At 61.6% G+C, this 67950-nt stretch overlaps 2 protein-coding genes and 1 long non-coding RNA gene across 10 annotated transcripts; 1 reads left to right on the top strand and 2 right to left on the bottom strand.

Moving 5' to 3' along the window:
* Positions 1–24773: 24773 nt before the first annotated feature.
* Positions 24774–33622, bottom strand: IRX4 (iroquois homeobox 4). 8 transcript variants are annotated; one of them, XM_045039224.1, is made up of 9 exons: positions 33488–33539; positions 32919–33159; positions 32136–32370; positions 31074–31316; positions 29343–29463; positions 28609–28860; positions 27823–27965; positions 26614–26942; positions 24774–26158 (listed from the first exon to the last, which is right to left on the bottom strand). In XM_045039224.1, exons 5-9 carry the CDS (start codon positions 29385–29387, stop codon positions 25335–25337), a joined length of 1593 nt encoding a protein of 530 aa, XP_044895159.1. In that variant the 5' UTR covers positions 29388–29463; positions 31074–31316; positions 32136–32370; positions 32919–33159; positions 33488–33539; the 3' UTR covers positions 24774–25334. The 8 variants fall into 8 exon arrangements, with proteins under 8 accessions (XP_044895159.1, XP_044895183.1, XP_044895163.1 ...); XM_045039248.1 differs by having other exon boundaries at positions 27823–27917; XM_045039228.1 differs by having other exon boundaries at positions 31074–31244.
* Positions 29862–31359, top strand: LOC111556672. The gene is made up of 2 exons (XR_002736336.2): positions 29862–30298; positions 31066–31359. It is a non-coding gene; the product is annotated as an uncharacterized LOC111556672 (long non-coding RNA).
* Positions 33623–38398: 4776 nt separating the features above from the next.
* Positions 38399–59331, bottom strand: LOC123379852 (basic salivary proline-rich protein 2-like). Its single transcript, XM_045036599.1, has 12 exons — positions 59257–59331; positions 58993–59028; positions 58849–58938; positions 57646–57845; positions 55866–55988; positions 52415–52733; positions 51257–51427; positions 48539–48636; positions 47584–47747; positions 46513–46692; positions 46326–46382; positions 38399–38487 (listed from the first exon to the last, which is right to left on the bottom strand). The coding sequence occupies exons 1-12, from the start codon at positions 59329–59331 to the stop codon at positions 38399–38401; spliced, it is 1602 nt and encodes a 533-aa protein (XP_044892534.1).
* Between the last annotated feature and the right edge of the window lie 8619 nt (positions 59332–67950).

The raw sequence follows: 67950 nt of genomic DNA, 5'->3' as shown, positions 1-67950 counted from the left end.
CACGTGATTGCGTCGCATGGTTACGGCGCGCCTCTGTGGTCACGTTCCACAAGATTGGGACATTTCTGGCGAGCACACCCTCTCCCTCGCTGGCCGTGAGAAGCAGGCGGCTGTTCTGGGAAGTCCCAAGCAGCACAGGGCCAGAGGCCTGGGGCTCGGTCCCCACAGTACGAGCGTGTGTGCGTGCACACACTCACGTCCACACCCCCCCACCCCCCCACACACACCCGCACCCATGCCAGCACTGCCTCGTCTCTAAGGACGACACTGGGAATCACTGTTGGCGGGAGTCTGGCTGTCCCTCCTTGTGTTCCCCGGTGTGGCATCCGAGGGCAGGCTTCTAGGCAGTTCCGGAAGATGGTGTTCAACAGCGAGAGGGGCCGCTTGTGAAAGGCGGACTGAGCTCTCATTTGCTTAGGAAAAATGTGTGCAAATACAGTTATTTCCCACCAGTGGTTTTCTCAGGGGGCGGGCGGGTGGGCACCGGTGCGGCTGTCCTGACAGGTGTTGCCAGTCCCCGACTGTCCCTCCCAGGACGGTCCTGCTTGAGTCATCGGCCCTTTTATGGTGCAGCTGAAGTATGGGGTGTGTGTGCACCGTGTGTGTTCGAGCCTGCGAGCAGGCGGGTGTCTGCACGTTCCACGGTGCACACGCATGTGAGTGCGTTCCTGTAAGCGTGTACCCTGTGTGAGTTTGTGTACACGTGTGCACTGAGAGTGTGTGAGCGTGAGCACACGGCTGTGTGCACATACCTGTGTGTCCCCGGCCGACCGCACGCTTGATTCTTGAGTCCGTTCAGAGGTTGGCGTTTGTGGCCTCGGATAGCGGCCAGAGAGGACTTGAAGCATGGACACAGTGGATGTGCTGGAATATTCTGCCTCTGGCCCCCTCACCGGCAAGCCTGCCCCCATCCGTGCCTGGGGGATCTGGGCGTGGACCCAGCAGCCTGGGGCCGCCTGAGGTCCCCCCTTACGGATGTCGTGGAGCTGCGCGGTGGGGCTGCGGGGTGGGCACAGCAGGCTCCCTGGCTTTCTTCGCTCTTTTGTTTTGTTTCTGAGTCAGCGCCGTGCCCTGCGGCCCCGCGAGGCGGGAGACTCGGCGTGAGCGCGGGGCCCACGGTGGCCACGAGCTCCGTGAGGCCGGCTGCCAGCACCATCCACCTGCGCTGTCTGACACCGTGGCTGCCGAGCCTCGCTTCCCAAGTCGAGTTTCCCGGGACGGCCCGGCCTCGCGGGGGCCCTGGCAACGAGGGACTCAGGGACGGAAGACGCTGTCGTCAGCGCCGGGAGCACAGCGGGGCTCGGCCACGCCCGGGCCAGAGTCGTCACAGTGGAGGGGGGCCCGGGATTCAGCTGCCAAGGCCCTTCCGTCCTTCCTCTCTTCCCTCCCCCCCCCCCACGTGGTAGTGCCGTGAAATAGACGAAGCAGCCACAGGGGCCACGTGAGCAGAACGCAGCTCCTCCTGTTCGCACGGGCGGAGCTGTGTCTTCTCCGTGTGGGCCACTGCAGGTCCTCTCTGTGCGCAGGGCTGGGGACAGACGCGTGTCCCAAGGGACAGAGACAGGCCATCAGACCTGGACGTGGCCCCGGATGTGGCCCCTCAGCCTCCTCCCCGGGAGGAAAGTCTGCCCTGCAGGGGGGCTGCTGACACACGCGAAGCACACCCATCACTTGCGTGTGTCTGGCCTTTCTCTAGAAAGGGGCCTCGTCGGCCGCACTGTAACCCGGGCGTCACGCCTCGTGTTTGTGAGGCGAATGTCGCGAGTGGGGTCATCCACATCTCAAGATAATCACGTACCTACAGACTCACCACGTGGTTCTTTAGGGCACTACCTCCTACCGTGCGGCCACGCACACGTGAGCACACACGTGCACGCACAGCACGCATACTTTCAGTAGGCCTGGGGTCTCAACACCTCCGCTCTCCCGGAACTTTCCGGAGCTGCAGGGAAAGTATGACGTGCCGTCCTCTGGAAGCTCCGTCCGTCTGGACCTGCGTTTCGCTTCTCGCGCCCCCTCGGCCCGCGGTGTGCCGGCAGTGACAGCTGGAAGGCCGGGGAAGTGTCGGCGAGGCGACCTCTCCTCACCTCCGCCTGTCACGTCTGACCCTCTGTCGCTGTGGTATTTGCAGGCGCTCCCCGCTGCCGTGGGCCCTGCAGCAGGATGCGAGCCAGCGGCTGCCAGATGACACACGTCAGCCGGCCGGAGCGGGCGCCTGACCCCGCAGGCGCGCACTGGGAGGACCCACAAGTGGGGGGCGGCACTCAGCAGCCAGCTGGCACATTCCAGAGGCTCCGGTGACCCGGGGGATGACAGGCGCCACCTCGCCCCTCCCGGAGGCCGTCCCTCCCTCCGAGAGCCGGAGAGCCGGGCCGAGCTGGCCTGGAATATTCATTCATCAGCCGGACCGGCTGGATCTTGGAAAAGCCTAACGTTTTCCCCGCATGCCTGTCAACGAGGGGCAGGAATGTGAGGCGGGCGGCCGGCCTGTCTGGGCCTGCTGGCCTCCGCCTCCTTCGCACCTGGCTCACGTGCCTCTGGGGACCTCTTGGGGCCCCACCGGCCTCAGAACTCAACCCCCCACAGCCTGCCCTCGGCCCTGACGTGCGCCCTGGAGCGCGGGGCGAGCAGGCGACGCCTGGGACCGGCCGGGAAGGCGCGGCAGGAAGCTGCCTCAAAGCGCCAGGAGGCCTCGCCTCGGCCGGGCGTCCAGGACTCTCACTGCCCGAGTCCCGTGTTTCTTAGCTTTTCATGCAACACACATACTTACTTCTTAGTAACGTTAGCGAAACAACAAAAACTCTGAAATACAATGAAAAATAATTTTAAGGTAGCTTCATTGCAGGAAGAATGAAATGATGGGTTTCATCAGGGGACTCCCTTACCACACTCTTGATTTCTTATTGTTTTTATTAATTCACAGACTCTTTTTTTCACAGCAGTTTTAGGTTCACAGGAACCCGAAGGGAAGTACGTCGCTCCACGTCCTGCCCCTCCCCGTCTCCCCTCCCGCTGACGTGCCACGCTGGCTGGGCGCACCTGTGCCCCAGGTGAGCCATGTGAGACACCGTGATCCGGTCCCTCCCGTCTACACGGGTGGCTCTTGGCGCTGCACCTTTGCGAGTCTGGACAGACGTACCCTGGCGGGCGCCCCCCATTCCGGTGTCACCCGGGAGCGTCTCACTGCCCCAAACCTCCTCCGTGCTCTCCCTGTTCGTCCCGCCCTCCCCACTGCCACCCCTGGAGACCATTCAACTTCCTGCCGCCTCCACCGTGTCCTTGACGCGTGCTGTGCGCAGCCTTCAGACCGGGTTCGTCACTTAGCAGGTGCGCGCTGGTGAGTCCTCCACGTCGGCTGTTTCCGTCCCCCGCCGCGCGGCCTTCTCACAGGAGACACGGTTCCATCCGAGGCCTGCCCACGGGACTCCAAGTTTCCTCTGCGGCGTGTGCCCACGGCGGGCCCCACATCTCCTTCGCCTGGCGGTTCAGGGTGGCCTCTTCCGCGGCGTCTAGCCGAGGCCTCGTGGGGTCCCTGCACCTGGGTCACCGTGGGGCCGGGGGAACGAGCTGTGCAGTTAGGAACCAGCGCAGGTGAGCCTGGGGCTGGCCTATCACCTGTCTCCCACCTCCTCCCTTCCTCCCCTGGCCGGCGGGAGGCTCCTTCCAGAATCATCCACCCCTGTCACCTCACAGGTAAGTTGGGATTCACGAGGACCCTAGCCTTGGCGCACTGCGAAAATGGGTGCACCGACCGTGGGGGTGACTTTTCTGTTGTGTTCTTGGTGGGAGCCAGGTGGCCAGTCCTCATGGGGGGCTTTGGCGCCCACGTGGCCATGGGTCTCGTGGGGCCGTTTGTCCTCGAACCCACGGCCGCTTTAAGCTGAATTTATGCCCGGCCAGAAAGTGAGATGTAGCTCCAGACGGCGTCGTCTCACTGCTCCCAACATCCCCAAAGCCCTCTGTGCAAAACCCGCCAGACCTGGGCTCAAACAAAATCTGGCCCCTGTCCTCAAGGAGCCAGAGCCCCGCAGCAGAGGGGACCCGGCCCAGAGCCACCCGGGGGCCGGTGCGGGCAGGCACGCGAGGGTCACAGAGGAAGCCACCTCGCGGCTGGAGGGCTGGTGGGCGTGTAGGGCCCAGGCTGAGAATCAGGGTGGTCCCGGGCCGAGAATCGGGGTGGTGTCGGGACGGGGGGTGCATCTAGTCGTCCACCCTGGGCCTGTGCTCCAGCTTCGATGTGGCCAGCGGGGGCGGGATGTTCACTCTCTTAGAGCTGACCTTCAACCTGCATCCCCCAGCACCCACTGGGCAGAGACAGGAGAAGGAGAGTGATGGGCAGTTTGTGGGGACCATGGGGCCTCTGGAGGAGGTGGGGGGGTCCGGGATGGGGCTTAGCCAAAGTGCCTGGGAGCCCAGCAAAGAGCAGCTGGGGAGCCTCTTTCCACCCCTACACCGTGGACAGGATGACACCGGGCGGGGGTCGTGGGAACGCACACGCCGTGAAGAGCTGCCCAAGGCCGTGTCGACCAGGGTGACAACGGCCTGGGCCTGGGGCCTGACTCTGCGGGGCGGTCAGCTCTGCCGTGTAACAAACACCCCTGAATCTCAGGGAGCTTCCGCCTCGGCCGTGGGCTGGCGCCTCTCTGCGCCTCTCTTCACCCTGGCCACGAGGCCACGAGGAGTGAGCAGCCCCACTGGGACGTGGCTTCCTCATGGCGGCCGTGGAAACCGGAGGCCGGGTGGGAGCTCTTCGCGGCCCTCCGACCTCCAGTCTCACGTGGCTCACGGGGCACCTGCCCGAATCCCGTCGGCTGAGGCGGGTCACACGGCAGGGCCCCGAGTCTGGAAGGCAGAGATTCATGTCCCCCCACAGATGACTGAGGGGAACGTCACGGTTGGCTGTGCTCTCCTACAGTATGGTCACGGTGTTCCTGCAGATTCACGTGAGGGCTCGGTGGGGCCACGTGCCTGTTACGCCCAGTAGTGTGGCCGCAGTGGACAGGTGGCCATGTGAAGGCAGCTCCACGTGGCACCTTCAGAGGCCGAAGAGCCCCACTTATATATTCTCTTCAATAAAGAATGTGATTTAGGGGCACCTGGGTGGCTCAGGCCGACTTCGGCTCAGGTCATGATCTCCTGGTTCGTGAGTTCGAGCCCCGTGTCGGGCTCTGTGCCGACAGCTCAGAGCCTGGAACCTGCTTCGGATTCTATGTCTCCCTCTCTCTCTGCCCCTCCCCTGTTCACACTGTCTCTCTCTCTCTCTCAAAAGTAAGCAAACTTAAAAAAAATTTAAGACAAAATGTGATTTAAATGTGGAGTAGACACCATGCTTGTTCACTAGACTAATAGCAAAGCTTTTTTAACAGGCACTTGGCTGGCAGTAACTTGCAGTGAGTTTAAATGGGTGGATTTAAAAAGGCAGGCCGCGTGCGTTCAGCGTTAACCAAATACTTTACGTTGCGTGATTAGCTCTAAGTGGATTTCAGAGCTCAGCTGGTGGGGGTGACGGGGTGGGGGTGGCCCCACAGCCTGAGTGGGCGAGGCCAGGCTCGGACCGCACCCGGCCTCCTGCCAGCCAGGACGCAGAGCCAGAACCTTCCACTCGGGCCTTGCCCGCCACAGCTCCGTCCCTAGCGGCCTTGGAGACACCTGCTTGCGCTGAGGGATCCGGAAAGCGCTCCTTCAGAAACACACTACCGGGGTGTTTCCTCTGTGAAGTGAGCCTTTACGGGAGGGGTGGTGGCATCACAGTCACCCTCCAGAACGAGGTTGAGGTTTTCCGCACAGAGACGCAGCCTGAGCTCCTGGTTCTGCTCGGTGGGGCCCGGAGGCACTCACCGGTGGGCCGGTTACACTTTCCTCCTGGAGAGTCTTAGCTGTCTTTCTTGTTCCGCGTGGAGGGAGAGGCCCCAGGCGGTGGCACAGACAGGGGGCATGCTCAACGCCCTACCCGTGGAGACTCCCCCACGTCTGCGGGCTGACCTGACCCTCGGGCTGTGGCCCTGCCGTGGTGTCCGGCCCTCAGCGTCCACGGAGGCAGAGGCTGAGCACACGCGTGCGTCTCGTCTGCAGCAGTGGCACTGGCTGTGTCCCGCGGATGCGGTGGCTGTCCCCCTGGGGAGAGACTGGCTTTCCGGTCATCTCACTAATCCTGTGCTGCCCAGCTCCGTGGTTCTGTGACTTCTCTTCCGGACGTAAGTTGTCCGGTCCCTCATTTATTCGAGTAGACCTGAGACCCGCGTCCATTCGCGGGTGCGGGAGACTCTCCAGTCCACCCGCCAGAGCACCGTCCCTCAGCTGCTCCCACCTCTGCTGTTTCCACCATTTTCTTGCCCGGTTTCCTCCGCCTCTGTTCATTCTCACCTCACAGCGGTGACCCTCAGGGAGAGAGAGGACCGTGTCAGGAACCTTCAGGAGCGATCACGATGTGCACATTCCCTGCACAGGAGACAACCGCATCAGGAACCTTCTGGAGCCATGGGGATGTGCACATTCCCTGCATAGGAGAGGACTGCGTCAGGAACCTTCTGGAGCCATTGGGATGTGCACATTCCCTGCACAGGAGACAACCGCATCAGGAACCTTCTGGAGCCATGGGGATGTGCACATTCCCTGCATAGGAGAGGACTGCGTCAGGAACCTTCTGGAGCCATTGGGATGTGCACATTCCCTGCACAGGAGACAACCGCATCAGGAACCTTCTGGAGCCATGGGGATGTGCACATTCCCTGCACAGGAGAGGACTGCGTCAGGAGCCTTCTGGAGCCATTGGGACATGCACATTCCCTGCACAGGAGAGCACCGTGTCAGGAACCTTCTGGAGCCAGTGGGACGTGCACATTCCCTGCACAGGAGAGCACCGTGTCAGGAACCTTCTGGAGCCATCGGGACGTGCACATTCCCTGCACAGGAGAGGACTGCGTCAGGAGCCTTCTGGAGCCATTGGGACGTGCACATTCCCTGCACAGGAGAGCACCGTGTCAGGAACCTTCTGGAGCCAGTGGGACGTGCACATTCCCTGCACAGGAGAGCACCGTGTCAGGAACCTTCTGGAGCCATCGGGACGTGCACATTCCCTGCACAGGAGAGGACTGCGTCAGGAGCCTTCTGGAGTCATTGGGACATGCACATTCCCTGCACAGGAGAGCACTGTGTCAGGAACCTTCTGGAACCATTGGGACATGCACATTCCCTGCACAGGAGAGGACTGCGTCAGGAACCTTCTGGAGCCATCGGTACGTGCACCAGGAGGCCTGCACCAGGAGGCCTCCTCAGAAGGGGCCACGGACAGCTGGAGGAACAGGGCACCCTGCCGACCATCCCCTGGTTACACCCCGCGGGAGGGGTAGGGTGATTACCAGCTGAAGCTTGTTGGGGACCCGTGGCTTTAGGACGTTTCTGGAGGGAAGACGTGCACCGTCCTGCTGGGACCCTCCTCAGGGCAGCAGCACCAGGCCCCGATCTGTGTGGCCACGTGCAGGGCATGCCCAGGCCCGCGTGAGGCCACGTGCCGCCGGCACCCTAGTCACGGAGCCTGTAAATCGCCGCTCCGAGAGCCCTGCCTCCCCGGACGTGCAGCCACCATGTAGCTAAACGGCGCTGACTATTATTGCAGAGCAAATAAATGGCTATTTCACTTTGCAGATCACCTGTAATTGTGCGTGCACTGTGTCAACCTCAGGTTTAATTGGTGTGTAGGCTGCGAGGCATGAATTACGGCATGTGTAATTTATTTATGCAATAAAATTTACCGTTAACTGAGAGGAAAAATAAAGAGAAAAATCATATGTTTCACACTATAATTACACAATAAAGTTTGAATTAGAAATGTGGTGTGGGCCGCACACTTGCTCTGGACCCGGAAAGGCTGGAGCACAGCCATTGCTTCCTTCCTGCCGAGACGTACAGGAGGCCGCGGTTCTGAGGCCGAGAGCCCGTTTTAAGACGGAACCATCTGGAAGGCTGAGGCCGCAGGGAGCCGGACCGCTCTGAGATGGGGAGGGGCGCCCAGCCCAGGCTGGCAGCAGGGAGATGGAGAATGGGAAGGCTACTTTCCCACGTAACAAGGGATCTTTGTGAAAACGGCTTCTTAGGGGCATCAGGGCTTCCGCTCAGAAACGGGAAGGAAAGACCGACCAGTGGAGCAGTGTCTTCTGCGTTCGTTCTGAAGGTCTGCCGTTACGCCAGAATTGACAATAATCCTCACGCTAAGTGCCGAACGACACGAGTCTGGCTTCCACCAGACATTTCCAGCAAAGAGAAGCTGTCCGTGGTCACTCCTAATCTGTAGGAGTCCTTAAAGGACTAACACCCAGAGCGCTGCTCCTGGGGCCCAGATGTGGGGGCGACAGCAGCTCCAGGGACCCCCCGGGCCCTCCTGGCTCTGCCAGGACCCTGTCCTGTGGAAGCCTGTCCTGTGGCTCTTCCCGATCCCTTAATAATGGAGAAGGAGGCTGTTCATGGAAGGACACACTGGCACTGGAAGTCGAAAGGGACATTTTGAGGCGTACTGTCTAGGGGTTGATGGCCAGGGAGGCGGCCACGGGCTACGGGAGACAAGGTGGGCGAGGCTCTGGGGACAAGGCCCCTGCTGGGGGGTGCCCAGAGCGGCCCAGGACTCCAGGGATGCCAGCTTGGTGGGCTCGCTGGCTCACAGCCCAGGTCAAGGTCCTCCCACTGGCTGGACACCATCGTCCTCAGTGTCGTGGGTGCCACTGTGAGGGTATTTGGGACAGCAGTGCCCAGGGCCCTGAGAAGGGCAGGACGGCGGGGCCTGCGCCCCCACACGGGGAGAAGGATCTAGATCCCCGAGGAGGACAGCCTGTGGGGAAGTCCAACGCCTACTGTAGTCCTGTGGCCCCAGGAGGTCTCTGAGAATTTGCCTCGGAGCCGCCCGGCCCTGACCGGGGTGGGAGGATGGCTTGGTTTTATTCTTCCTGGTTTTAAGCTGCCTGGACCTGTTAAGATCCGCTCCTTTCTCCCCTGCGTGGCCTTGATCTTCCCGGGCTGAACCGAGCTTCCCTGAGCAGACCTAACCACCACCTTGACCTTTACAGGGACGCATCTGTCCCGGGGAAACAATAGCATGCGTGAACTACATCAGAGTAGGAAGCTTTTGCACAGCAAAGGAAACAGTCAACAAAACGACAAGGCAACCTAGTGAAGGTATTTGCAAATCGTGTACCTGATAGAGGGTTAATGTCCACAATACGTAAAGAACTTACACACCATAAAACAAATAATCCAATGAAAATATTGGCAGAGGACCTGAAAAGACGTTTCCCAAAGACGTGCAGATGGTAACAGACACATGAAAAGATGCTCACCATCATCATCATCAGGGAGATGCAAATCTAAGCCACGATGAGATACCAGCTCGTACCGTCCAAGCGGCTAAAATCAAAACACAAGAAAAACGGGTGATGGGGCGCCTGGGTGGCGCAGTCGGTTAAGCGTCCGACTTCAGCCAGGTCACGATCTCGCGGTCCGTTGAGTTCGAGCCCCGCGTCAGGCTCTGGGCTGATGGCTCGGAGCCTGGAGCCTGTTTCCGATTCTGTGTCTGCCTCTCTCTCTGCCCCTCCCCCGTTCATGCTCTGTCTCTCTCTGTCCCAAAAATAAATAAAAACGTTGAAAAAAAAAATTAAAAAAAAAAAAAAGAAAAAAAAGAAAAACGGGTGTTGGCGAGGATGTGGAGAAGAGGGGACCCTCGTGCACTGTTGGTGAGAGTGAAAACTGGTGCAGCCACTCTGGAGAACAGTGTGGAGGGTTCTCAAAAAGTTAAGAATAGAACCACCCTACGGCCCAGCCCTGGCACTACTGGGTATTTACCTGAAGAAGATGAAAACCCGGACGTGAAAAGACACCTGCCCCCTGATGTCTGCGGCAGCGTTACCTGCGACAGCCACGGCAGGGAGGCAGCCTGTGTCCCTCGACGATGGATGGATGAGGAAGGGGCGGTGTGCACACACGGCGGAATATTACTCAGCCGTGAAAAAGAATGAGATCTTGCCATTTGCAAGGACAAGAAAGGAGCCAGAGTACTATGCTGAGCAAAACAGTCAGAGGACAAATACCGCACGACGTCCCTCCTGCGTGGAATCTATGAAACACGTGAAGAAACACCCAAAAAGCAGAAATGGACCTGCCAATGCAGAGCACAAACTGATGGCTGCCAGAGGGGACGGGGGTTCGGCAAGATGGGCACAGGGGAGGGAGAGGTACGGGCCTCTGGTTCCGGAAGGAGTAAGTCACGGCGACGAAGGGCCCGGTGGCCGGAGCGGTCGTGCGGATGGGGGCAGGCGCTAACACACCCGTGAGCCCCGTGCAGCGCAGAGAGCTGGAGCACTGCGTCGTGCGCCTGAAACCGAGGTGGCGTTGCCAGTGTGGCATCAGCTATGTTTCCATTTAAAAAATAAAATATTGCAGTGACAAAAATTTGGAGAGACTTAAATACAGATTTATCTATGTTGACGTTAACATGCCTATGTTAGAGTAATGCAAAAACACACGAACACAAAGCAAGGATCGTCCGTCCCGCACGTCCCTAGGGCTCCTCGTCCTCTCCGGCGGGAAAGGTGGCCCAGACATCCTTCCAGGTCGGCTCACGCCCCAGACACAGGCCCTGCAGGGTCCAGGGCTGTGGAACGACCCCTTACTTCCTGCAGTCTGCCTTGTTCCAGAACACCTGAGGCCCAGGGGTGCACTCTGTGCAGGGTGCTGACTGCCTGTGGGCGCCTGCCCTCAAGGAGCCCAGACCCCTCAAAGATGGCAGGCGGGCAGCGGGCGAGGGGCACTGATGGTGTCAGGATTCACCCTGGGCTCCGTGGTAGATGCTTGGAAGCCCACTGGTGGCCCTGCCTCCGTGGCTTGGCAACCACTCGAAGGTGTTGTCGGGAAGCTCCGTCGGTGGCTGGCTCGGGCAGCCTGGCCGCTGAGACGCCCGTGTGCCCGGCAGCCCCCGCCGGTCTCTCGCGGCCCCGGCACCGAAAGGTGCCTCGCGTGGTCTGGACCTGAGGGGTAAGGCCCCGTGGTGCCCCGCTGGGGCCCCGGGAGCGGCGGGGTGAGGCCAGCGGTGACCGCCGCCCCCGTGCAATGCTTCACCCTCTCTACCCAGACTCTGGAAAGATCTACTTCAAAAGGCATCATGAGTTCCGTGCTCCTGGTAAAGGTCCGTGGCCAGCTGTTTCCCTGGGGCCAATTTTCCTGAAAAGACTTGTCAGTGTCATTGGCGCAGTAATTGCAGAGATGTGCGTACAGACAGCAACTGGAAAAAATTCATCAAGATTACATACGCTCCGAGTGAGGGCGTCACACGTGACTTATTTTTCCTCAAACTCCTTTGTGTTTTCCAAATTTTCTGTTCGAGCGTCTATAGTAACAATCAGAAGAACGGTCTGAGCAAAGGACAGGAATTGCAGCCCCCCCAAGGACACGGGACTCAGCGTGCATTGACTCTTGGACATTTGTCACAACCGGGCCTGTGGATGCTTCCCCTACAGCGAGAAACCCGGAGAAACACAGGGAAACGGCGGGGCGGGAGGCGAGGGCGATTTCCGCGCTATTTCTCTGCAACACGGAAGAGTAATGCGGAGGTCATGTGGGCAAGGTCAAAGGACAATTTGACTTTTGCAGGATGACCTGGGGCCATCTGTCCTTCGTGCAGCTGATGAGTTGTCAGTGCGGGGTGAAGGGAGGAAGGGGGGCCGCCTTACTGACGAGAGCGCCCCGCCCCCCGGACGGGACAGCGCTGCCGCTCCCGCTCCCGCGCCCGCCAGGAGGTGTGGGGGAGCAGGGCCCTGGAAGGGGTCCACCCCGGGGACCGGCCTCAGAGGGAGGAAAGCCCCTCTGCCTGCCTGTGGAACCAGGGCAAAGCCCCAGTGCCCACTCCTCCTGTCGCTGGAGGCCGTTCGCGGACGGCTGTCGTTCCAAAGACACTTCCTCCACCAGAACCCTGTTTCCCTCCCTCGCAGGTTTCTGGGACCTCGGAGGCCCCACCCTGGGTTCTCTGACCCCCAACCTCTGCTTTGCTCTGGTGGGACAGTCATGTGCCCTGGACCAGAGTTGCGGGCGCCGCTGGCCCTGGCCGAGGGACTTCCTAGCCCCGTGGTCTCCTGTCCACGGGTCACAGTCACCTCCTGCCATAGTAACCCTCCTGCCCGTGACCCATCCTCATTGTCCCGTGTCACCACCTGACATCTTCCCAGTGTCTCTTCTGGAACCAGAGATTTGCTGGCCCCTCTGGGCTTGGTTCTGATAACTGAGAAGCCAGGGGTTCTGTGTGCCCAGCCGCCCGGCAGGGAGGTCCCTCGCCCTGTGTGTCTGTGGTTCTGCTGTCCCTGGCGAGGCAGAGCCTCCTGACAGGACAGCCCCAGCAAGACGGGCTGAGGGACTCAGGAGCACCCGCTTTCTTTCTGGTAGACGGCTTTGGCCGTGCACGGACTTGTGACCCGTCCACTGTCCTGCAGACATGGGCTGGGCTACTTGGGGCCTCGGCTGCTGTAGAGAGAAGATGCCGTGCCCGTGCAGCCCCCGCCCTTTCTGTGTCCTGCAAGGACACCGCCCCGGGTGTGGGGAGTGCCAGGAAAGGGGACCGAGCCCGAGGCCCCTGGGGACGCACAAGCATCGCCGGTGCGGCTCGTGCCGCGGAGGCGGTTCAGCACAGGCCCGCTCTGCCCGACTGCCCGCACTGCTCTCTCCCGGTTGTTTCATTTACGAGGGTGTCACTGGGCAGTAACATGCGCGTCGGGGATGCCGCCCCCCACCCCGAGGCCCCGCGAGTGCAGATGGGTTCGAGTGGAGCAGGCAAGTAAGACCTCCGGAAGCGGGGCTTTAAACCGGGCGGGTCTAGGTGACACCAGCAGCCACAGCGTGCGGCGACGTGAGCGGCGCTGTCTGTCTCTGTGCCAGGACGGCCCCGGAGATCCCGTCGCGATGCCCCAGGGCGCGGGCCTCGCGAAGCTCGCAGGACGCGGTCTCGCTGCGGGGTCCACCATCGACCCTGCAGTGAAAAGCCCGTCGTCGTCTCACGAAGGCCGAGGTCTCTGCCCGCGTACCGAGGGCGCGTCGCTCTTCGCAGAAGCCCAGCAGACACGCGCGCAAACGGGATACCCCCAGTTGGGAGCATTCGCAAAGCTCGGGGGCGTGTTAGCGGAAGCCCGCAGCAAATCCAAAGGTCTGCACAAGATGCCTGACCACTTGCTAACAGGAAAGGCTGCGGGCCCGGCGTTTCACAGGGTTTGAGCCAGGCTGTCAGCCTCGCTCGACTCTGCCTGCGTCTGGGCGTCCAGCTTCTCCCACCGCCCCCCGTCAGTGCCCCGGGGCTGCTGGGGCGACGGCCGTACCCAGACCCGGTGACTTCGAGCAAGGGAAGCCTGCCGGTGGGAAGCCCGAGGGCCGGGCGGACAGGCTGCTCTCTCCTCGGCCCGTGGACGGGCACCTCCCCCTGTGTCTGTGTCCTGATCTCCCTTCCTCAGGACACCGGTCGGATTGGATTAGGGCCCACGCTAGTGACCTCACTTTAGTTGATCACCTCTTTGAAGACTCCGTCTCCAATCAAATAGATGTCCCCTCCCCCGTGTCAGATTACAGCAACTTTTCTTTACCCACAGGATGGGAGTATCCGAAAAGCCCAGAGAACCTTCTGGATTGCAGGCGTTCTCCTCCCTGCCCCCGTGTGGAGTGGTGACCACTGTCGCTTTTGTGATCAAGGCCACTCGCTCGGTGCGCCCGGTCACGCCCAGGGGCCAGGGAGCACAGTGGGGCTTCAGGGAGCACAGTGGGGCTTTAGCACAGCCTTCTTTGCGGGTGAAACCGTATGTGCGGTGGTGTTTATTAACCGCCATAGAGAAAAATGCACTCGCACATCGTTAGCCACACGTTGGTGAGAAGGGACGCGTTGATCTTTTCCCACTAAAGAAGCCACGTGTGGAGAGTCAGCCCCAGCGGGGGTCACCACCCTCCTGAGTTTACGGTGATTCGATGACGTCCTACGAGGTCCAGCCGTTCCCTGTACGGGTCACGGGGAGGTCGGTGGGTATCTGACTGTGGTCACCACCCCCGAATCTCTCAAGGTTTTGAGCCCCAGCTCCATGCACCTGCCTGCATGGGTTCCTGTCCTGACTGTGGCCGCGGCGGCCCTCCTGATTTCCAGAAATTAGTGTCCATCCTGAGCCACTGTGCAGAAATCCCCGGGATGCGTCCCTCACACGGCACACGGTCACGCCGGCCCTCTCGGGAAGGTCGGGAAGGAGACTTGCACGCGCACCTCTGGTGGCGCAGAGGTGTCAGCCCAGGGGACACGGCCTCCCTCCCGCACGGGGCCTCGGAACCGGCGCAAGCTGGGCGTTGGTCGGCAGGCCATGGTTCAGGTCGAACCTCGTCCGTCAGGCTTGGAGGTTTGACCCGGTTTTGGCTCGTTTCCAGGCTGTTTGTCTTTGTCCCCCTTATTGTGCAAGTCAAGTAGGATTTGAGCGGCTGACTACTGGGGTTCGTGAATGGGGCCCCGCGCGCACCTTGTCTCTGGCGGTCGAGACCTAGCCGTTGGCCCTGGCGCTCTGGGACGCCATCCCCGCGAAATCGGGGTCTCTCGTGTTCAGCCCACAGGGAAGAGCCTCGCAGGGCCTTCGAGAATGCAGGCTCTCTCTTCGGCCGCTCCCTTTCCGGGGCCGGGGGAGGGGATGCGCTGGGGCCTGTGGCGGGAATGGGCGGGGCTGGGCGGGGCTGAGCGGGGCAGGCATGGTGAGCCCACCTGATGCCACAGTCCTGTCTCCCGAGACTTGGTGTCCTCCCCTTCAGATTTAATTCCACGTGGCGGCCAGAGAGCCCACATCTCCATCAGCCACTGAAACACTGGGGGCCCCTCTCGGCCGCCCCAGCCAATGCCACGGAGCCAGAGCGCAGGGTGGGGGATGCCACGCCCTCCAGCCTGGCCTGTTGCCCTCGGGGCCACTGCCCTCCAGACTCCCTGTGGTTCTGTCCATAAAAATTGTACAATCGTCTTGCGCGCACGGCCCGTCCTCTGGTCAGTTTGTAGCTGAGCCCTGGACCTCCGGGATTTCAGGTGGGTCTCGGGTTTTGAAGCACCGAGGGGTGATGGGGATCCAGGTGCTCCCGGACAAGGAGAGGGTGGCTGGGGGCAGGGCAGCGAGAAGTGCCCAGAGGAGGCAGGGGCTCACACCCTCCCCTTACTGGACTCCGTCCCTGTCCTCTCATGGTGCCGCCCCGGTCACTGGCTCAGGCCCTCCAGGGCTGGGACCCCAGGTGCCCTGCCAGGCGGCCCGAGAATCCCGCTTCCAGCCTGTGACCGTCAGGCTACTGGAGAGAAGGGCTTCCTTTAGGACAGCCCCGTAGCTCTCTGGTCCTGACGGGGTCCAGGATGGGGATTCAGAGCCCTGGGGTTCTTCATGCCCGGGCCCTTGCTCTGCAAGTTTCTACCCTGGTGCACGTGGTGGCCGCCTGGTCACCAGAGCCTCCTGTGAACAGGTGGCCGTCTGGAGCCGGCCACAGGCGATGGCTTGCGTCATGGAGAACCATGGCTGTAGGTGCTGCAGACCACGGGCAGCACGGATGTCTCTGTATCCCATCCGACCAGCAAACTCCATCTAGATTTCTCTCCTGAGGTTCTGTTTCCCGAAACCGCACCTGCACTCAAGGCTTGGTCAGTGGAGAGACGGCCCCGTGTGGATTAAGGGGATGCAGGGAGTGGGGCGGTTAGGGTAAGGGTCTTCTGGAAGGAAACGCCGGGGTGTCAGCCTGTGGTCTTGGGTGGGCAGGACAGCCCCCAGTGCAGATGCTCGAATGCCAGCCCAGTCGTGGCTCATCCGGACGTCCTGCGGCCTGCCCGCTCTGTCCCTCTCTCTCCTGGACAGCGAGGCTCCCTTGTTTCCGATCCCCCAGCCTCTCACGAGCCGCTCGTGATGGCACAGCCACTAACCCTGCGGAGGCCGGAGGGCGGGTGGTGGCGCGGGAGCCCCGGGCCCGGGCGGACGACATGGCTGCCACAGCCTGGTTCCCGTCCCCCGGTGACGTGTGCGCGGCGGACCGTTCCATCCGACTGCCGCCCTGCGCATGGTCTGGACGGAGCCGTGTCCTGCGAGCACGCACCGTCCTGAACAACCCGGCCAGGGCGGCACCCTCGGAGCCCGGCCCCCTGTGCTGGGGGAGGTGGGTGTTACTCAGCTGGGCGCTCAGCGGCCCCGGGTGGCCATCACCGTGCCCCTTCCTCTGTTGAGCATAACGATCCCTGAGCGGGGATCACCTGGTCCTGTAAACCGCTGCTGCCCCTTTGCAGCAAGTGCCTGAATTACGTCCGTTTTCTGGGTGAACTCGAGGAGAGGGGTCAGCGCAGGCCGGAGAGGGGCACAGAGACACTGCAGGATCAGCCACCAGCGCTGCTGGGCCGAGCAGGGACCCGCGAGGGCCCCACGTGCTTCAGGGCCACAGTCTCGCTCTCCAAACCGCGTGAGAAGTCAGGTGATTGTGTGAAACCAAAGCAAAGCCGTGATGAAAACCCTAAACTTGATCTTCAAGGAACCACCTAGAAAAGGCGGGAGACACCGCCTCTCCCGCGTCTAACGTGTCCCTTGTGTGCACGTGTCATGTTGCTTTTATTTCTAAGTCTGTGCACGTATCTGTGTCTCCCCCTTCCCTGCGATGCGACCCCACAGCCCTGTAACTTCTCCACACAAGGGCGCCCTTGGTTTCGAGAGCCCGAAGCAGGTCGGGGTCTTGGGGCATTCCCCCAGCGAACCCACGCCTGTCAAGGGTGGGTGGCGGCCCGCGAGACGAGGCCTGGGACTTCGGTGACCCAGGCTCGGACGACACAGTCTCTGTTCACCGCAGGGACAGCGCTGTTACGGGCAGGTGAGGAGCAGGGAGGCCGCCTGGTCGCCGGTCTCCCCGGGGTGTGGAACCGGGCACATCTGGACAAGACGTCCGAGGAGGGGTGCTGCGGCAGTGCGGGCCCAGCAGCTCAGTGTGCCACGTGATCTAGTCTGTACTCGAACCGGAGGAATAAAAAGTGACCTCTGGTTTCCAGAAACTTGGGAACAAAACCAAAATAACAATGTGGTTTGTGTCTGTAGGGGGGTGGCCGGGGGCTCTGGAACCCACCGTCTGGGGTCCAGAGGGCCCTTCCACTGCTTCCTGGGGGGCCTTCCCTGCAGCCCCAGCCCGCTGAGCTGGAAATGGGTGAAAGGTTGCAAATGCGCTGAAAATTCACCCTAATGAGCCGCGTGTGCCGCACCATGGGGGAAGCTGGGGTTCTGGAATGAAATCTAGAGGAGGGCCACCAACCAGGCTGTGGGGGCGGGCGGGGAGGCACGAGGGTGCCTGAGCGCTGGCTGCTTCGTCCCCAGGGCTCTGGGGCCCCTTCCTGCGGGACACCCTCGGCCAACTGTGTGGTCCCTGCACCTGTGCCCTCCCCAAGGGGCTCCTTGCCCTCCTGCGGTGGAACGTTCTAGGCTGCTGTGTTACTGAAGACACAGGTGAGGTGGAGAAGGAGTGTGAGCCTCTAAAGCGCTGACTCCTCCATTCCCACCGTGTGCGCCTCACCCCTGCAGCGCCCAAGTTAGAAGTGAGCTCTGTACGGGGTGGCCGGATCCCGCAGGCCCCGGGTCTCCCCTGGGGTCAGCGGTGCTCCTTGGTGAGGCCACACTCACCGGATTTTCCTCCCCCCTCGCTTCCAGCGCCCCACCCCCGGCGAGGCAGCGAGCTGAGCTGGGGAGGGAAGGGGAGGAGGAAAGCGGGGCGGGGGCACCCCTTCCCGCCAGGCCTGCCGCTGCCTTTCTGAACCCTGGGCGCCTCCCCTGCACGGCAGGCGTGTGTGCCCCTGCGGCTCCCCTCCCCCCGGAACTGCTGTGGGACGCCCTCCCCCCATGCCGGCCCAGCCTAGAGCATCCTCGGGGTGCTGCCCCCGTCCCCGCAGCCCCCAGGGTCCCACACAGGTAGCCACAGCCACGCACGTGACCGGTTTTCACTACCGAAGTACCAGCGGGAAAGGCCAGCTGTGGCCCCTAAATCCCTGGGTTCTCCGGCCTCAGTGCCCCACCCCCCGTCAGAGCCACCCCGTCCACAGAGATGGGGCCGCCTCGGAAAACCTTCATCCTGTTCTCACGGACACACAGGGGCATCCGTCACATACCCACAGACCAGCGGAAGCAGGGCCGCGTGCAATGGACTCTGATGACCCCGAGAGGTGCCCATGACAGCCTGTGTGTGCGCCGTGCCACAGAAGGGTCTGTCCCCAGCTCCTGGATGGTCCTGTGCCTGGAGGTGAGCCCCCCGCCCGGAAGCCGCGCGCCCACCCACTTGCCGGACGTAAATTATGTTCCTGCCCCCGGCGAGTGTTGTTGCGAAGCTGGAGTTTGTGTTCAGGCTGATTATCTTGAACTTGGGCTAATGTTCCATGAAAAGAGTCTCTATCATCAAATTCATTAATTAAGGTCCCATTTGCAGGCTGATTGTGAATGGGCGTCACTTGTGTGATGGGGCAGACCCTGCTCCTGGCTGGTGAGGCTGCTGTGGGCACGTGAGTCAGTCTCTGAGGGGCGGGGACACGCTCCCCGATTCCAGGTCAGCCTGGGGTGGGGGTGGGGCGGGGCTGCACTTCGAGCTCAGGCTGCGGCCCGGGGTGGGGGTCCTGTGACCAGTGGCGCCGGTCGGCCGTCGCTTCCCCGCAGAACCGCGTGCCCGGTGCATTGCCCTCTGGTGCGCAGGAGGGGTCGTGGGGCGGGTCCTCCCCGGCCTGTGCGGGAGCGGGGCTCCTGGGGGCCTGGGGCTGCTTGCCCTCTGGCCCGTGACACTGGGTCCTGCCCCCCTGCTCCTATTCCCTCACCCCTGCGCAGAGGGTGAGCTCCCCCTCCTCCTCCAGCAGACTCAGCGAGGTCTCTCCTTCGGCGTCCCCCCCGCCCCAACCCTCTGTAGGTGCAGGCGGGCTTGCTCGCCTCATTCGAGGCAGGCTCTCTCAGTGACAGCTCCTCAGCCAAAGGTGCTGGCACCCTTCCCCCTCCCCGCCCTGCCCCTGCACTGGGGAGGCCACAGCTGGACCAAGCTATACGTCTGCCAGGCGTTTCCGATGGAGCGGCCTCACCTGACCCTGCGGGTCCCCCAGGGCAGTTGCCCTTGGTAAGGCCAGGATGCCCGCGAGGCGCCAGTCAAAGCCCGGCAGGCACGTGGCCATGCCGCTGCGCGGCTGTTCTCCTGGCCCGTGGCACCCGCATACTTACACGCACCCATCAGTTTCCTGCTGTCCCCAGAGATGCCCCTAATCTTACTAGGCCACTAGCAAATGTCAGAGCGTCACATGGAAACCACATTTCCTTTGTCCTGGGGTTTGTCTCTGCCGCCTGCACTCTGGCGGAAGATTGGATGGTTTTCTTCTGTCCTTGGCCGCCCCATGTCAGGTGAGCCGGACACACTTTGGTGAACAGCCCCCACCTGCTACACCCGCCTGTCTACACCCACCTGCCTACACCCACCTGACTACGCCCGCCTGTCTACACCTACCTCTCTCCACTCACCTGCCTACACCAGCCTGCCTACACCCACCTGTCTACACCCGCCTGTCTACACCTACCTCTCTCCACTCACCTGCCTACACCGGCCTGCCTACACCCACCTGTCTACACCCGCCTGTCTACACCTACCTCTCTCCACTCACCTGCCTACACCGGCCTGCCTACACCCACCTGTCTACACCTGCCTGTCTACACCTACCTCTCTCCACTCACCTGCCTACACCGGCCTGCCTACACCCACCTGTCTACACCCGCCTGTCTACACCCACTTCTCTCCACCGCCTGCCTACACTGGCCTGCCTACACCCACCTGTCTACACCCGCCTGTCTACACCCCCCTTCTCCACTCACCTGCCTACACTGGCCTGCCTACACCCGCCTGTCTACACCTAGCCACTGCATCCCAGCCCTGCCCTGGGAACTGGGTGACTTCCTGCCCCTAGGGGGCTGTGGCAGGTGACCTGAAGCTACCCCCCTGCTCACTGTCCCAGCTACACTTTCCTCAGTCCGGCTTGACTGGTGTTGCTGTCCCTGTCTCCCCTGCACTCACCCGTGTGAGTCCTGTCACTTCCGGTGCCCTGGCCTCTGGACTGGCCCCTCCCTCCACCGTGAATGCTCTCCCTCCTCCTGCTCCGTCTGTCACAAAGGCCCTCGCCAGGCCAGCTGTGGGCCCTCCCAGCTCACCACGGCCGGCCCGGGGCATCATCCCAGCAGGACAGGCGCAAGCAGCGACGACATACACGAGTGCCCGACCTGCTGAATAGCTTCTGGGGCCTGGCCCCTCCTGCTCTCCCAGCCTCTCCTGGCCAGGCCTGCTTGCACCTGCTGAGGCCGGGCAGGCCGACACTCAGTGCCTCTCCCTCAGCACGGCATCTGCAAACCCCGGGCCGGTGGAAACGGGGTTCACACAAGTGTTGTGCACGTGACCCCATCAGCTCCTTCCACCGGCTCGATCGGACGAACGTAAGGGTTATTACGCCTTTAAGATAGCGCAGTGCCTTGAGAAGCAAAGGCAGGGAGGACCAGGCTGGTGCACCCCCCACATTGATGCCCCCATTAGTTCTACTCCCATCATGACTGTTTCCCGGCCAGATGACAGAGTCCCTAAGCACACAGGCGGCCCCGCTCGGTCTCGTCTGCATCGACACCAGAAGTGGAGGTCGGATGCTGCTACAGACATTCAGCTCCTTTTGTGGGAGCTCCTCCCTGGAGTGACCACACCACTGTAACGGACACAGAATTCCGGTTGGATTGCTGAAAGGGAGGCATCAGCCACCCCGCGTGGGCCAGGGTTCACGCCAAGCCTGCACAAGCCCCTTCTCGCTCTAATTCCTGCTTTGGGCGCTCACTCGGTGGGCTTAGTTCAAGACATTAAGGCTCTTAGCGGGTGGGGCTTCTGGCTCCTGAACTCCACCCTTCGTGTTTAGATCTCCTTGGAAGTGGCAATAAGCCCCGGGGGGGGGGGGGGGGGCCGGGGCCAGGGAAGACACCCCCCCCTCCCAGGCCGGTGAGACGGGTGCCTCGCCTCGTACAGTCCTGCCCCAGTGCCTTCCCCACTGCACCCCAGCAGCAAAGTGGGGGCACTGCCCGCTCAGGGATCCCCCAATGTGCAGGGGCCTGATTGGTCCCGGGGCTTCAGTAAACCCCTCTTCACCCCAGGGCCAGAGTCCTCCGGGGAAAAGGCAGTTTCTTCCCAATTTCATGAAGCTGATGCCAGACATGCGGGAAGGCAGTCCTCCCTCCTCCTCCCTGCCCCCCTCCTCCCTGAAGGCCCCCCTCCTCCCCCCCCTTCTCTTCCTCCAGGGCCCCACTGTTCCAGACAGGGTCAGATGGAAAGGTCACGGTGTTTCCTTCCCAGGACTTCACCGTCTTCCCACGCCGTGATCCTGGCCGAGGGGCTTTCCAGGTTCTCCGGCTTTAGTGGCACCAATGGGGCGAATACCCTGGCCGGTGTCACCGTCACTGTGAGGGAGGGAACGGCGTCTTCCTGGTGCCCTGGCGCAGAGGACAGCAGCTCTGGGCGGGGGACTCCCTCTGCCTCAATTGGACCAGCTGGAAGGAGGCGCTTCAGAGAGCTCCCCTGGTACCAAGTGCCACCCGCCCCAACCTGGGCTGTCCCTTCACCGGACGGCCTGCCCGCCGTGAGCGAGTCTGACCTCCCGGCCTGCAGCCTGGGCGCCCACACCCCACTGGAGAGGCCTCGTCTGGGCCCCCGGGCACCGGGGACACCACGTGGCCAGCTGGATGTCCGCAGGGGGAGCCAGGCTCAGTGTCCCTCCACCCGCTACTATGTGCCTTAGGAGACAGGCGGTCCCAAGAATCCTCCCACTGGGGAGGACTGGAGCACGGAAGGATCTTTTCTGTCTCTTGTTTTATGCAAGAGAAAGACACAGACAAAATGGAGAGGGGGACACACGGCGGGTAGGCCGGGGAGAGGGAGAGAGACGGAGGGGCGGGCCGGCCGCGTGCAGCCACAGGCAGGCAGGCAGGCCCGGGGAGAGGTGGGGGGCATGAATCGGGCAGTCTCAGGAGACCATCACTTTAAATCTTAATTGGTTGCCTTTTAAATATCATTTAAGGGCTGGTGTCCCTGCCTCTCTCTCTAGTTAAGAAGGTGTCGTGTCAAACTCTATTACCTCGCTGGACGAGTCTCCCTTATGTTAAAAAAAAAAAGGGGGGGGGGTAGAAAGAGAAAAAAAAAAAGAAAGAAATGGAGGCATCAGCGGCGGTTTGAGGGTCGATAAAGCTCTTAGATTTGGAGACGTTTTCCGGGAGCCCATTTCCCGCGGCTAAGAGTTGTTAATGGAGCTTAAGGAATTATCTTAGACCGGGCGGCCGCCGCCGTATATTTCCCTGTCGGGTCTGGATATGCTGCTGTCAGACTCGCTTAATGAAAAGTAACGCGCCGCTGATTACAGTTTTATTTGGGCGCTATGTAAAGAGCGCCGTTAATTTAGCAGCCCTTCCTTGGTGTGTCTGAATTGGCCACGCCTGAGTGGCTGGGAGCGCGGTCCCCAGCGCCGCTGCCCTGACAGCCTCCCGGGAGGGAAGCGGGGCCCCGCCCCCCCACCACGACCTTTCTCCCCAGCACACCACGGACCCTTAAAATCCGGGTCTCCACCCTCCCCACCCCGGCGGCGGCGTCCCGTCCCCTCCCCCTCACTGAGGGGATCCGCCTCCTGACCCCCACCCCGGGGCACACAGGCCACTTGGGGGTAAGGGTGCCTACGGCCAGCCTTCCAGAGCATTGCCCCCAAAGGTAAGGGGGAGGTCCAAGGGACAGCCCCTGGTGGTGGTGGTGGGGGGTGCGTGGCTGACTCCCCGCCCCCACCTGATGTCTTTATCCCCACAATTTTGCAGATTAATCAAACAAGTCTCTTCCAGTTGGCGCCACCAAGGTCTGGGGGCTCCTGCGGTGCGGGATTCTGACCTCCAGTCTGCGGGGACCGGCCGGGCTTCCTGCGCCACAGACCCTGCCCAGAGTGTGAGGTCTCCAGGGCCAAGGCGTGGTCGGCAGCGGGAGCCCTCTGGGCCCCCCCCACCCACCCCGGACTGGCTGCGGGGGATCGGGAGGGGGGGGCGGGGGTCCAGACCCGGCCGCGGCCCCCACAGCCCCTGCCACCCGCTCCGGGGCCCGGGCCCCGCGGCCCCCACAGCCCCTACCCCGCCCGCCGCGCCGCCTGCGTCAGCGAAGCCTCATTTTTGCTGAAAATGTCTGGCTTTGTCTGGGGCTGGGGTGGGGGCGCGGGGGCAGCCGCCCTCGGCCGCATTAAAATTCCTGGCGCCCCAGCCGCGGCCGCAACGCGTCTCCCCCGAGACTCCACTCTCGCTATTACTGTCAAGTACCCTTGACTCTTTATTTTTGCCCTTTTATCTATTACAACTAATTCGAGTTCTTTTGCCCTTTTCAGTCTAAGACGTGGGCTTTCCGCAAAGCCTCCCCCTGCCAGCGAGCTCTCGGAGCGCGGAGCCTTTAGAAATTGAGGGGTTTACTGTCAAAATGAAAATTTCACTTCAAATTATCTTGGCTGATGCTCGCTCACCGGGCCGGGGGCCCCCGCCCAGCCTTTGACAGGCGCATCAGCGGTGAGCCTCCGAGTCCCGATGATATCATCCACGGGAGCGAAAGTCAATACGGTGACAGCGCGCGGATACAATCCAATTACCGCGCGGCCCGGACAGGCCTGGGGCGCGGCGCCCGCCCGGCCACCGGGGTCCGGGACCGCCCCCTTCTCTCAGGGGCCGGGGGTCGAGGTCCGGTCGCTCTGGGGCGCGGACCCCGACACCGGCCTCTGGCCGCCAGCGCTCGAGGCCCGCCCCGGAGCGGCTCCCCGGCGGCCCGGGACCCCGCGGGGGCGGGCCCCTGTCCAGTCCCAACCCTCGCAGGGAGGGACTCCGCCTCGCGGGCGCCTCCAAGGCCCCCCGCCCCCCGGCAGGTTCGCCGACTTGCCGATCCGTCCTTCCTCGGGACGCCTGCGACTGCGACGAGGCCCCTGCAGCCGAGCGCTGGCCGGCGAGGGGACCCCGAGTGCAGAGCGCAGCGCTCCCCGCCGCCCTCCAGGGGCCCGCGCCACCGGAGGGAGCGCCCCGAGAGCTTCCTGGGCTCGGAGGTGCGGGCCGGGCCGGGCTCCGCGGGGGTGGGGGTGGGGGCCGGAGGGAAGCGGGAACCCAGGGCTGGAAGCGCGCGGGAACCGGGGCCAGGCGGGGCTCGCCCCCCGCCCCCGCCCCCGCCCCGGGGCCTCCACTCCCAGCCCCGCCTTCTACCCGCAGCCGACTAAGCGCTCGCCTCCCCCCCCCCCCGGGCGCAGCCCCGGGCTTTCGGAGCGCGGGCGGGGCGGCGGGTCCCAGGAGGGAGGGGAGGCGGGGCCGGGGGCGGGAAGGCCGCGTCACCTCGGCTCAGGACAGTCGGAACGCAGTCCACGCCCCCCGCCCCGCCCCCCCCCCCCCCCCCAGTTCCAGGGAATTTAGCAAGTTTAAAAGTTACTCTAATCTTGCAAGGGAAGCCCCCACTTTCTCAGCATTGTGGAGTGTGGTAACGGGGGAGAGTTTGAAGTTTAGGGCCTGTGCACTTCTCTCACAGACTCCAAAATTCCTGGAAGTTCCTGTAACCGTTGCTATAAACGGGGCTTTGAAGCAGGACGTCTGGGCTCCGCGGGGACACTTCGCGGGGCACTGGGCAGGCCGCAGCCCCCTCCTGCCCTGGGCGATTAGCACCTTTCCTGGGCAAGACCTCAACCCCCTGGGTGTGAAGCGTGTTCATTTTGCAATGCAAACACCATCACTCGCTTTATTGGTTTGTTATATCAGCCTCTGAAGCAGGCAATTATTGGTGTGAACATACACGTAAAAAACCGTAATTTTATCGAGTTACGAGTGTGCAACAGTGTAAACAGGTGGGAGTGCGGTTGCTGGAAGATGTGCTGAGGACAACGCGGGTCAGCAGGCTGAGGGGTCTTCGGAAGGAGCAAGGATGCCTCAAACCCGGGAGGAGGCAGCAAAACTAAGCCTCAGAGCTGAAATGTCTGGTCCGTGTAAACTTTGGGACGTAAACTTTAGGCTCCGGGGCGGCTCCCTTCTGCTCTGGGAGCGTCCCTACCCGGCTGGGGCCCGGGGCGGAGGTCGGAAATGGCCCGGACCAATGCTTGTCCAGGCGGGGTCTGTGGCCGGGAGGGCCGAGTTCGGCCGGTCCCCCCACGGCGGGTGGGCTGCCTGCACTTGGACGCGCTCCCGTCCTGCTTTGGAAACTCCGTGGAAACAGAGTCTGCGACGCGCAGCAGGCCGGCTCCCCGTTTGCTCCTCCTCCGCGCGGGGCGGGGCCCGTTAGGCGCAAAAGGGCTTGCCCCCCGCCTTGGGCGCCGCCAGCAGCTCCTTGGCTGAGCCTGCGGTCGGGGCGTCGTGGGGCGCGGCGGGCGGGAAAGCGCGCGCCAGGGGCGTCGTCAGCACGTTGGCACCTGCCCCCAGGGAGCGTCCCAGCGGTCCTGGGTCCAGGAGGGCGCCCTTGGCGGTGGCCCAGGCCTGGTTCAAAGTGCTGTGCCTGAGGATAGGGTCGTGAAAGACCCCATCCACCCAGTTTCTGAGACTGGTTACCGGGGAGTCCTGGTGCCTGTCCAGGGCACCAGTGGGGGCCGGGGCCGCAGGCGAGGACGACGCAGGAGCCAAGGAAGCAGCCGCAGGGGCAGCGGAGCCTTGGCGCTTCAGCATGCACGAGGGGAACTCAGTCTGGCTCAGGGCTGTGGCGGCCGCGGTGGCCGTGTGAGCCAGCGACCAGATGCGCGGCTTGGCCTCGAGGCCCGCCGTCGCCCCAGCCGGCGCGAAGCCCAGCTTGGCCTCGCAGGCCTGCGAGCCGCCCCCAGCGCCAGGCTGCTGCTCGGGCGCAGCCGCCGCGCTCCGGAGGCAGCTTCTGGCCCTCTCCAGGTCCTGGTCCAGGGCGGCCGCGCCACCAGCGGCCAGGGGCATCCGGAGGGTGCCGGAAGCCTCCTTTCCCGGGGCGCTTGGACCGTCAGGCGCGGCGGGGATGCGCTCCAGACCGCCGTCCAGGGGCTGGAAGGGCGGTTTCAGCTCGCACTCAGGGGGCTCCGCCTCCAGCGGGTCGAAATCCTCCAAGTCTGTGAGTTCTAGATCCTTCTCCCCTTTGCCCACCGTCTCTGCGCGGGGTAGAAAGAGGGGGCAGTGCAGGAAGAGAGGAAGGCGCTAATCTGGACCGACCTCTTCCTTCCTAGCTCTGCCGCATAGTTATGGGCCCGCCCCCCGCCCCCAAGCTAGGAGAAGCACCTGTACCTCCCACCTGCTCCAGAACCCCAAGCGGTAACAAAGAAGCCTAGCGATTTCCTGCTCAAATCAATGGGGGGTGGGGGGAGGAGGAGTGTGTCTATTGTTTTAAGCGCTGTTTTGGATTTCTTTAAGCCTGTTCCCAGTTACTCCCGCAGGCCCCCAGGTCAGGGCCCCCATGGGTCAGCTCATTTCATTTGTTGCCCGTGCCCTGACAGTTTGCTCTTACTACCCCAGGTTCAATGTCTTCAGAGGTCCCAGAACCCAAGAAGAAGGCACAGGGAGTCCCCGGCCTCGGTGCCCCAGCCTTAGCATTGCAGGTCCCACCCACCTTCATTCTTGGTGCTTTTGAGGGGCTCCTCCCTGGCTTCCTCTTCGCCCCCTTCTTCCTCCTCGCCCTCCGCGTAGGGTCGCTTCTCATCCGCGCATTTGTTCCTCGGGGGCCACGTCATCTTGTTCTCCTTCTTGAGGCGCCGGCGCGCGTTGGCGAACCAGGTGGACACCTGCGTGAGGGTCATCTTGGTGATGATGGCCAGCATGATCTTCTCGCCCTTGGTGGGGTACGGGTTCTTGCGGTGCTCCTGCAGCCAGGCCTTGAGCGTGCTGGTGGTCTCGCGCGTGGCGTTCTTCCGCCGCGTGCCGCTGTCCATGGTCCCGTACCTGGAGACAGGCTGGGCAATGGGGCGCTGGGCCGAGACCCTTGCATCGCGGGCGGCGGGCCAAGGCCCAGGCAGGCTTTCAGTCCCCGTCGTGGGAGTGTGTTTATGGTGGTAAGACCTGGGTCAAACCCAGGCCCCTGGTTCCTCGCCACGGCCCACAGGCACAGCCTTTTGTGGCCCAAGATGTTTATATTTGATTCAACTTACAGGGAGCCTGGGCTCCTTCCTAGCCGGAGTGCAACGCGGGCTCAAGGCCTGGCCAGGTCTCTGTCACCCTACATAGACATCTATTTCTTCAGGTTCCTTTATGGGGCCCCTCGCCTACCCTTTTGATTCCCCGAACCACAGAAATGTGAACCCAACTATGTAACAGCCGTGGGCAGGGGTGGTCATTAGTGTCCGTGGGGAGAAAGCGTCCAGACGGCCTATGTGGACTTCCTGCAGTTAAATTTATAATTGTCACCCTCCTCCCCCCAAGATGGGCCACGCGTCTCTGGATGAACAGACTGGACTCCCCCTTCTGGTTCCCACCAAAGGGAAAGGTGGGCTGGGCTCTTGGGCAGAGGGAGGCGTCTGGAGCCTGGGCTGGGAGACTTGACAGCCGCCCAGAACCACAGTGCAGCCAGGGCTGTGAGGGTCCAGACAGAGAAGGGAGCGAGAGGGAGAGGCTGGGGACGCATTTGCCCAGTGGGGCAAGGCTTGCCAAGGGGGCGGGGCTCGGACTAACGCAAGGTCAGCTGAAACCTGACCCGAAATCCCTCCCCAGCCGCCCAAAGATTCACAGGGGGCGTGGGGCTGGTGGTGCGGAGTTTGACGACTGAATGGAGCGCAGGGGCCCGGGCGGGGGCAGTGAGGAGGGATTCTGTCCGCCGGTCCCTCACCTGTCGTAGGGGTACTGGCCCAACGCCGGCTCGTAGGGGTAGTAGGCGGCGGCCGCAGCAGGCGCGAGGCCCGCATGCGCAGATCCCGGCGCGTCCTTGGAGTCGAAGCCATTCTGTAGGATCCCACGCGCCTGGGGTCGCAGCTTCCGGGAGGCGACCCAGCTCAACCCCAGCCCCCCAGGCCCCTTGGCTCCTGCACGCTTTGCACAGACCCCTGGGCAGCCTCATAAGCCACCCCCACCCCCGGACTCTCTTGGGCCCAGGGAGCAAAGAAGCCTCAAGATGGGGAGAGAGGACGCGCAGAATTGGGGGGGGGGGCGGTCGGGGAGTAGGAGAGAGAAGAATGAGGTTGGAGGGAGAGGGGGGCAGAGGAGACAGGTGGGGGTTGGGAGAAAGCAGGAGGGAGGACCCGGACCCAAGGAGAGGACCGACCGACCGCAGGGAGGAAGGAGGAGCGAGGGGGGAGACGAGCTGGGGGGAGGAGGGGGAAGGGATCAGGGGAGGGCCAAGCGGTGGGGCACTGGGAGGGAGGAGGAGGGAGACCGGGAGGAGTGAAGGTAGGGAGCTCAGAGGAGGAAAGCGCGGGACAAGGGGCGGGCGCCGAGCTGGAGCTCTGGGGGCGGGCGGTGCTGGGAGGAACCCGGCCAGGAGGCTCCCCCTGCAGCGCGGGGTCCTGGGCACTTGCGCCCGCGCCTCGGACTCCCTGGGAGGTGGGCTGGGCAAATCGGGGGCAGGGGCGTGGCGTGGCGTGGCGGAGGACGGCTTCAGACAATCCCCTCCCCTTACCAGCGAGTAGAAGGCGGACGCCTCGGAGCCGTAGGTCACGTAGTTGCCGTAGCCCTGCGAGCCGCCGTACGGGCCCCCGTACACCCCAAGCGCCGCGGCCGAGTTGAGCTCGTGGCGCGCGGTGGCCAGCAGCCGGCTCTCGTAGACCGGGCAGTAGACGGGCGCCTGGGCCGAGGCGGCGGGCCCCGAGTCGGCCAGCGTGCGGCCGCCGGACTCGCAGCACGTGCTCAGGGAGTTGGTGGTCATCAGGAACTGGGGGAGAGAGGGGCCGCGAGGAAGGGCCGGCGCCCGGGGGTGAGGGGGGCGCGCCGCCCAGGGGACCCTGCCCCACTGCCCGGGGCGTACTGCCGTCCACGCCGCCGCGCGTTCCCTCCTGCCGCGAGTGCGCTCGGCCGGGCCTCCTCCAGCCACTGGGGGACCAGCCCTACCAGGCCCCGGAGTTTTCGCACGCACCCCGGGTGTGTGGGTGTGTGTGTGGGGGGGGGGGGTCCCAAGGCCGCGCACGCCCTCCTGTGCCACGACGTCTCTCCTGGGTGATGGTGAGGGTCAAAGAAAGCGGGAGACAAGGGGGGCCCGCACGTCAGAGTCTCTCGGCGCCCCTGCCCTCCCCGGGGCTGAGTGCAAGGAGCGCCTGGCACAGGCCCCGCTCTCTGGGAAGCGACCCCGGGTCGCTGGACGGCCTGCCAGCCGGCGTGTCCGGCCGCGTTGCCCGCACCCTCGCGGGGCCCCCTTACCTGGGGTGCGGAGGAATAGGGGTATCCAAACTGCGGGTAGGACATGGCGGGGCCGGCGGGGTCCTGCGCGTGGTCGCCCGCGTGGCGCGGCCACTGCTCCGGGGCCGCCGGCTCCTAGGCGCTGGGAGGGCGAAGCGGAAGAGCGGGTTAATTCATCCACGCGCCCCGCAAACTTTTCTAACCCGGTGGGAAAGTGAGCCGCGGCGGCCGCACCGAGCCTTTTAGCCTCACGTTCCCGAGCCTCGAGGGGGCTCTGGGACCAGCCCGCCTCGCAGCGGCGACACAAATACATATTTTGCAAAAAAGGGGGGAAAAAAAAACACCGAGTTGCGCGAACCCGTCAAGTCAAATGTGCTTGGCTTTCAGCGGCGGGGGCGCTGACGTCAGCCCACGCCGCGCAGCTCGGCCGGGCCGCAGACGTGCGGGTCACTGGCGGCGGCCGGGCTGCGGGGCTGCGGGGCTGCGGGGCTGCGGGGCTGCGGGGCTGCGGGGCGGGGGCGCCGCGCGGGGCGAAGAGGCCACAACAGGCTCTGACAAATGAATTCCGTCCGTGGAGTCAATATCGCCCCCACGAATGCCGTTTCTCCTTAGTCACCGAGGATGGGAAGCACTTTTAATTAGAAATTAATTAATGAGCACCTGCGCCTGCTCGCCCCACTGTAATCATTAGTCTCAATTACAAATGAGACATGTGAAGGGACACACGAGCGAGTCTCCACTGAAGATGTAATCAACAGTTAAAATTAGCCGGGCGCTGGCGCAGGCGGCCGGGCCTCCGCGCCCCGCTCGGCGGCAGGTGCAGGAGGGCCGCTCCGCAGGCCCGCGCGCGACCCCGACTATTGTTTAACTGGCTCTCCGCTCGGCCTCCCGCCGGTTCGAACCCTGCTCCGGGGCGGGGAGTTCCAGAACCAGATGCGGCTGCCAGTGTGCGCGTCCGAAGGGCAACCTGCTCTCAGGTGTGTGGGTCCTGCGTCCTCCCCAGAGCCATCCACCGAGGCCTCCCCCAGAGCCATCCACTCCGGGCCTCGGTGGTCCAATTGCCGCGGGGCTCTGCGTCTGCCCGCCAGCCTGTCCCCCGGGAACGCCCCCCCCCCGCCCCCGCGCGTCCCACCCCCGCGCGTCCCACCCCCGGTCCTGTGAGTTCCTGCACAGCGAGCGGCCCTCCCTTTCCTCCTCCACCCCCTTCCGCGGCCGCCCTCCCAGCCTCCCCCTGCCCCTCGCGGCTGAACCCGGGACTGCCAGACAGCCCTGCGCGCTCCGGGGAGTAGGTTTCCGCCGCCCTGCTCCGGGGCCCCTCCGGGTTAGGTGCAGGGGAGGGAGTGCCGGGAAGCCTTCCCCTGCCCGTTTTGCATAGCTCTGGGCCCGGGGCGTTCGGGGCAGTCTGGGGGCTGGGGGACAGCCGTGCGCCCTCTCCAGGACTTTCCATCGGGTCCCGGTCCTGGGACCCAGCTCGAATGCAAAGCGGAGGCCAGCACGCAGGCTGCAAACGGGCGCCCCGGCACCCCGAACTCGCTCCCCGCCTTTTAGGCAGCCGCCCTCCGGGGACCCCCCGGCTCGCCCCTGCCGCTCTGCCCCGCTCGGCCTCCCGCGGTCGGCCGGCCGGGAGGGGAGCTGTGCGCGGCGGCGCTGTGCAGACTTGCTCGGAAAGATTCCTGGGTTCAGACCTGTGAATCGCCCCAGGGTCACCCTCTAATTAATGATGACGTTCTCGCCCTCTCCCCAGCTGCAAACCTGCCTCCCAGAAACGAAATCTGCCCGCTCTGACAGCTCGGTTGAAGGTGATTGATGACTGTCTGGAGACCACAGTACGCATCATATAATATCTGCTGCGTAATTGCTTTAATTTACAGATGAAAATACGAGCTCTCCGATCGCGCTGAACCACAGCCGGCCACGTCCGAGCTGCTTGCGAAGGAAAATCATCGGAAATAATGAATAGCCGCCCCATGCAAATTATTCAGACAGTTTAAGCGTCTGTAGCCGGGAGAGATATATAAAGAACACGAGTCAAATGACATTAATAATTGTTTCTGAATTCTGTATTGATCTCGTGGCGGCCGTGTTTATTTCTTTCTCACCTGAATTGCTAATATCACCTTCCTGTAAATAATAAGAAACTAGCCACCGGGGCTTCTGGGGCAGAAATGAATCTCTCAGTCGCTCTCCCTCTTCCTCCTCTGCTCCTCCCCTCCCCCACCCCCCTCCCAACTCCTTCCAGTTTTCCCTGGCTTCTGCTGTGGCTTTTCTGAACATCCTCCTACTTTCCATTATTTATTGTTTACAAACAGCTCGCTCTCTCCTGGTAATGAGGTTTGGGCGACGGAGGGGCCCGAGCCACGGGTGGCCGAGGGGGCTCCGGGGGCAGCAATCCGGGGCAAAGATGCCTTCAGCCCCTTGTCCTCACCCCACTCCCAAGGCCCAACCCCAGCGATCATGAGCCCTCGGCTGGCAGGGGGAGGACAGCCACCGCCCAGGTGCCAGCGGCACCGAGCCACCGCGCTCTGGCTTGCCGGGCAGCACACCCAGGCCTGCGCCCTGCCCTTCCTCACCCGGGCCACAGCTCACGGGGAACGGCGCCCCCTGAACACGCCAACATTCGTCTTGTGAGCAGCCTTCGGAGCCCTGGAGGGCACAGCCCGTCAGTGGAGGCCTCAGGGGGGTCAAGGGCTTCCTTTGACCATCACTGCAACGTTTCCCTTTCCAGCCTGGGTCGTAAAAAGACGCCCCCAGTCCCCACCCGCTGGCCCGGTTCTCCCAGGCAACCTGGACTCCTAATCCAGAAATCAAGCTCACCGACTACTTTCCAAGGCCTCCTCTTCCTCCGCTTCCCGCCGCTCCAGGCCTGCCGCACCCTGGCGGCCACCCTGTCTGGGGAAGCTCGGTGCTGTTGTGAGGAGCCTGGCGACCTTGCCCCGGCTCACCCAGGCCCCGCGACCCGATCCTGGATGCAGGGCTGGCCAGGCCTGTCTCCCGCCCGGCGCACACCCGGCATCTCGCTGACGCCCTGCGCCGGGCTGAGGCCGGCCTCCTGCAACCGAGATACTTTCTGGGTTATCTTTGTCCCGTGGCAAACGCCGGAATAACTCTCTGAGTGCCCTTTCCCGAAAGGCTGAGGCCCCGGGGTTTCCCTCCCAGAGCGGGCAGAACGGGAGGGTGGGCATCTCAGGTACCATCAGCTAAATGCTCCTGCACAGACGCGCGTGCTGAACCCGTGCTGAACCCAAGTCCCTTGAGGGACCCTCGGTTCTAAATACACCCCCCGAGAGGCTCCCCGGGGACCGAGCAGCGGCTCAGCTCGGGCGAGGTGCCCCTGCCAGCCTGTTGAGTGCTGAAGGAGCCCAGGGCCAGGGGGCCTGAGGACGGTTAGCGCCCAACGTTAGAGGCCTACGGGTCGCCCTCTTCGCCCCGGGGCGGGGGTGGGTGCTGTAGGCCGCTGAGGGCCTCTGGGAGGTAGGCCGCGCCCTAACGTTCCACCCCGCCCCGCTCCCCGTGGGGCTTCGCTCCCGAGCCCCGCCGAGGCCAGGCGCTCCCCGCGGTTCCCCGAGTCGTCCCCCGGGGCCACCCCGTCCTCCGCACCGAGAGCCTCCGGGGGCTCGCTCCAGCCCGACGAAGTTGACCTCAGGCAGAGGGCGGAGGCTGGAGCGCGCGGAGCCGGCCGAGGGCCAGCCCTCGGGGCGCCGGTGCCCGCCCACTGCTTGCGAACCCCCCGGGCGGGGTGTGGCGCTGAAAGGCGTTCTGGATGTCGCTGGCGCCGAGGTCGGCGGGTCACTCCTTCGCGGCCGGTCCTCCGGGTCTCACGCGAAGTGAGGCGGGCGAGCTGCAGGCAGGCGCGCGGAATCCTGCTCCCGAACCGCCTGCACCCCCCCCCCGCCCCCCACCGTTTCGCTCCGGCTCTCCCGCCGCGCCCCCGCCGCCCGCCCGCAGGGCGCCGCCCGAGCGGGAAAGGCGCGCGGTCGGGGCGTCCCGGGGCAGGCCCGGCTGCCCCGCGTCGGCCCCCCGCGCCCCGCGCCTCCCCCGCACCCCGTTTCCGCAACTTGCAGCGAACGCGGCCGCCTCTGGAGACCCCAGCGGCAGGCGGCAAACTTTGTGCCCTCCGGCGCAGGAGCGATCCCCGCAAAGTTTGTGCGGCCGAGCCCACTCCCTACCTGCGCTGGGGACGCGCCCGCCCGCGCCGCTCGGGCGCCGGGGCCGCGGGGAGCAGCGCGCAGCCCGGGACGCACCGGGGAGTCGCCGCAGTCGCCGCCGCCCGCGCCCCTCGGCGGCCGCGCGGAGCCTCCGCCTCCCCGGAAGGGGGGAGGGGTCTCGGAGCCCCGGGGCGGGGGCGGGCGGCGGGGACCTCGCCTACCTGCGGTGGCGCCCGGCCACTACCGGCCGCCCGCGAGGGCTCTGCGCGGCCGCTCGGCGCGCGCGCTCCGGCGGGGAGCAGGCGACAACTAATGGAGACATTTCCAGGCGGAGCACCTGGCGAGCGGAGCGCGCCGGCGTCCCCAGGCGCCGCGGTCGTCAGCCGAGCCCGCACCGGCGTGACGTGGGCGAGCGAGCGCGCTGCTCCCACCCGGCCGCCCATTAACGCTTTCCCCCGCGGGCGCCGCGCGCTCGCCAACTTTCCCCTCCGCCTGGCCCGCGCCCTGGGTGCGTGGGGCGTAGGGGCAGGCACGGGGGGCGCCCTGGGGCGGGGGCAGGGACGCCGGGCTCAGAGAAGACGGCGCCGCCACAACGGGGCGGCAGGAAGGCAGGCCGCCTCCATCAGGCCAGACCCTTCGGGGGGCTGTTAGGCCGCCCTCCCCCGCGCCCCGCTGTCTTGGGCCAGAAGAACGGCGCCCGAGACCGCCTCGCTGGTTCTTGGCCCCAGTTCTCCTGAGTCTCCCCGTTGGCCACGCTACCCCGCGCTCCGAGGAGCTGGCAGAGGGCTCGGCTGCGCGCAGGCCTCCTGGGAGTAGGCTGGGCGAGCAGCTCTGGGCCCCGGCTTCCTTCCCCGCACTCCCAGCCCCGCAGCATCGCCCCTTGGCGCGGAGGGAGCCCAGCTCCCACGGCTACTGGCCGCGCGAGTCCACTGGGCTGTCCGGGCAGCGGCGACTGCCTTGGTGTGGGCAGGTGGGGGTGGCCGCACAAAGGTGACAGCAAGCCTGCAATCTGCCCAGGACTGGGTGGCCGGAGTGGGAGCTCGCTAAGGGCTGACTGCAGTGCTGCTGGGCTGGGTGTCCGGCCTGGGGCCACCCCTCTGCCTGGACAGCCAGTGGCTCCTGAGACCTGAGTCCAGGAGGGAAGTCAGTCTGGGTGGGTCCCAGGTCACTCAGCCGGAGGAACCTTGCCCTGCGCCCCCCCTCCCCATCATTTCAAGGAACCTTGGAGTTGTTCTCCTCATGATCTGTGGCCTTATCATGACGTCTGAGATTTGTTGACCTGGATAATGTCTGAAAAAGTTACTTGCTGTCCTCCCTCTTTTTTCCCTTCAAAGCTCCGGCAACCGCTGGGGGACAGTGCTCATTTGCCTTCTCCGACAACGGCACGCTGGGTGGTGTTTGTCTCCGGGCCTCTCGTGGGCCTCTGTTTCCTCCACGGAGCAGGAGAGCCAGCAGTCCCGGCTTCCCGGCCCTGCTGCCGAGCCCAGAGCTTCCGCTGGCTTCTCTGGGAAGGACACAGCTTTGCGGTCTGGGTCCACTCTGGAAACACGAAGCTGGGCCTCGGGCGGGCTACGGGCCTGCAGACACCCTTTCCGACCCTGGGCTGATTGGAGGGGGTTGTGAGAGGGGTGCCTGTATGTCGGGGGCGTCTGGAAACGTCCTCCAGAGTAAGGCAGGGAGCTTGCTCGATTCTAGCCGGAAGGAAGTGGAGTCAGGGCGCCGAGGGAGGGATGACCGCTGTCCCTGCCCTGCTGGCAGCTTCCTCCTCCCTCTTCTTGCCACAGGATGGTTTTGGCAGGGCCTCGGGGCCAACGGGGACAAGCACGCCAGTCGCTCCCCGCAGAGCCTACCTGGGACTTAGATTCTTTTCATAGCTGACGATAAGCAAGGCATGTTTGTGTTCACAGCCCTGATGGGGAGATAGGCGCATTCTGCCTGCCTTCGCTCATTCAAGACAGCGGCGGCCGTGGCGGCGGGCGTCTGAGAAGCACCAGGGCCCACGTGGAGCTCAGGGCAGCCGGCGGCCTCCGGAGTCTCCACAGCCGGAACAGCACCCAGGCCCCTGGAAACGGCACCTCCCCAGAAGGTGCGCTGAGCGGCCCGTCGCCCTTCCTTGGGGGGCAGGGCCTCCCTTCACTCCGCTCCCTGGAAGCCAATCTTCGTGTCCCATCACTTGGACGCTGCCGGGCCTGACCTTGCCCGGCTCCCTGGCCAAGTGGCCGAAGCGTCGACGGCCCTCCTCCGCCCCTGCCTCTCGGGCAGGAGGCTAGCGTGGCTCTCCCGCTGCGCTGAGAGGGCCTCCTGGGCCCGTGCTCTGGGGAAAGGATGGCAATGCCCCAGGTCTTGCCCAGGGAGCCTGGCAGGGAAAGTCTCTCTTTGGCCCCGGGACTGAGTGATCCGTCCAGGGAGCCATTGTGCAACCTCCGAAGGGCAGCGGTCCCCCCAGGCCGACGGAGGGCGCCCCCGGCACTCCCTGCACAGGAACGAGGCCAGGGGCTGCGCCCACCCCTGCGCCCCCACCTCTGGTCCCTGTGGTGGGAGGTGCTCCCTGGTGGATTCATTGTCTGTCGATTGTCTTTTGTTTCTGCTGCTGGCAGAGCTGCCCGGGTGCGATCTGAAACAAAGTCTCCGTGCCCCCGGGGCCTGGCCCCGCTGCGGCGTCCCCCCGCCCCCCCAGCCTGGCCGTTGCAGCAACACGCAGAGGCATCTGGTGGGGAACGAGGAGCTGGCCCGATGCTGTCTGCTGCCTGCCGTCACCCAGGGACCCGCGCCCCGGTCCCCCTCCCTGGGGACCCGCGAGAGGCTCCGACGGCAGTGGGGGAGGGGAAGGGGAGGCCACAGGAACCGGTCCCGAGTGAGGACGGCCTCAGAGGGACCGCCTGGCAGCACTGGGCATGGGGTCCCGAAGATGCCCTTGGGCTTGGAAGGGCCCAGCCTTCTAACGGCTCTGTGGCCAGACTTAGCCGCAGAGCAGCGTGGGGCCCAGATCCTGGGGCTGGACAGTGGAGAGCGACATGGCTGTCTCTGGCAAGTTCCCCCAGGAGCTGAGGACTGGGGCCGCAGGGCTGTAGGAGGGCTTTGTCCCGGCCCAGCGCCAATCTGAATTACTTAAAGCAGAAAGTCTGAGTGGCTTCTCTTTCAAAGCAGCCTGGTGCTGGGGTCAGGGTCAGGGACAGGGACGCGCCCCTGGCCCCGGGTCAGAGGTGCCGGGGGCCGCGGCCCAGGGTGATCGGAGGGGACTGAGGGCTGCCCCCCACTCCCGCCCGGTCACCGCCTCCCTTCCTGTTTTCCCACCCTCGTGGGCTTGGAAGGAGAGCAGGGAGCAGGAGTTGGGAAGTTTTTCTTTCTCCTCATTTCAGAAACACGATGTCATGTCTGTGATGCTGAAACGCATGGGCAGATTTTAGGGAGGTTTCTGTTATTAAAAGCGAGAGGCTATCAATTCAGACACTGTGTGCAGTCTGCGTGGTCCAGCCTGAAACGTTTACCTGCCGCAGCCCGGACTCACCGGCATCCACACCAGAGGGAGGTACCGTGAAGCGTGGAAGAGACGACAGCCTGGAGTTTGACTGTCGTGTCGGAGTCCTTGACGGAAGGGTTGGGAGAGAACGTCTTGCGGGTGGGGACAGGAAGTGTCAGGGTGGGTCCCGAGTGCGTGAGCTTGTGGGGGGCCTCCCGTAGGAGCCCCGTGGGGCGTGCTCCCCGGAACTCGCGGCCCGAAAGCCCATTTTCCCACGGCGGCGGCAGCGACGGCGCGGCCGCCCGCCTCGTTCACGCGCACTGCTCCGCAATCACACGCCAACAGCCCTGTGGCCAGGCACCAAATGGCACTTGCCCAGGCCAGGGCGCAGGTGAGGGAGACAGAGGGGTGGAGCGCAGGGCACAGAGGGCTGTGCTGCCATCGGGGCTCGGCTGCTGGCCTCTCCTGCACCCCTCCCAGCCCGGGTTCGGGGAGGCCCGTGTGCACCCCTCCCAGCAGCGCCCCAGACGGAGCCGTGCCGTCAGGGACCTTTGCCGACGTGGGCCGGTCAGCGCTGCGGCTCTGTCGTTGGGGCACCGATCTGCCTTGTACTTCGTTGTCCTGGGGGCTCTGGTGTGTCCCCTTCCAGGGTGGCTGGGGACAGGTGCCGGCCACCTAAAGAAACCGAGTGTCCCCCCCGCCTCCCCGGCGGTAAACTCAGTGCAGCTGGTGACGCTCCGACGGTGACCGGTGTCACCACAGGCTTTTAATTACTGTGGCAGCAAATCATACAGGAATGTCCTCCAGGAGGTGGCTGGTTTTTATATAAAAAAAAGCCATTTCAGAGTATTTTTGAAATTCAATTAATTGAAGGCCCAGATAAAAGGGAGACATTCTTAATAGCTAGAAAATAACCCCGAGGGAGGCGAGGGAGCCACCGAGCCCGACTTCAAAGTGTGACAGAAATACTCGCTGTGTTACTTTAGAAGTATCCAGATCAATGACTCAGTCAAAATTACTTACACATTTAGCAACCTTTTCGTTTTCTGGGTACAAGCGGCCGGAGAGGCGTCCTTCTTGCCCGTGATGAGAAGCTCCTGACAGGGGACTGTGGTCACCAGGCTCGGCCAGAAGCACACCTGCCCCTCGGGGGGCCCGACCCCCAGCTCGGGGCTCAGGGGAGCCCCTCCGCGGGGGCCTGACGAAGAGCCACAACCCAGGGGTCTCTCTCAGCTCTGGAGGGGACGAGTCCGAGGCCGAGCCGTGGGCAGGGCTGGCCCCCCGAGGCGGTGAGGCGGAGTCTGTCCCAGGCATCTGTCCGGCCTCTGGCGGCTGCTGGCGGTCTGGGGGCTCCTGACCCCCGCTCGCATCTCTGTCTTCAGGCTCACACGGCAGTTGCCCTGGGCGTGTCCGGTGCCTGTGTCCGAGGTTCCCGTTTCTGTAGGGACACCGTCATATTGGACTAGGGCCGCTCACACCAGCACAATCACATCCTGGCCGATCGCAGCTGCGATGACCTTGTTTCCAAAGGAGGGTGCGACCTGGGTGCTGGGGGTTAAAGCTGCAAGGTACGAATTTTGAGGGGACACAGTCCAAGCTGTCACAGAGGAGGAGTCTGGGAAGGCCCGGGTTTGTGTCTTTAGAGTGGCCCCCACCATCACCCCTGGCAGGTCCACGGAGGGGGTCCCCACGTGTGGGAACCCATCGGGAAGGATGGCGTCTCACACGCCCTTTCCCCCTAACTTCTCGAGGCCTCTCGGGTCCCCGCCCCAAGTCTGGTGCGGCTGTGTGGGCGGTGAGCCCCGATATGCTCCCGTTCTGTTCCTGTGTTTTGTTGCCGTCGGGCACATTGTATCCTTGCTTTATTTCTTTGTCCTCATTTCCTCCTTCCTACACTAGAATCCATGCTTCAGGAGGGTTGGGACTTATTGTAAATAGTAGGTGCGCATTAAACGCACAGTAGGGGCTTAACGAGTGTTGAATGAATGAGGACATATGGGTGGCATTCTTCGTAGAAGGAGAGCCACGCAGAGAAGAGACATCAGGAGGGTTCTTGCATGCGGGAGGCTGAAACTCTTCACGTGGGACGTACTGACAGAGCACCTTCCGTGTCCCAGGCACTCTCCCGGGGCTTTGGGGTGCACCAGTGGACAGAAGAAAGAAAGGCGTCTGCCCGGGGGAGCGTGCGTGTCCTCAGAGAGAGGCAGATAAGCAATCAGCAGACCGAATGACCGCGTAGACAAAGGAGCTCACTAAATGCACGAGTGCACACCTGCATTGCTGATCCGTTGCTGTGCCTTGGCAGACTCAGCTGCGCGTACTGCTTTCTGCCCTCGCTTTTGGGGGCCAACCACCTTCTCTCACTGTGTCCTCTCCCAGCGCAGCTGGCCTTCCGTGGGCCCCCCGGGGGGCCACTCCCACTCAGCTGACTGGGACACCACAGACCCCTGTGACTGCATCCTCTGACCTTTGACTTCCCTGAGGTTTCAGCGAAGGCTGTGCAGTCGCGGGAGGCACGGTGGGCTCCAGGCACGATTTCCCCGGTCCTCCTGGTTCCCAGCCTGCTCCCTCTTGCGTCTGGCCAGGGGCTGCGGTGAGGTGGTGACGCGTGGTGGGGAGCCGGCCCTGGGGGCCTCCTGGTGCTGCCCCTGGGGTGAGCGCCCTCGCCCACCGCCTGAGGGCTCAGGACCTTGTGACTGTCTTTGCCTTGCACTTCACCCCCCTCCCTTCCACCTGCTGTGGCAGACGGTGGCACCTTAGCTGGTGGAGGCTCGGCCAGGCTCCGTGGACGGGGTGGCGTGCTGACCTGGGTGGACACACTGGGAGAGCCAGAATCAGCCCCGATTTTAAGCCACTGCGTGTCGGGATTGTTGTTACGGCAGCTCGACCTGCCCTATCTGACCGCTACAGTTACTTCGTTTAATACTATTATAATATAATTGTGTATTATCATGTGATTATGCTATAAGTTACATAATTCCAAATTCAAATTGTATGTTATTACATAATTATACATTACAATCTAATTTTCAATACGGATGAAATACCTAGAAAGAAACACTAACTTTTGTTTTAATGTTTATTTATTGTTTTTGAGAGAGAGAGAGAGAGAGAGAGAGAGAGAGAGAGAGAGACAGAGCAGGGGAGGGGCAGAGAGAGAGGGAGACACAGAATCCAAAGCAGGCTCCAGGCTCTGAGCTGTCAGCACAGAGCCCGACGCAGGGCTCGAACCCACAAACTGGGAGATCATGACCCGAGCTGAAGTCGGGCTCTCAACTGAGCCACCCAGGCGCCCCAGAAAGAAACACTATCTTAAATCTAACGTAAGGGCAAGATTATACAAGGACACTAAAGGCTGAAATGAGATTACATGCCCTTTCATTGCTGCCATGGTCAGGAAAAAATAATATCTTCAAGAAACTTCCTTAACTTACCCATGAATATTTTCTATTTATTTTATTTATTTATTTTTTTAATTTTTTTTTCAACGTTTATTTATTTTTGGGACAGAGAGAGACAGAGCAGGAACGGGGGAGGGGCAGAGAGAGAGGGAGACACAGAATCGGAAACAGGCTCCAGGCTCTGAGCCATCATCAGCCCAGAGCCTGACGCGGGGCTCGAACTCACGGACCGCGAGATCGTGACCTGGCCGAAGTTGGACGCTTAACCGACTGCGCCACCCAGGCGCCCCGAATATTTTCTATTTATGAACATTTCTAGCACCCGCTGGCCTCACTTCCTTGCTCTGGAACTCTCTGTAGGACTCAGTGTCCACACATTGTGGGACCTGGTTGCTCAGACAAGGGTGTCTGTCCGGCCGGGACTCTGGGACACTAACTGACCACCGCACTGGCCACTGGTGACAAGGACCATGAAGATCATCAGGGAGAGAGGGCTGTTTCAACAGGCCTGGAGGACTTAGAGAAAAATAATGATGTGATAGTATTTTACAGTTTTAAACTAGCAGCCCAAAGAACAGAGAACCAGGGACATTCTAGTGTGGCCCTAAAAAAAAAATCAAAATCTTCTTATAGTTTAGGAAGATAAGAATATTTAATATTATAATATTAGCAAATAATAATATTAAATAATATGTATTGGTATTTTACCTAGTTTTAGTGATTCAGTATTAGATACTAACATTTCATGTTGTCAAGGGTATATTTGACTTCGCAGAAATATTTTATTCTGTGAAATAAAACTGTGCTGGGGAGGGGGCCAAGGCAGGGGTGGCTGGAAGCTGCAGGGGTGGCTCAGAACACCTGTTGGTTTTCCGTGCATTAGAAAAGAATAAGAAACTTGTAGACGTGGCCGAACGTAGTCCGTCGTCAGGTTTTTCCGAGCAGATTCCGTTTGTGTTTTCTTTAACCACCGACAGAGTGAGCTTGAGCGGTTAAAAGTCAGTCCTTCTGGAAGAGACGTTCCTTCTCCCTGTACTTCCCTTCCGGCATTTCCCTTGCCCCTGGTGGTGGTCGTGCCCCACAGACGTCCGCGGTGGCTGTCCCCTGACCCGCTCTGGATGCGTGGCTGGCATGGGCGTGTGCAGGGGCGGCTTGCTGGGCGCACAAGTGCTCACCCCGGAACCGCACGCAGGGGCCGGCCCTTGGGTGCGGGACTTGCTTGCCAGTGGGGTCGCCTTGCTGAACACACACCTGCTCCTTCAGAGCCTCGGCCCCACGGCCTGGTGTCCTGAGAACGTGCTGTCTTCCCTCGGAGGGGAGGCGCACGGGCCTGTGGGGCGAGCCGCCCCAGGAGCTCCTGACTGCCCGAGCCCAGACGCCACCAGGCTTTGCACCCTGTTTCGGTCCCGGCTCCACCGAAGGTGTCGCCACCGTGTCTGAGGGCCTGTGCACATAGGCGCTGTCTTCTGACGTTGCTCCTGGAGCCCGGGGTGGGGGACCCTGAGGGCTGGATGGGTCGCTCCGCTCCCCAATCAGGGACAAGCTCAGCTGTCGACCTGCCTCTCTGCTCGGCGTGCCTGTCAGGGCTGGTGCCGCGTCCGGTGCCCTGGGACCCCCATCTTAGGCAAGACGCTCAGCTCAGACCGTCTCCCGGTAGGGCTGTCCTGCTACCTGACCGGTGTCTCGTCTGTGGGACGTTCCCTTACAAGGAGAAGGCTAGAAATGAAGTCATTGGAGGTTTTGCTCTCCCTTCTACTCGCATTCTGTGATGAGTCACAGGTTCTCTGAATTTCCGGAATCCTGATCGGGGTCCCGGCCTCCGGAGCAGGAGGCTCAAGGCCGGGTTGGACCCCAGCTCACACCCTTGGGCATGGTGCAGACTTGAGTTGGTGCCCACGGGGCCCCAGTCACTCTTGTGTCCCCTGCCCCCGGGGCACGACGGGTCTTGGCACCCTTGTTAAGCCTCGTTCTGGGCGGGGAGAGAAGGGCTGGTCGTCATTTTGGTCGGAACGGCAGCCCCGCAAACGCCAGGAGCCTCCGCCCATCGGCACCGGCCCCCAGCCGGACGAGGTGGGATCTCAGTTGGGGTCTTCCGATCCTCACAGTTTAGGTGAGCGTCTCCCACAACGTGGAGAAAAGGTTGCTGGTTTTCTCTTTGGTTCCTTGTGTTTTGGGGGGAGTGGGGTATGGGACTGAAAGATCACGAGCTCCGAGAAATTTTCTACGGGCTGAGGCTTTCAAAGCACATTGAGCTGGTACTTTGAAAGTGTGCTTGTGACAGATCTCTCTTTGCAGCCACCGTGAGACAGAGAAACACACGGGGGACCCGCCACCATCCACCGCCGTCTGCGGCCAGAGGTCCGGGAAAGCGGCAGGGCAAACCGTACGGAGGCCGGAAATAGCAGGCCCGTGTTCAACCCAGTGACGGTTTTCAGTGTTTCCCTGTGAACCCCGGGAGTCTGGTTCGATACGGTGGGTTCTGGAAGGCAGGCAGGGCTCAGTGCTGTCAGGGAGCAGAGGGAACTGTCTTCATCGGCCGGTGCTCCGGGAACACGTTCAGCAGGGAATCAATACACATCTTCCTGGCCTCACTGCCCCTCGAGCCCCTTTTCCAGTTTTGTGTGTTTGCCTCTGATCGGCCTGCTTAGGTCTGATATTGCCGTCGTGTGGCCTTTTCCAATGGGTCACCGTCTTCTGGGGCCCCGGTGGCCAGGCGGCACGCAGAGATGGCGGGAGTGCTCGGCTGCTCCGGGCGGTGGCCTGCAGTCACCTTCCGCTGCCCCGGGCTACAGCTCGTCTTGTGCACAACAGGCTGACGTCACGGAAGCCTCTCGGCCGTGGCATCAGAGGCAGGGAAGCCTGGCGGGCAGCCTTGGGAAGGCCTGGCTGGCGGGGTTCTGGGGCGCCCGTCCCTGCCCTCCGAGTGTGCCCAGCCTGGCTCCCAGAGGGCTGAGGACGGGCACGGCCACGCTGGACCCTCTCCTGCTTCCACGGGCCCCAGGGACCTGTCACTGACACGCACGGGCTCTCCAACAGCTGGCCCGGACAGACAACCGGGCCGCGGGGGACGTGGTGGGCAGAGGCGCACACGCAGGGGCGGACGTGGACTGATGGCACACAGGACTCTTCGCCTGTCACTTGCACATTTAATCTAGAGAATCAGCACGCAGGGCACGGACACCTGCTCCAAACTCCACATTTTAAACGATTCCTCACGGGAAATTCCAGGCATTCACAAAACTAGAGTAGAACAGGCTCACGTAACTTGGGGCCAGGCCCACCCGTTTCCCCAACCTGTTTGCTGTGGGGCAAACTCAGGGCACCAGGCATGAACGTTTCGGTGCTTGTGTCTAAAAGACGGAGACATATAAAAATGTCTCCGAGGCAAATATCAGACCTAAAACAGTCCGTCATTCTCTGAGGGCCCCAAATACACAGTCAGTATTCCTGCTTCCTCATTTTCACCCAGGTTGGGTTTTTTTCAATTTTTTTTTCAATTTTCTTTTCTTTTTTTTTTAAATTTTAACTTGTTTTATTTTTTATTTTCTTAAATTTACATCCAGGGGCGCCTGGGTGGTGCAGTCGGTTAAGCGTCCGACTTCAGCCAGGTCACGATCTCGCGGTCCGTGAGTTCGAGCCCCGCGTCGGGCTCTGGGCTGATGGCTCGGAGCCTGGAGCCTGTTTCCGATTCTGTGTCTCCCTCTCTCTCTGCCCCTCCCCCGTTCCTGCTCTGTCTCTCTCTGTCCCAAAAATAAATAAACGTTGAAAAAGAAATTAAAAAAAAAATTTACATCCAAATTAGTTAGCATAGAGTGCAACAGTGATTTCAGGAGGAGATCCCTTAGTGCCCCTCCCCCACTTAGCCCATCCCCCCTCCCACAACCCCTCCTGTAACCCTCAGTCTGTTCTCCATATTTATGAGTCTCTTCTGTTTTGTCCCCCTCCCTGTTTTTATATTATTTTCCTTCCCTTCCCTATGTGTATCTGTTCTGGGTTTTAAAGTCCTCCTATGAGTGAAGTTCTAGGATATTTGTGTGTCTCTGAGTGACTAATTTCACTTAGCCTAATACCCTCCAGTTCCATCCATGTAGTTGCAAATGGCAAGATTTCATTCTTTTTGATTGCCGACTAATATTCCATTGTATATATGCCACATCTTCTTTATCCGTTCATCCATCGATGGACATTTGGGCTCTTTCCGTACTTTGGCTATTGTCGATAGTGCTGCTATAAACATTGGGGTGCATGTGTCCCTTCAAAACAGCACACCTGTATCCCGTGGATAAATGCCTAGTAGTGCCATTGCTGGGTCGTAGGGTAGTTCTATTTTTAGTTTTTGGAGCAACCTCCATACTGTTTTCCAGAGTGGCTGCACCAGCTTGCATTCCCACCAATAATGCAAAAGAGATCCTCTCTCTCCGCATCCTCGCCAACATCCGTTGTTGCCTGAGTTGTTAACGTGAGCCATTCTGACAGGTGTGAGGTGGTGTCTCAGTGTAGTTTTGATTTGTATTTGCCTGATGATGAATGATGTTGAACATCTTGTCGTGTCTGTTGGCCATCTGGGTGTCTTCTTTGGAGAAGTATCTATTCATGTCTTTTGCCCATTTCTTCACCGGATTATTTGTTTTTCGGGTGTTGAGTTTGATAATTCTCTATAGATTTTGGATACTGACCCTTTATCTGATATGTCACCTGCAAATATCCTCTCCCATTCTGTCGGTTGCCTTTTACTTTTGCGGATTGTTTCCTTTGTTGTGCAGAAGATTTTATTTTGATGAGGTCCCAATAGTTCATTTTTGCTTTTCTTTCCCTTGCCTCTGGAGACGTGTTGAATAAGAAGTTGCTGCGGCCAAGATCAAAGAGGTTTTTGCCTGCTTTCTCCTCGAGGATTTTGATGGCTTCCTGTCTTTCACTGAGGCCTTTCATCCATTTTGAGTTTATTTTTGTGTGTTCACCCAGTTTGTTTTAACCTCAGCGTGTGGCGAAGTTCACGCCCGGGGCTCAGATGACATGTTAGTGACAACTCGTGAGGTCTTTCTAGTCCTTTCTGTCCCTCCTCCTTCGTCTGACTTTTTGTTGCTGAAGAAGAAACTGGGCTTTTGCCCTAAGAGTTTCCCATGTTCCCGTTTCTGCCGACGCTGCCTTCGCAGCACCAGTGACCGCTCTCCTCTGTCCCCACACGTCACGGCCACTGGCGGCCGGTGCAGAGGCTGCTCAGGTCGGGCTGTGTGTCCTGGGCTGCGTGGGTGGCGGGCGTCTCTGCGAGGCCGTGTTGGGGCTGCCAGTGGTTGTTCTGGGCTCGGGAAACGGCGCTGTTGGGGCCCTGTCGTCTTCCCTCACCTGTGAGCTGGGGCAGCACACTCATGGCCCCTCGGAGACATGGCAGGGACGGAGTGAACGTGATCTGATGGCCCAGGATCCTCCCAAGGAGAGACGTGAGAGCTGTGCCTTCTGAGCATCAGGACCACCCCTTGGGTTGGAACATGCTCCCTGTGTTTTGATCCATTGCAGCTACTGGGGCTTAAAGTGTCCCCCTTTGGCCCCTGGGAGCCTCCCCAGTCCCTCCGACGGCCCAGCTTTTCTGGCACAGCGACACGCTCTGGGCCCGTGCGCCCGTCTCCCGTCCCTGCCCTGGTCTCCTGCGGGTCCCGGCTGCTTCCGGGGTCAGTGGTACTTGCAGGCCGCGGCCAGGGCGCCGTGTCACCCCACGTTTAAGACGCACAGGATGGGAAGTGAGCGGCTTATTTACGGGGCGCCGTCCGTCCCCGTGCCGTCCGGTCTCTGCTGGGACGCGGGGTCCACAGCGGCCGCCAGACATCCCCGCGCGAGGCCACCGCCCGATGGAGGACCTAACCGCGGCCGTGCGTTTGCTTGTCACACTTATTCTGAAGTAACGTTTTGCTGCATAACAAGAAATGTTGTTTTGTGTCACGGGATGACGTTCTGTTCTCAGGACCCCTTCCCCAGGACCGTGCACAGCACCCCCGGACGTCACCTGAAGGACACACGCAGGGCGTCGCGATGTGCGTCTCCCGCTTTGTCAGCTGTGGTGCTGCGGGGAGGAAGCAGGAGCAGGCGGACAGCCGGGCCTCGGGCTCCCGTCCCCCGAAGTGGCGTGAGAAGGGGGATTTGGAGACACCCGGATGCACACCCCCTGCTGTCAGAGCACCGAGCCCCCTGACCGGGCGCCTGTCGGGAGGGGCTGCGGGGCCCGCGGTCAGGGCAGGCCCAGCTGGCGGCCGCGGCCGACCCTTCCTCCCGAGAGTTCTCGGTGCTCCCGCCTCTGTCCTCTCGGGGCTGGGCTTCCCCGGGGCGTCTGCCAGGACCAGCACGTTTCCAGCGGGCGACCCCGCGAGGCCGGCCTGTCGCAGTGGGAGGAGGCGGGGCACAGGAGCCGTCGGGGTGGCGGACGAAGAGCCACCTTTTCCGGAAGACCCCGCGCACGGCGCCCGGGCCCTTATCTCTCCTTTCGGACCCCGCAGGAAACAGCCACGGGAGTGAGAGGAACCCGCTTGGCTCGGGTTGAAACCCCCCCACGCACCCGCGCGCCCTGGCTGGGATAAAGCGGCCTGAAGGTCGGGGCCGAGAGCGCCCTTTGTGGGCCTGGCCCTGCCTCCGTTTGCTTCTTCCTTGTGTCTCTGATTTTGTAGCGAAGTTTCCTGGAACGAGGGCTTTTCCTCTTCTACACTCAATTGATTTTATGGTACTCAGAACTGTTTTTCATAAGCACCTCACTGGAAAAATATTCTTCAGTAGTGCCTGCCAGCATGTTGACATAAAAAAAAAAGAATTGAACTCACTCGACCACTTTCCCATGGTTTAATCCGTTGCCCCACTTCTGAGAATTCAGGACGGTCCAGCCAATAACCAGAATCATTTGTGGGAAAGATCCCAATCACAGCGGCACGGGGCCCCGGGCGAGAAACACACTAGGGTCCTGCCCGCCGAGAAGCCGGAACCACCGTCCGACCCCTAGGCCCAGAGCACAGGCCCTGGGGGCACGTGACGCTCGCTCCCCAGCCAGCCCAGGCCCAGGACAGAAGCAGGCTCTCGGCAAGAGTGTCTCCAAGGAGCGGTGACGAAATCCGCCCCCGTCTGCCTGTCCCGGCGTCCCCGTGTGGGGACCGAGCCCGATACCACCTCTCCCTGTCGCGTGGTTGCTCAGGGGCCGCATCAGTTATCAGCTGTCCGAACAAATCGCCCTGAGACTTAGCCCAGACTTTCCGTGGGTCGTGGATCCGGACGAAGCTCACGTGGGGCCTGGGCGTCAGGGTCTCCTGCGAGGCCGCGAGCCGGCAGCGGGGGCTGCGGGGTCATCTGAAGGAGCCCCCGGGGAGACACCTGCTCCCGAGGGGGCTTCCGCGGCTGAGGTCGGGAGTCGGTCCCGCGAGCAGGTGGGGACTCACGGCCTCGGCTCCTGTTGTGGAACAAGCCGTGTGCGGCCTGACCTGAGAGGCGACAAACCAGGTCGCTTACTGTGTTCGGTTCGTCGCCGTGAGTGGCCGGGCCCGGCTTGCGCTCAGGACGGGACGTGCACCCGGGGGAAGGGCGCCTGCCTGGCACGCGCAGCCGGCCGCTGAGACACGCAGGGAGGTCGGCCTGGGGTTCTGGAAAGATTTCTTTGTGACGGAAAGAAATGGCAAGAAAGGGCCTCTCCTCCCACCGGACGCGGCCGTACCCGGAAATGACGCCTGGGATGAGAGGGACCAGTGCCCACCTGGGGCTGGGGCCCGGGGCCGGCAGGGAGGTGGACGTCCCGTGGTGGGTGCGATGAGTCCACTCGGAGTTGTGGTGTGTGGCCCCAGGAGTCCCGGCTCCCATCCCCCGCCGCCACGCTCCCGAGCCTGCTTGCTCAGCGCCCGACTTGGGTGGCTCAGTGCACCCCGTTCACCCGCTAGGCCTTCCGGCCTCTCGCGGAGGAGAGTCGCCCGGTCCTTGGGCGGGTTTCATTATCGCCACCAAGCCAAGTCTGTCAAGAATGGGTTAAAACAACTCCTCTTACCTTAAAGGATCAGCTCTCAGGCTCCATCTCGTTTCTCAAGTTAGTTGGCTGTCTTCCGCGAGCTGGCTGTGTAGGCTGCTGGAACGCGCGGGGAGAGTCCGCGGGGCAGCCGTGGTCTTGTCCAAGGGCGGGGCGAGGCCGGTCACCGTCAGTCCCCACGGAAGCGTGCGGCAGGAGGCCCGACAGCGCAGACGGACCCTGCGCACCTTGGGGGCCCCCGGGCGAGGGCTGAGCCGGGCGCCGACAGACCACGGGCGTTGCCGTTACCGGAGAAGATGCCAGGGGGCTCGGTCAGAATCCCCGGCTAAGAGGCCGCGGGGCTGGAGGGGAGTCGGGTGGGGGGACTCAGCGCCTGGCGAGCGGCGCGTTCCCGCCAGCGTGCTCTCCTGGCGGGCGGGGACCAGCAGGAGGCAGGTTGGGCAGAACCCAAGCCCTCCGCGGCCTTTGCAGGTGCCCGAGCCCTGTCTGCCCGTACGCGTTTCTCTTCTGCAGAATGAGAACTGAGCCTAAAAGCAAAGCTAGAAATCAGCCCGTGAAGGTAGTCACGTGGTTTAACGGAAACCACTTCACGAGCTGCGTTCCAGACTGCGGCACCCATGACGGCAGTCCCCGCCGAACGCTCAGCGCTGTAGACGTTTGTGTGGACACCTCTGTGCCCGGCCCGTGGGCTCCTGGCCACCCTCGAGCCGGACACAGTCGGGACGAGTGGCCGCGCAGGGCGTGGCCCGCCAGCCCCTGCCCTGTGCATCTGGAAGTGACCCCTGGAACGCGGGTCCCTCCTGCTCTGCCCAGGCCCTCTTGAACCCCGGGTGGCGGCGGGCGTAACCCCCCGTGCCCCCTGCCCGGTGGACGGTGGGAGCTCATGCACGAGAGCCCATCACACCGGTGACAGGCTCAGGGATGGCCTCAGATTGCCTTCCGTCCTCTTCCTGGGCTTTTCCCGGGCCCCACGCCTGCTTCCCCCAAAGAGCCACGCGCACCCACCGTCTCTGGGTGAAGACTCAGGTAAGACGTCTCATCCGGGCACAGAGGCAACTCGTGGAGGGCCACCGATGGCAGAGGCAGGGATTCTAATGACCGGGGGGAAACCCTGGACGGTGGAAATCCCACTCTTTGGCTCCGGCACACTTTGTCACCTGAGCTACGTGCTGCTGTGTCCCGTGGTGCAGACTAAGCACGTTTAGGATATTACAGGAGGAGACAAGAGCCGTCTCGGCAGGGGCTCCCCCAGTGCCACCGTCCCCTGCAAACTCCTCTCTTGCGCGTGGGCCACGTGGCCGCTGCGGCGTGGAGATTCGGTCTGCTTTCTGCACGTAGTGAGCTGGCGTCTCCCACACTGCCCAGAACGGAGGAGGACTGGAACACATCCTTCCTGAATAAATGAACTGGTGAAATTAAGCAAATGAACGCTGCCATTTGTGGAGTTTTTACTGTACGTAGGGACCATCAGAAGCAGTGGAAGTTAGGACAAAAATCAAAGGTTTTATGCTGGAATATTCCGCAGTCACCGAGAACATCGCACATCCATGAAGATTAAGTGGAGACATTCCCTTGATGAGCCAAAGCCAAGCAAACCTGGGAGGGAACAGAACGTTACAGCATTCTCCCAGTTTCCCTAGGAATCTGTCGAGTAGGACAAAAATAATTTGCAAACGTGTTACGAGTTTTACGACACACGTAGACAGATGTGAGATGAACGCACGCGGATCCGGAAGGGAGGGCTGCGTGGCGTGTGGGGTGACGCGGAGTCCGCTCAGGGCAGACTGTGCGTCAGGTGCCAGGGTGACGGCCGGCGGGGCCGCTAACGCACGGCCGGGCAGCACAGCTGGGAAGCCAGTGCGTGTCTGGTGAAGCGAACCGACATTCACGAGGTCCCACGAGAGCAGTTTCCTGTGTGTGAGAACAGAACGTGTCGGAACCTGCCGGAAGCAGCTGAAGCCGTCTTCTTCGGGAGTCTGCGGCCTTCGATAGATGTATTCTAAAAAGTTGGAAATCAATGACGTTTCCTGCTTGAGAGTTTAGAAAGAGGGAGGGGAAACGAACGTGAAGACAAAGGAAGCAAGTAACAAAAGTAAGAGGAAAAAAATCAATACACTATAAGCCAGATAGCCCATAGAAAAAAACAAGGCCTAAAGTCGGTTCTTTGGGGAGTTAATAAAAATTGGCACGTCCCAGAGACCCATCAAGAAGACGTCAGGAAGCACAAATTGCCAATATCAGGAGGCAAATGGGGCGTCCCTGTAGATCCTGCCGACGTGAACAGAAGGGCCAGCAGGTGACACGTCCAGCTTCGCGCGCAGACAGGCAAACCCAGCGCGCCCCGACCCAGGAGGTGCCCCTCACCTCCTCCCCGTCAGTCCCGCCCCGACTCGGTGTTTCGGTCTTCTCTCCCCCTCTCCTGTGCCCGCACGCGCGCGTGTATATTTACGCGTGTATGCGCTCGAACTCAAACAAATGTCTAAATAGCGGCCCGGGTGCCGTGGTCGGGGCACCACAGAACCCGGACGCGGCCGTGAGCTTTGCAGATTTGGGCATCACACGCACCTCACACTGCACAGCACGAAGGGGGCCGCGCGCACCCCGCGGTGCTCTCACCTCCTCCTGTGAGGAGTGGAGGCTGGCTCTCCCTGAAGGAGCCGTGGCCGGCGTGGGGACGTCGGCAAGGGCTGGAAACGTGCCTGCACGTGGGGCCTCCCTCCCCGGCTGGGAGGCCCTGGCCACCGTGTGGGTGTCCCCCATGGCCCAGCCGACAGCTGGCCCCACCGCTCTCTGGGAGCAAAGCCGTCCTGGACGCCCCCTGGCCGATGCGGCCCCCCTGGCTTGTCCTCCGCCGAGGACGGACATGTGCATACCACCGTGGGTGGCTCTGAGCGTGGCTTTGTCCGAAGCTACTTGAGTCATTCGGTGGGCGCTTGCAGGCGTACCTCCCCTGGGCCAGGGTCCACGGGCTCCTCGGCCGTCTGACCCCGTTCCGCTGGCTCCTCCACCTCCTGGCGTGGGGGCAGGGCGGGCCGGGTGCGCGTGGGGGCTCGCGAAGCAGGAGCCAGGGGGTTCAGCGTGGCCCCGGGGGGGTTCTGGTCCCGGCTCTCACTGCCCTGGGGGGGGGGGCTGTGTTCCTGGCTGCACCGTGGGCTTGCACGTCGTGGGCAGTGGGCCCAGGGCAGCGTCAGGATGTGCTGTCCCCTGTGCACAGGAAGGGCACGCCGTGTGGTCAAAGCGGGTGCCACGGGCCCAGCGTGCGTGGAAGCCGTGGGCAGGGTCCACCCCGGGGTCCCCCTGACTCCAGCCGTGCTCCCTCGGAGCGGAGCGCCTGCCGCTGCCTCTGGCCTCCACCACCGCGGAGAATCTGCGCCTTCGGGGGGCCTGGGGGGCGTTTCTCCCACACCTGGAGCCGCGCCCTGGGGAGGGGGCTCCCCTTGGCTTGGCCGGGCGATCGCGGACAACGCGGGCCGGCCGCACGTGCTCGGGGTCTCCCAGCTCCAGAGAGGAGCTCTTTCCCTGTCTCTGTGGTTTTCTTTGTTATGATCTCATGTTTCAGGAGACCCATTTGAGTGGAGCCTGGAGACGCGTTATGAAACTGTTAGTTTCCTCCAGGAAAAGGGATTTACGGCAAACAGGAGGCCTGTGACTTTAGGAGCGCGTCTCCTCAGTCCCCAGTGTTTAAATTATGCACCGGAATATTAAATGCTGCCCTGTGTAGTTCGGATGCAGGCGGAGCCGCCCAGGGCGCGGGACGCGGGGAGACGTCTCCGGGCGCCGCGCCCGCGTGGGGACCTGGGTGCCGCGGACACCGCACTCGTTTCCCGCTGCGCTCCAGGGATGTTTTAAAGCTGAGACTTCTCCACGGTCACCCCGGAACATAAAGATGATGTACGCGCGGCACAGAGGGTTCTCATTAAGTATGCGCTTGCTCCGTAAAGAAGAAAATCGGACGGACTTCCCGAGGAAGATTATTTACGGCGGACTTTTTCTCCCCCTCCCTTCTGTTCCTCCAAAGGCAATGAAAAGCAATTCTGAGAGCACAGCAGAAAATCAGTTTTTAATCAAGGAAAACGTGTGGGAAGGAGCGATGTGCGGCTCACCTCGGAGACGATCCAGCGGCCGCCGGCACGCAGGGCTCCGCGGGGCCTCGGGGACCAGGAGGGCGGGCGAGCTGGCGGGCCCCCGCCGCCTCGAGGGCTTCTGTCCCCGACGCGCAGCCCGAGGCTTGTGCCGCCAGCCCGGGACGAGGACCCCGTGGCCGCGCGGACGGCCTCGCAGGCGCTGCTCGGTGGACGTGACTTCTCTGTGGGCTTGTTTCCAGACAGGTGCAGAAGCCGGACGGCGGCCCTGCCGGGACCCCGGACGCCAGGCCTCCGGGCCCCGGCCTCTCGGAAGCCGGTCGGCCCCGGTGTGGCGGGTCTGGATCCCCCGACGCGCCCACACTGTCAGGAGGGCCCAAACAGCCACGGGGGGCACTCAGTTTGGGGTGTTTTGTCACACGATACACAGGAAGGGGACAGTGTCCAGGCAGGTCAGCCCTTGCCATCTCCCGTCTCTGTCCCGTGGGCGTCCACAGCTGCGTGGGCAGAGCTGGCAGGACACCCAAACCCTCGGCCCTCAGGAGGCCCCCCGGGGCCCGCTGCCCGCTCTGCTCAGCCCGGCGAGCAGGTGTCACAGCTGGAGGCCAGCTGGGCACCTCAGCTGTGCCCTGCCCCTCCTGGGAATCCCAGCACTCACCTCCTCCTGGGACTATTGGGAGCGGCCTCCCTGCCCTACCGACACCTTCCCTGGTGGCCCCGGGGACCCCGCCTCTCGTGGCCAGCTCACCCAGCCCCCCGGGCGCCCACCGGCTGAGTCTGGGTGCTGCTGCTTGCGGGCAGATTCTGGCTGACCGGCCAGTCCCCCCTCCTCCCTCCTGGAGTGGGTCTTCCGAGGGGGGCCGGCTCACCACGCGCAGCCCCTAGGGGACCCCACACGCGAGGCTGCTCAGCAGGGATGGGCTCGGTCTAGAGTCTGCGTGGGCACTGGGGTCTCAGTGAGCACGGCCGTGGGTCTGGGACTGGACGGGGGCGAGTCCTGACCTGTGCCCGGTGCGTCCCGGAGCAGAGCCTTGAAGTGACCGAGGGCCAGTGGGAGGACATTCGGATGCCGCGGGGGTCAGGGTGATGGCTGGTTGGGGCGTCTAAGGGAGCCCAGCCCAGGTGGGGAGTGCCGTCTTTCACAGAGAGGGAGGTCTGTTCCCAGCTTTGTGCGCGGCCATCGCCGGTGGGGGCCAGGAGCTCTGAGACCTTAATGACCAGCCTCGCTGTGTCACCTCTGCTCTCCTGTGTTTTCCCGAAATAAGTGCAAATATTTTCATTTCGTCCTAAAGGAACTAGAGTTGACTTTGAGAAAAATGTGTCATTTTTCCTGGGAAGGGGAGCCTGGCAGGACGGAGAAGTAACGTGCTCCCTGGACACCACACTGGGACCGACACAGTGACCCGTATCAGCGGAGCCACTGGACATCGATCGGACGCCAGGGGCAAAGTCCACACGTGTGTCCCCTGCAGCTCGTCCCCAGCTGGCCCCTGCCAGAGCCCCCTCCGCGACACTGCCACTCTCACCAGCCCTCTTCCAACCTGGTGCTTCAGACCCGCTGTGCCCTCGAGGTGGCCGCACACCCCAGGCTCCCTGGTCACTGTGAATGCAAAGCCCAGTGCCCTTGACCCCCAACATGTGCCCTGGACAAAGTCAGCATCCGCCCTGCCGCTTGGCCCCCTGCGTGCAGAGAGGGGAGGGTGAGCGGCTCCGTGCCCTGAGCTGGCGGGACCTCTAGGAACAGCGCATCCCCACGAGGGACCTCTAGGAACACCGCGTCCCCACGAGGGACCTCTAGGAACACCAGCGTCCCCACGAGGGACCTCTAGGAACACCAGCGTCCCCACGAGGGACCTCTAGGAACACCGCATCCCCACGAGGGACCTCTAGGAACACCAGCGTCCCCACAAGGGACCTCTAGGAACACCGCGTCCCCACGAGGGACCTCTAGGAACACCGCGTCCCCACGAGGGACCTCTAGGAACACCAGCGTTCCCATAGAGCCTCCCAAGAGCCTGGGACACTGGCTGCCTCCCGCCTCCCTCTGCTGGCCCCGGGATCGGGCTCTCGAGATGCGTCTTTATTATCGTCCCTCCCCCCTCCCTCCCATTACCTGCCTCGCCTGAGCTCCCGCCCTCCGAGTGGGTTGGTTTAACGACATGACAGCTTTTACCAAAACATGTGTTTTGAGGGCACCTGGGGGCTCAGTAGGTTAAGTGTCCCACTCTTGATTTCAGCTCAGGTCATGATCTCACGGTTCGTGAGTTCGAGCCCCATATCGGGCTCTGTGCTGACAACATGGAGCCTGCTTGGGTTTCTCTTTTTCTCTCTCTCTCTCTCTCTCTCTGTGCCCCTCCTCTGCTTGCTGTCTTTGTCTCTCTCAAAATAAATAAGTAAACTTCAAAAAAATGTAAAAAAAGTTTTTTTTTTTGGGTAACAGTTACAATATTCACTCTAGAAAGTTTGGAAAATGTAGAAAAGATTAAAGAAGAAACTAAAACTGACAGAAAGTTTGGAGAATGCAGAAGAGATGAAGGGAGGAACTAATTCATTCTAGAAAGTTTGGAAAATGCAGAAGAGATGAAAGGAGGAACTAAAATTGACAGGTAGTTACAGCCCTCAGAGACGACCACCGAGCAGGACTTCCGTGCAACGCTGGTAACTCAAGGCTGCCCCCCCCCCCATCCTGTGGTGCACCACGGCGGCCCCTGGTCTGTCGCGGGGTCCACAGGCTCTTCCCACCAAGGGCCGGAAGGTAAGCTCTCTGGCCTGCGGGGCCACGTGGCCTCTGTCACCACCACTCAGCGCTGCGTCACGGAGAAGCGCCTGGAGATGCGTGGATGGGCGGGCTGTGTGCTTGTAAAACCTCATCCACAAAATCAGGTGGCGGCCCGGTACCCGTCACGGGCTGGGAAAGTCTCCAAATAAAATCCGTGGAATCGAAGTGTGTTCAATTAGGAGAACACAGTTTCAAGGACTGTTTCCGTCCTTCCCACGTTCTTCTCCGGGTGCGTGCTTCGTGAAATATCAGAATGCCGCTTGCTTCCCCCGGGCCCTGTTCCCAGCGAGGGAGACGCGACCTTTCCCAAGATCTCCGTGCCCCGCGGGCTGGGGGTCAGGCGGCGGTAATGTTCCCCCAGCCGGATCTTCATCTCCAGAAGGTGAACTGGTTTGAAACTCATTACTTTTCATGAGAAAAATAATGAGCCACGGAAACGTGAGCCCAGCGGGCACCTGTGTTTGGGGAAAGGGCATCAGACGGGGCCACGCAGGGAAGCCGCTCAGCCAGGCCTGCTCCTGGCGGGGGGGCTCCCAGGGGGGCGGGTGTCGGGAGTTCTCCAGGTGGGGTCACCCTAGCCTACGGCCCCTGGCGGGTGGACCCTTGGAGGGGCCCGACCCCAGCTGAGGCCTGCCCGCCCCACCCTTCGCCTCTGGGCACAGACGCGGGCAAATGTTCGACTCCCAGGTCGACCTTTCGACTCCCAGGTCGGGGAGGCGGCCTCGGGGGGTGGGGGGCGTGTGGAGGTCCTGGCGGTACGGGGGTGTCCTGAACATGTCACAGGCTGGGGGCTGAGAGAACGGGTGCATCAGTGTCCTGAGGCCATGACGAACGCCACAGACGGGTGGCCCAGGACCACGGGACTCGACGTCCTCACGGTTCCGGAGGTACACGTCGGAGTCCACGGGGCTGCGTTCTGAGGGAGGCTCCTTCCTGCCCCTTCCTGCTGCTGGAGACTCCAGTGAATCTTCCTTTGAACCAATTTTTGTTCTTCCCGCAGTTTTGGCATTAAAATATACTTTCAAAATGGTGTGTGTGGGGGGGTAGATTGTAGTGGTTTGTTTTGTTCAATGCCTTGCTTTTCAGCATGGTTTTATTATTTCAAAAATTAGTATGAACGATGTTCAAAATCAAACAATACTGAAAGGCTTGTACGAAAGTACAATGCAGCCCCTGCCCATCTCCACTCTCGTTCCTCAGAGCACCTCCCCTTCCTTGACCCATTTCAACTATTTGCCTCTATTTACAGATAATACCGTCATCCTACTGTGTACTGATTTCTGCCCTTCCCTGTGTCTCTTTTCCAGCGTGCCTCTCTCTTCCTAACACACTTTTGTCACCAGTTTTGGATAAATCGCTTCCACATCCTGCGAAGTCAAGTTATGCCCTGCGATTTTTCCTTTGCTGTGTGACTTTGCATTTTTCCTGGAGTTAATGTTTGCGTGATTGTTTTCACGGCCTAATTTTCTATGCGACCAGTATTGCATTTCCCACACACTCTCATCCTCTGCCAGATGCCTGGTAATGATGTTTCTAGATGTCCGAACACATCAAGTAATGTACTAGCCCCCCGACCCCCTCCTCCTGCCCCAGTACCAGGCAACTGCTGGTCTGCTTCTGTAGTTTTCTGTCTGTGTGTGTTCTTTCCTTTTCTAGAAATTTCACATAAATGCTCAACTCAATACCTGCTCTCATAGGTCTGGTGTTTTCGGCACCACATTTTAATTTTTTTAGCAAGGTTTTGAGGTGCGTCCCTGTGGAGCGTGAATCAGTGGTTTGTTCCTTTTTATTGCCAGTCTGATTCTGTGGGTGGCTATTGCCACATTTTGTGGACAGATTCAGTGGCCGATGGCCGTTTGGTTTGTTTCCAGTTTTTGTCTGCTATGGGGGGGGGGGGCTGGAGTCTGTCTTGACGTTTTCATTGACTCACGCACCCTCACGGGGTTCAAAATGGTTTGTGTGTGTATCATTTTAAGAAACCTCAAAATTTATAAAGAAAAGATGAATCCTCACAGAAGGGCCTTCGGGGCCTCTCTGTCCCCTAGCCTTCTTGAGGATTTACTTTATGGGAGTCCGGGGGGTGACTCCCTGCCCCTGAGCCGGGTTACCCCAGCCAGAGGTGAGAAGCCTCTGCAGGGAGCCTTGTGCCGTGTCTTGAAAATGAAGCAACAGTCAGCTGGAAAATACGCTGCTTCCCCCCCTTTTTTTTAAGAAAAGACTTAAAGTTGGATCCAAAGACGTTCTCCTAAGAATAGCAGACAAAAGCAGCCAGCAGGTCTCCCACCTAAAGGGACTGGGGCTCACGTGGGCCTCCATTAGTGCACCTGGACCGCCACTCAGGTGATAAAATCGTGTCGCTTCCGTCTGAGTGGACGCCGGCCGTGGCCTCCGGAGGACCCGTGGCTGCTACTCGGGGACGCTCTTCCCTTCCTGGAAGCGATTAGCGGGGTCTCAGCAGACCCGCTGCCGTTACGGCGGCCTCCAGCTTTCCAGCCAGTGCACTTCTAGATTTCCTCCCCGGAGCCGGTGGGAATTCAGCAAGCGGCGAGGAGGTGGCTTGAGCGGCCGGGCGTCAGGACGCTCCTTCTCCTTCCACTTGGCGGGGCACGGCCCCCCCAGGGTCCGGGTCCCAGGCCTCCGCCTCTCCTTCCGCTGGGCCTTCCCGCCTCCTGCCTGCAGAGGCCAGGGCGGGGGGGGGGGGGGCTTCTGTCTGTGGCCCGTGTGGAGATGTAGCCTGACTCGGGTCCTCATTGCAATGGAGTGACTTCGAAGGTTTTCCTTCGGCTGGGAGTTCAGGGCGAGGGCTTCTGGTTCATTTCCTCCCTTCGGAGAATAACCTCTCTGCATGTTTGCTGACACGTTTCCCAGCGTGACCGAGGGAGGCCACCTGTGCCACGTGTGCGTCACGACAGAAGGGCTCCTGATTCCTGATTCACTTCTACCCCTTCTTCACTCTTCCTGGCGGTTCGAGGCTTTGTCTGTTTTTTTTTTTTTTTTTAGAGATGGAGAGAGAGAGAGAGAGAGAGCAAGGAGGGCTGGGGAAGAGATAGAGGGAGAGAGAGAGTCCCAAGCGGGATCCACGCTGTTGGCACAGAGCCTGACGTGGGGCTCCATCCCACGAACTGTGACATCGTGACCTGAGTGAAACCAGGAGTCAGACGCTTGACCGACTGAGCCCCCCAGGCGCCCCGACAGCTTTGTCCTTGCACTGGAAGTCAGGAGAACCTAGCCGGTGTGACCTGCCCGACAGGCACCTAGCTTTCCGCCGGCGGCGTCTGGGGCCCGTCACACTGGGGTCCCGCAGGGCAGGACCCCGTCCTCCCCGCCGACCCTCTGCCCGGGGCCCTGCTCGGTGCCTGGCAGGTCATGGCTTGCGATAGGTACTTTCTGGCCGATCGGACAAATTCATGAATGATCTGAGTTAGTGAGAAGCGTAAGTGTAGCCACTTGGCTCGATGTTAATGGGACCACATCCTAGCGTCGCTGCCATCGCCGTTTTTGTGAGAATGTTAGAAATTTGGCTGCGATGTTCGGAGTGGTTTTGAACGCGCAGAGTGGCAGTCACGGCCTCGCTTTGCCGTCCGGCCGTCCCTCCCTGCCTACGCCAGAATGTGTCCGGACAAGGCGGTGGGAACTGAGGCTGTGCACACGCCAAGCCCCATTCTGCCTCCGGGACTCTGAAGGGCACAGCGGCCCGGGGAACGCAGGCCAGCCGCACCGTCACACGGCCCGTGATGCTGATCAAGCTGGAAGCGAGGGAGGAGACCTAGAGTGCGGAATGCACGTTGTTAAGACCTCAGCCAAGCTCCCCCCAACTTACCGGGTGGACGGTCACTGAGAGCAGCGAGTCTGGTGTCTGGAAGGAGGGGGAGCCCGGCTGACGTCGGGTGGGGGGAGGGACACTCAGCGACCAGATTGGCGGGATTCTTGCCACAAGTGCGCTGGCGGCCGGAGGTCGGCCCGGCGACAGGGGCTCGGGGGACCCGAGCTGACGTTCCGTCCAGGAGGTGCCCTTGATGGGTGCCCACCGTCCCAGGACGCGTTCTCCAAGACCCACACTGGCTCTGTTACCCTAAAGACCCACCTGCCTGGTCACTGTCCACACCGGTAAGTCCCCGCCCGCTGGTGCGTCCGGATTTAGGTCCCCGACTGTCCCCATCGCGATGGTCTTGGGTGACATCTTGTTTTCTTTTTCTTTTTCTTTTTTTTAATTAGACTTTCCTTCTCTCTCTCTCTCTCTCTCTCTCTCTCTCTTTTAATGTTAACTTATCCATGAGACAGAGACAGAGCACGAACAGGGGAGGGGCAGAATGAGAGGGAGACACAGAATCCAAAACAGGCTCCAGGCTCCGAACCATCAGCACAGAGCCCGACGCGGGCTCGAACTCATGAACTGTGAGATCATGACCCGAGCCAAAGTCAGATGCTCAACCGACTGAGCCACCCAGGCGCCCCTGACGTCTTGTTTTCAACAGGTGTCTGAGGCATTGTCTTCCACACCTGGGGGCACCGAGGACCGCGTGACGGAGGTCAGGGGGACGGGTCACAGGGGTCTCTGTCTCACCGCAGGTGAGACCTTCAGGGTCGGCCCGGGACCCCTGCCGCCCTGCTTAGCCGGGCTGCCGAGAGCAGCCAGCTTGTTGAGGAAGCCATGGTGGCCACGGGGACTTGGGGGCTGTTCCCTCCCTTGTCCACTCACTGCAGGTGGACAGTCGGCGTGTTCTGCCACCATTTTCACTCAAAACTGCAGAGCTTCACTTTCTTTTTTTTTTTTTTTAATTTTTTTTTCAACGTTTTTATTTATTTTTGGGACAGAGAGAGAGCATGAACGGGGGAGGGGCAGAGAGAGAGGGAGACACAGAATCGGAAACAGAGCCATCAGCCCAGAGCCCGACGCGGGGCTTGAACTCACGCACCGCGAGATCGTGACCTGGCTGAAGTCGGACGCTTAACCGACTGCACCACCCAGGTGCCCCTTTTTTCTTTTTTTTTTTAATTTTTTTTTTCTTTTTTTTTTTTTTTTACAGCTTCACTTTCTGAAGCAACAACCACAAAATGAACAGATCTGCATCGGTTTCTAGCATGAACTTCATCGGTGCCTAGCACACTATTTGCCTCAAAAGTTCTTACTGGCTGTTTTCTCTTTGCAAGAGGGGTACCGAGTGTGTGGAGAAGCAAATAATAGTAATAATAATAATAACGAAACTTACTTCAAATCCCAATACTCGGAGATTGCCAGTGGCACAGCTCGGCGTATGTGTGTCCTCTCCACTTTACAGACAAATTATTTGAACAAAAATCCCCCTTTCTCCTCCTGTCCCCGTAGACAGCTGCTGCTTACGGAGGGGAGGGGAGAGGTCCGGTCGGAAAGAGGCTTTGTCTCCGTCCAGCCTGGATCCGTCCACGCCTCGAGGCAAAGGCTGCGGGTGGAATGCGATGGTGCCACAGACTTGTCGGGACGCAGGGACGAGGCATCGTCAGACCTGCACCGAATCCCCGGGTCTCGGGCCGAGTTAACAACAGGCGCCTGCTGCCCTGTCACTTCCGAGTCTTTCCTCACATGCGCTCAGCGTGGCCTCTGTCCCTGAAGCCTCGGGCACTTGTGGGGACACGGGGACTGTCATGAGGCAGGCTTGAGGGTTTTTATGGTTTTATGGTCATTTACGGATTAAAAAAAGTTTCCTGCTTTCAAGGTCCTTTTAGCATCAAGGGAAGGGCTGTGTGTCTGGGGGCGGTTTCTGTCTCTAAGGCAACAGTGTGTGTGAGCCACGGGCTCACCAGTGGGTCCAAAGCCCCCCGCCACGGTTTTTTTGTGGCATTAATTTCCGTCATCATAAACCCAGTTAATATGAAAAGGTTTTTAATTCCCAGTATTTGAGTGTTTTCTCCGCGGAGGCTTATCCCTTCCCTCGAGGGATGTCTGGGGCACGTAGCCGATGTCGACGGCCGCAGTCACTCTCAGAGTCAGGACGCGTGAGGAAACAAAGCACGTGAACGAGTGTGAAAGGCACAGCGTAAGCACCCACACTTGTCTCATCTTTGTAAGAAAATAACGCCAGGTCCTTACCTTTGGTCTTACAGCCAACCGTCCATCTTGAATTTGTGATCGAGAAGTACAGAATGAACACCAGGTGATTTAATTTAAATATAGAGTGTCTTTAAAATTTGTAGCATCATCTGGTGAGTTCAGCCGTGGCACCACAGCAATTCCTGTCCAGTGTGAACGTGACCGGCTCGGTGGCTGGCCGACCTGTGGTGCTTCTGCCCCTGCCGGGCGTGACCGCCGGTCAGAGCTGCTGTCCTCTGAGTGGCCTTCGGTGCTTTGACCTTTCCACTTGGGCAGGTAAATAATTGAACAGCGAGGTTTGGGCGTCAGGTTCTTGAGCTGGGAAACTGTCCAAGGACCAAGTCATTGCTTAAACTCGCTCAACAAATAACGTCCCTCAGCGGGACTTACGGACGCCTGCGGTCAGGATGCTCGATACTCGGAGCGAGCAGGGACATGGGTCCTTCTCGTGCCCGGGAAATAATCCCTCACTCACGTGGCGCCACGTTGCGAGTGCGCGGCCCACGAGGGAGCACCGTGGGGCTCGGGGCCGCGGGGTTTGAGGGGCAGACTGGCTCTGGGGCCCCAGCGCCCCCAGCGCCTCCCACGTGGCCTGGCGGGAATGTGGACCGAGGGCTGCCAGAGGCCTCCCGGTGCCAGGCAGTTATGGTGACAAGCGTTTACCAAGCCCCGTCCACGGGCCTCAGCGGACATCGTTCAGGCGTCAGAGGGGAATGGATCACGCCCTCCAGCGGTGGACACTTCCAGAAGGTTGAGCCCCAAGTGTTGCCGCCTTTTGGCAGATAGACAGCTTCCCGGGTTCAGCCTGTCCTGGATCCCCCAGACCTCCGGCTCCTGGGCCAGGGAGCGGTTCCCGAATCGGGGTCCCAGACCCGGCAGGCGGAGGCCCACACAACAGGAGTCTTCACGCGGAGCTCGCGGCTCCCACTGGGGCGCGGAGCCCTTCCCGGGGGGCTCGCACACGGGGTCCCTCTCGCTCCCTAGCGCCGCCGGCTCTCGGCACAGGGCGGGCGCCGTGAGAAGGTTAATGCGCAGGCTGTGCCTTGACACGCGGGCGGGGGCTCTGACCGTCCCGGCGACCCGACCCGCGGACCCGCCAGCCCTCCTCGCCCCGCACCAGACACCCCCCGGCCCCGAGGCCGGCCTCCGCGCCCCCCACCCTACCCAAGCCGCCTCTCTCGGCCCCTGAAAGGCAGCTCCTCTGGGGCTCCCTCGCCCCTGCCCCGTCCGACAGCCAGCCCCCCGGCTCGACGTCCCCCGCCCGCCCAGTGGGGGCTCCACGTCCCCGCAGGCCGCCTCCTGCCCCGACTGCGCACTTCCCTGCGTCCACTCCGTGTGCCCCCGGCTGTGGTCAGGGTGCCCCCTGAAATGCGTGCCCCACGCAGGTGGTTCCCAGCCCAGGACCCTCGCCGGCATCGTGTCACTTGGGGGAAACGTAGCTTCCGTCTTCCGCCGCCTCGTGCTTTTGACTGTGCCTCAGGCTCTCCTGATCTTCCCCGCCACCCGTCGCCCGCGCTGCGTCACTGCCCCGCCGGCACGGGACGCGTTTGCCGTGGGGCCGTCCCGCCGCTGTCCTGCGACTCGGGGCACAGACGTCAGAGGCTCAGGGTCTACGCTGAGGGTCCTAGACCGTTATCAGCTCCTGCCGAGGGGCCGGCGCCATCACGGGGATCCTCCCGCCGGCACAGGACCTGTGGTCTCCACGGTCTCCCAGGAACCCCGCGTCAGCCTCTCCCGTCCAGAGGCCTCGAGGGTGGATGCAGGGGGACCAGCTGCGGGGGCAGCGGAAGGGACACCCACACGCCGGGTTCCCGTCCCTGCCGTGGACTCGTCCTACGGGGCGGCCGGTGGAGCGTGCAGCCCGGGGAGGGCGCAAGGCCGCGAGTGGGCTGGCCAAGGTCTCAACGCTCGGGAGGGACAGCAGAGTTTCTGTGTTGTCAATGGCAAGGGGAGAAAACAAGAAAATTTCCTTTAAATGCCTCAAATCTCCTGGGTTGTGTTGTACGATGAAATGAATACATGATTCGCACCGAAAATACATCTTTCAATTTCTCAGAACTGCTGTTTACCGAGAATGCAGCTCTAATCAACTGGGATTTTGGAACTTTAGCTGCTCGAATGAACTAAAACGGAAGATATTTTTCAAATTTTCAAATCGTGCAAACAAAAGTCAAAGAAATTCAAAATGTGCAATACTGTTTCCTAAGTAATTTTATGGTTGTGGGTTCCGTACGCCACATGGGAAATATTACTGCTTTATTCCAAAATTTTTGTGTCATTCAATAAAGAAACCCATCTCTTCACAGCACGCTTTTCTGATTTATTAAATGGCAGTGTACCCGTGCGGTGCCATTTTCGGGCAAGGGGCAGAAAGCACACTCAGGTTTCCATCAGCCGATGTTCGAACAGCCGCCCCTCCTTGGTGTTTGAGACGCAGACGTTACCGCGAGAAGGCGCGCGTCCCCCTCACCGCCGGTCCTGGGACTCGTCGCGGACCCGTCGGGGGAGCGCGCTGCCGGGAGGGTGGCAGGTGCAGACGACGACGCGGAACAGCAGCGTTTTTCCGCCCTTCTGGTGGGTGCCGGTGGTGGGTGTGTATCACGTGATCAGCGAGGCCCGTTCGAATACTCGTTGTCTCACCTCTTGAAGTACAGCTGTTTTTAAAGTTTGTTTCTTTATTGTGAGGGAGAGAGATCCGAGGAGGGGCACAGAGAGGGAGGGAGAGAGAGTCCCAAGCAGGCTCCGTGTGTCAGCGCGGAGCCCGATTCGGGGCCTGAGCTCGTGCACGTGTGAGATCGTGACCTGAGCCGAAATCAAGAGTCGGACGCTTAACTGACTGGGCCCCCCAGGTGCCCCGAAATACTGTGTTTCATAGGCTCTTTGTTGTAAGACCTTAGAAGTGGAGTGGGAGGCTTTCTGACGTTCGCCAGAAACCTCTCCTCACCTCTCGGCTTTGGTTCGTTACCGGACGCTCAAGTCGCTGGACCCGCCGGGCACGGTAGCGCTCTATGTTTGCGGACAGTGACCTCACCCGACTTCCGGCGGAACTTCTGTGAGCACAAGGAGCTTGGCTGTAGCCCAGGAGTCGTTCTCTTTGCAGGAAGGGACTCAGCACAGTGGCCTCCCGCCCCTGGCCCCTGCACATTTTCTAACCGGAACGAGGACATTTGCATGATAAGAGTAGGCTCTGGGAATGACAAATGTCACGGAAAATCAGGGCTCGGGGGGAGCGGGGAGCCAACTGAAGCCTGTGTCTTTGCACAAGGCTGCAGCCGCCCCCCCATCTTGGACACGGCTCCTGGCTGGCAATGTGATGAGATGGGAGGGGGGCTACTACAGAAGATGTGCCTGCTCAAAGGGGGGTGAGGGATGGCAAGCGCACTCGCTGGCCCCCAGCAGCCATGTCCTCCCACGAGGCACAAGCTGCCAGCTGCTCTGTCAGGGCCCCCTGCTCCTGGGGCTTCTGGTTCTGCCCTTTGAGACACCTTCTTGCTCCATGAGAAATGGCAAATGTTTGCAGACCAGAAGGCTTGTCTGCATGCTTTACGCACCCAAGAGAGGTTGGGGCGAGTCCAAGAGCTGTATTTTTACCATCTGGACCTCTTTCGGTCCTCGCTGATACCTGTTCCTTAAAAACCTCGTGGGCTTCCTGTTGGGGGGCAGTGCCCCCCTTCCCCAGGCGAGACCCAGGGGTCGGCCTGTGTCCTGTCAGCTGATGGAGATCCACCTGTTCTCTTGTCGTTTGGTGGCTGGTATGTTCCATCTGAGTTCCGCCATTTAATTTTTTTGACATTAACTTTATCGACATTTTATGAAACTGAAAAATATGTGGCAAAATAGAAAGAATTTTGTAATTTTATAATAAATACTGTAGGACCCCCACCTTGGCTCGCTCAGGACCCTTTCCTGCACTGGCCTTATGACACGTTCTCGCATCTGCCTCGTCGAAGTAGAGGGGGACGGGCACGCACTGTCTCTCCACACGTCAGCAGCGTCATTACCTGGAACTCGGGACTTTCTCAGTTGCTGTTCTTTGGAGAAAAGTATTATAAATATTAGCAAGTATAAATAAAATGTCCAAATCTCCATGAACCTTCTCTGTGTTTTGACAAATGCGAACACCCGTGAAGCACAAACCTCTGCAAAGTCAGAACATTTCCTGGGGCGCCTGGGGGCTCAGTCGGTTAAGCGTCGGACTCTTGATTCGGCTCAGGTCCTGGTCTCACGGTTTCTGGGTTCGAGCCCCACGTCGGGCTCTGCGCTGACAGCAAGGAGCCTGCTTGGGATTCTCTCTCTCTCTCTCTCTCTCTCTCTCTCTCTCTCCCCCTGCCACCCCCTCTGGTCGTGCTCTCTGTCTGTCTCAAAATAAATGAACTTAAGAAACAAAGTCAGAGCGTTGTCCTTCTCCACCAGGACCCCTTGGCCCCAGAGCCAGGCTCTGTTCCCCATCTGCTCTATTTTCCCGTCATGGTTGGTGTTGCCTCATCCAGAACTCCACGTGTGGTGGAGTCACGGTGCAGGTGCCACGGCTGACGCTCCTTTCCGAGACTGGTCCGCACAAGGTCCTCCACTGCGGGCAGGGAGGGGTGGCCATGCAGGGGAGGGCCGGGCGGGCTCTGTGCTGCAGCCTGGCACGTGTGGGTCAGGAGGAACGGAACGTTCACGCCAAAGAGCTGCATAGGACGATGCGTGTTTCCAGCGCCGGGGCGGGCGGTGCCCTCCGCGTGACGGACGGAAGGGCGGGTACGCGCGTGCCTCCGTTTGTTAGACGTCCCCGAGTGCACCGAGCACTTAGGAACATGGTTTCGCCGCTTTGTTGCAAGTACGTTGCACGTGGGGTGATTCTCCCTGGTTGCGGACGAGGGACCGAAAGTCTCGGGGAGGCCGACTTGGGCTTCTCCCCCCAGGAGTGTGCCGCCCGCACCGCTTGAAAGTGGACACTAAGCGTCGGGGGATGTCGTCTCCTGTCCCCTCCCGTGGCGGCCGCGGGAGTGGCGGAGGGGCCGTGGTGCCCCCCCTGGCGGGCGGAGGCCGCCGTGGCACTTGCGTGCGGCTGCAGCCACGGCCCCTTCTTGCAGAGCTCGGGGTGGAGACGCCACAGACGCACGGAGCGGGAGGCCCACATGAGGGCTCCGCGGCTTTTGAGATCCACCGGCTGCCGGCTGGATCCTGGGTCCTCGCAGCGTGGAGACAGGGCGCTCACCGAGCTTGCTGCCCTCACCACCACGGGGGAACGGTGTCCTGGCTGAGCTGGCTTCCTCCTGCGTTTGGGGCTGGTCGTGGGGAAGGCGTGTTTGCGGTGTGCACCGGGAGGACGGTGGCACGGGGAGGACGCCTGTGCATGGGGAGGAGGGAGGATTGGGGAGGACGTCTGTGCCCGGGGAGGAGGGAGGCACGGGGAGGACGTCTTTGCACGGGGAGGAGGGAGGCATGGGGAGGACGTCTGTGCACGGGGGGGATGGAGGATTGGGGAGGACGTCTGTGCCCGGGGAGGACGGGGGCATGGGGAGGATGTTTGTGCACAGGGAGGAGGGAGGCACGGGGAGGACGTCTGTGCACGGGGAGGAGGGAGGATTGGGGAGGACGTCTGTGCCCAGGGAGGACGGGGGCACGGGGAGGACGTCTGTGCATGGGGAGAAGGGAGGATCGGGGAGGACGACGTCTGTGCCCGGGGAGGAGGGAGGCACGGGGAGGACGTCTGTGCCCGGGGAGGATGTCTGTGCACGGGGAGGAGGGAGGCACGGGGAGGACGTCTGTGCACGGGGAGGAGGGAGGATCGGGGAGGATGTCTGTGCACAGGGAGGAGGGAGGATCGAGGAGGTCGTCTGTGGCCGGGGAGGACAGAAACACGGGAAGACGTCTGTGCACGGGGAGGACGGAGGCACGGGGAGGACGTCTGTGCCCGGGGAGGAGGGAGGCATGTGGCGGGAGGATGGCCGCTGTGACGGGAGCCGCAGGCCTGCTTGGGGCGGTGCGCGGGAGGGAAGCGGGAGGCTTTTGCTCATTCGGTCGGAGGATCTGTTTTTATGGCTCATCGGCTCTTTCTGGGAGCGGTTCTGGGTTTACGGGAAGACTGAACAGGAAGTACAGGGAGCCCCCCCCCCCAACCGTTCGCTCTCACCCACTGACAGCTTCCCGGGTCCCAACGTCCTGCATGAGTGCGGGCGCGGGACGCGCGTTGCAGCGGAGGGACCAGCACTGACATGCTGTGGTGCGCCACGGGGCAGCGTGAGTTATGGCCACGTGACGAGTGACACACTGTGGTGCAGTGTGCACCATGGCTCACGTGACGTGTCCGTCGTGGTCGTGTCGTATGAGTGCCCCTGCCCGGTGAGCCCTCTGTGTTCTACCTGCTCACCCTTCCCCCACACCCCGACCCCACTGAGCTCTTCAGTGACCCCACAGTTTTCCTTTTCCAGAAGGTCCTGGACTTGGTCGTACACCGTGCGTCCTTTTCCGACTGGCTCCCGTCATGGTGGAACACGCATTCGAGGTCCCTCCGTGTCCTTCGGGGCCGGGGCCTGGCGGGGCTGAGGGGAGGGGTGCAGCCTGTCTGTGTTTTCCTGCGAAACCTCCCTGACGTGGGCTTCTCTGTGCTTTCCCTCCTCTTGGGGCCCAAAGTGATGAAGTCTATTTGAATCTTGATCCTTCGGGTGGCCCCACGTGGCCTGCGGGGAGCTGTGGGTTTCCTTCTCACCCCCCTAGAGAGAA

The sequence above is a fragment of the Felis catus genome, chromosome A1 (genome assembly GCF_018350175.1).
Source record: "Felis catus isolate Fca126 chromosome A1, F.catus_Fca126_mat1.0, whole genome shotgun sequence".
Lineage (NCBI taxonomy): Eukaryota > Metazoa > Chordata > Mammalia > Carnivora > Felidae > Felis > Felis catus.
This window is presented reverse-complemented; position numbering and strand designations above follow the sequence as displayed.

Bases quoted from the DNA above. Each gene is read 5' to 3' on its own strand.
- LOC123379852 (XM_045036599.1), bottom strand. From the start codon at position 59,331: ATGGGGACAGTCGGGGACCTAAATCCGGACGCACCAGCGGGCGGGGAC. The intron at 47,748-48,538 runs GTGCGCAGGGTC...GTTCCACAACAG, and splicing joins CTCGCCCGGGGGCCCCCAAG to GAGCCGAGGCCGTGAGTCCC. The intron at 46,383-46,512 runs GTCAGGGGGCTC...TCCTCCCCGCAG, and splicing joins CCCCTCCCGACAGGCGCCCG to CACCACAGCTGACAAAGCGG.
- IRX4 (XM_045039229.1), bottom strand. From the start codon at position 29,387: ATGTCCTACCCGCAGTTTGGATACCCCTATTCCTCCGCACCCCAG. The intron at 28,861-29,342 runs GTAAGGGGGCCC...TCTCTCCCCCAG, and splicing joins CCTATTCCTCCGCACCCCAG to TTCCTGATGACCACCAACTC. The intron at 26,943-27,822 runs GTGAGGGACCGG...GCCTGTCTCCAG, and splicing joins GGCCAGTACCCCTACGACAG to GTACGGGACCATGGACAGCG.